This window comes from Equus quagga, chromosome 14 (genome assembly GCF_021613505.1).
Source record: "Equus quagga isolate Etosha38 chromosome 14, UCLA_HA_Equagga_1.0, whole genome shotgun sequence".
In the NCBI taxonomy this organism is placed as follows: domain Eukaryota; kingdom Metazoa; phylum Chordata; class Mammalia; order Perissodactyla; family Equidae; genus Equus; species Equus quagga.
In genome coordinates, this window is record NC_060280.1 from 23,975,397 (window position 1) to 24,036,344 (window position 60,948).

At 38.2% G+C, this 60,948-nt stretch overlaps 1 protein-coding gene across 1 annotated transcript; it reads right to left on the reverse strand.

Annotated features, from left to right (window-relative positions):
• Positions 1-10,501: 10,501 nt before the first annotated feature.
• On the reverse strand, positions 10,502-60,703 carry LOC124252278 (E3 ubiquitin-protein ligase TRIM22-like). Its single transcript, XM_046685556.1, has 16 exons — positions 58,808-60,703; positions 51,644-51,741; positions 47,476-47,958; positions 46,788-46,883; positions 45,906-46,136; positions 41,983-42,005; positions 40,669-40,769; positions 40,346-40,376; positions 37,051-37,073; positions 21,937-22,409; positions 21,274-21,369; positions 20,419-20,649; positions 13,683-13,705; positions 12,359-12,459; positions 12,029-12,055; positions 10,502-11,778 (listed from the first exon to the last, which is right to left on the reverse strand). Exons 3-16 carry the CDS (start codon positions 47,896-47,898, stop codon positions 11,183-11,185), a joined length of 2,475 nt encoding a protein of 824 aa, XP_046541512.1. The 5' UTR covers positions 47,899-47,958; positions 51,644-51,741; positions 58,808-60,703; the 3' UTR covers positions 10,502-11,182.
• Positions 60,704-60,948: the final 245 nt, after the last annotated feature.

The following is a 60,948-nucleotide window of genomic DNA, read 5'->3' on the forward strand; positions in this document are numbered from 1 at the left end:
TAGCTAGTAAACCTGAGGTTCCCTTTCCACTAATGGAGGTATTCATTCTAAAAAGATAGCACCCTTAACTTGTAGATCAGAATTACAAACCTGGGAAAAATGTGGGGAAAAAAAAAGGAAACTAAACATGAAGTCACTAGAGAGTGACAAAAGCAGTTAAAGTCTACAGTGTAGTATATAGTTGGAAGAAAGGGACAGTATTGGGGGAGTTTTCTGTTTTTTTGACTTTTGATTTGAAGGCAGACCTCTATTGGTAGTGGGTGAAACAGTTAAAACTCAGTTAGCAACATACAGACTTATTGGTTTGAAAAAAGAATGATTTGTGGCTACCACAGCAGCTGGAAAGTGGTCGAGCAGATCTGTAAAAGAGAGATCCAGAGGAAGAGATCCCAAATTGGACATATGAACTCTTACCAAATCTCTAACTACACGTGTGTGAGAGAGATGCCAAGCAGCCGAAGTAGGGATAATGGAACTCAGCAGAGATTTCAGTTGCTGTAATATTCAGGGAAGATTAAGAATTTGAATTCAACCAACTTAACTGCTTAAAAACATAATAATAGTATTCTTCAGAGAAGTAAATAGAATCCACAGTCTCTACATCTCATTCACAATTCCATTGGGCAAATTTTAGATACAATCTAAAATCATTCAACACACAACAAAACTAGAAAACATGGCTCATACTCAAGAGAAAAGGCAATCAATGGAGACAAACTCCAACATAATCCAGATGCAAGGACTTCTCAGCAGCTATTATACCTAGAGTTAAGAATGCAAAAGAAAATATGCTTACAATAATGAGTAAATAAGAAATATCAAAAGACAGAAATAGTTTTTTTAAAAAATTATTTTAGTCTTATTGTTTTATGACATTGTGTAAATTTTAGATGTACATTATTATATTTCAGTTTCTGAATAGACTGACTCATGTTCACCACCAATAGTCTAGTTTTCATCTATCGTCATACATAAGTGCCCCTTTTGCTCTCCCCCCACCCACTTTCCCTCTGGTAACCACCAATATATTCTCCTTATCCATGTGTTTGTTTATCTTCCACATATGAGTGAAACCACACAGTATTTGTCTTTCTCTGTCTGACTTATTTCACTTAGCATAATGCCCTTAAGGTCCATCCAGGTTGTCGAAAATGGCACATTTTTTCTTTCTTTATGGCTGAGTAGTATTACATATATCACATTTTTTTATCCATTCATCCATTGATAGGCATTTGGGTTGCTTCCAGATCTTGGCTATTGTGAATAATGCTTCAATGAAAATAAGGGTGCAGATATCTTTTGGAATTATTGATTTCATGTTCTTTGGTTAAATACCCAGTAGAGGAATAGCTGGATCATATGGTATGTCTATTTTTAGTTTTTCAAGAAGTCTCCATACCATTTTCCATAGCGGCTGCAACAGTCTGCACTCCCACCAGCAGTGTATGAGTGTTCTCTTTTTTATACATCCTCTGTGATACTTGTCATCTTTTGTGTTGTTCATTACAGTCATTCTCAAGAGAGTGAGGCGATATCCCATTGTAGTTTCAATTTGCATTTCCCTAATAATTAGTAATGCTGAACATCTTTTCGTGTGTCTGTTGGCCATCCGTATATCTTATTTGGAAAAATGTTCATATCCTCTGCCCATTTTTTGATTGGATTGTTTGTTTTTTTATTTGTTGAGTTCTATGAGTTCTTTATATACTTTGGAGATTAATTCCAGTCAGACATATGATTTGCAAATATTTTATCCCCTTTGATGAATTGTCTTTTATTTTTGCCAATGGTTTCTTTTGCTACACAGAAGCTTTTTAATCTGATGTAGTCTCATTTGTTTATTTCTTCTTTTGTTTCCCTTGCCTGAGGGGACATGGTATTTGAAAAGACACTGCTAAAACTGATGTCAGAGAGCATACTGTCTATATTTTCTTCTAGTAATTTTATGGATTCGGGCCTTATATTCAAGTCTTTAATCCATTTTGAGTTAATTTTTGTGTATGGTGTAAGATAATGCTTTACTTTCATTCTTTTGTATGTGGCTGTCCAGTTCTCCCAACACCATTATTGAAGAGACTTTCTTTCTCCATTGCATGTTCTTGGTTCCTTTGTGGAAGATTAACTGACCACAGATGTTTAGTTTTATTTCTGGGCTCTCAATTCTGTCCCATTGATCTGTCTGTTTTTCTGCCAGTTCCTGCTATTTTGATAACTATAGCTTTGTAGTATATTATGAAATCAGGGAGTGTGATACCTCCAACTTTGTTCTATTTCTGTGAAAAATATCTTTGGGCTACTGATTGGGATTGCATTGAATCTGTAGATTGCTTTAGGTTATATGGACATTTTAACTATGTTTATTCTTCCAATATATGAGCATGGAATGTCTTTCCATTTCTTTGTGTCTTCTTCAATTTCTTTCAATACCGTCTTATAGTTTTCAGTGTATAGATCTTTCACCTGCTTGGTTAAATTTATTCCTAGATATTTTATTCTTTTTGTTGTAATTGTAAATGGGATTGTATTTTTTTTTTTTAAAGATTGGCACCTGGGCTAACAACTGTTACCAATCTTTTTTTTTTCTTTCTTTCTTTCTGCTTTAGCTCCCTGAACGCCCCTGTGCACAGTTGTATATCTTAGTTGCATGTCCTTCTAGTTGTGGGATGTGGGATGCCACCTCAACGTGGCCTGACGAGCGGTGCCATGTCCGCACCCAGGATCCGAACCCTGGGCAGCCGCAGAGGAGCGTGCAAACTTAAGCACTCGGCCACAGAGCCAGCCCCAGGGATTGTATTCTTGATTTCTCTTTTTTCTAGTTTGTTATCAGTGCATAGAAATGAAACTTCTTTTTGTATGTTGAATTTGTCTCTGCAACTTTACTGTATTTGTTTATTATTTATTATACAATTTTGGTGGATTCTTTAGGGTTTTCCCCATGTAGAATAAAATCCTCTGCAAATAGGGACACTTTTACTTCTTCCTTTGCAATTTGGATAGCTTTTCTTTCTTTTTTTTTTTTTTTTGCCTGACTGCTCTGGCGAAACCTTCCAGTATCTTGTTGAATAAGAGTTGCAAGAGTGGACATCCTTGTCTTGATCCTTTCTCAGAGGAATAGCTTTCAGCTTTTTGGTATTGAGTCTGATGTTGGCTATTAGTTTGTCATATATGGCCTTTATTATGTTGAGGTATTATCCTTGTATACCCATTTTCTTCAGAGGTTTTTATCAAAAAGGGATGTTGGATCTTATTTATCGATTGAGATGATCATGCAATTTTTATTACTCATTTCGTTAATGTGATATATCGCATATATTGATTGCAAATGTTCAACCATACCTGCCTACCTGGAATAAATCTCACTTGATAGTGGTATATGACCATTTTAATGTATTGTTGTATTTGTTATGCTAATATTTTGTTGGTGATTTTTGGGTCTATGTTCATCAGCGATGTTGGCCTGTAATTTTCCTTTTTTCTGTTGTCCTTGTTGGGTTTTGTTATTGGGTGTAATGTTGGCCTTATAAAATGAGCTAAGAAGCATCTCTTCTTCAGGTGTTTGGAATAGTTTGAGAGGATAGGTATTAAATCTTCTTTGAATAGGTATTAAATCTTTGTGATAGATTTCTGCAGGGAAGCCATCTGGTCCTGAATTTTTGTTTTTTGGTAGGTTTTGGATTGCTTTTTCAATCTCTTTACTTCTAATTGGTCTATTCAGATTTTCTATTTCTTCTTGATTTAGTGTTTGGATGTTGTATGATTGTAAAAATTCATCCATTTCTTCTAGATTATCCAATTTGTTGATGTATAGCTTTTCATATTATTCTCTTATAATCCTTTGTATTTCTGTAGTGTTCGTTGTAATTTCTCCTCTTTCATTTCGGATGTGTTTGAGTCTTCTCTTTTTTTTCTTATTGATTCTGGTTAAAGTTTTGTCAATTTTGTTTATCTTCTCGAAGAATCAGCCCTTAGCTTCATTGATCCTTTCTGTTGTTTCTTTAGTCTCTATTTCATTTATTTCTGCTCTGATTTTTCTTATTTCCTTCCTTCTGACTTTGGCTTTATTTGTTTTTATTTTTTTCTAGTTCTTTTAGATATAGCATTACATTGTTTACTTGGGACTTTTCTTGTTGCTTAAGGTAAGCTTGTATTGATATAAACTTCTGAGTACTGCTCTTGCTGCATCCCATAAGTTTTGGTAAGTTCTATTTTCATTTGCATTTGCATCACCAGATATTTTTTTATTTCTCCTTTGATTTCTTCATTGATGCAATAGTTGTTTGGTAGTATGTTGTTTAGTCTCCACATATTTGTGACTTTCCCGGGCTTTTTCTTGTAGTTGATTTCTAGTTTCATAGCATTATATTCAGAAAAGATGCTTGATATGATTTCAATCTTCTTAAATTTATTAAGGCTTACTTTGTTTCTCAACGTACAGCCTAACTTTGAGAATGTTCCAGAAAATATTCCTCCACTTGAAAACAATGTGTATTCTACCACTTTTGGATGAAATGTTCTGTGTATATCCATTAAGCCTATCTGGTCTAGTGTTTCATTTATGATCACTATTTCCTTGTTGGCTTTCTGCCTGGATGATCTATCCATTGACGTAAATGTAGGGTAAAGTCCTCTCATTGCTGTGTTGCTGTCAATTTCTCTCTTTAGGTCTATTAATAGTTATTTTGTATACATTGATGCTCCTGTGTTAGGTGCATATATATTAATGATTGTTATGTCTTCTTGGTGGAATGTCCCTTTTATCATTATATAATGCTCAAATTTATCTCTCACTATCTTTTTTTGTCTTGAAGTCTGCTTTCTCTGAATAAGTATGTCTCCACTAGATTTCTTTTGCTTCCCATTTGATTGGAATGTCATCTTTGATCCCTTCACTCTAAGCCTTTATTTGGTTTTAGAGCTAAGATGCATTTCTTGGATGTGCATCATGTGTTTAGGTCTTGTATTTTAATCTGTCCAGCGGCTCTGTGTCTTTTGATTGGTGAATTCAAATTCATTTGCATTTAGAGTGATTATTGATATATGAGAGCTTAATATTGTCATTTTATCTTTTATTTTATGCTTGTTCTATATTTCCATTTTCTCTTTTTCCTTGTAATTCTGTCTGTCATTTTAGTATATTGATTTTCTGTGATGTTTTTTCTCAGTTTCCTCTTCATTTATTATTTATGACTCTACTCTGATTTTTTGTTTTATAGTTACCATGAAGTTAGTATAAAAGATCTCATAGAAGAGATAGTCCTTTTTCTGAGAGCCTCTAATTTCCAATAGCCTATTCAAGTTGCATCCCTTCCCTCTTCCCCTTCTCTGTTTTTGTTGTCACAAATTATTATTTTTTGTGTTGTGAGTTTGTGACCAAATTGAAGTCATTATACTTATTTTTGATATTTTCTCTCCCTTTATGCTTTATGTTACAATTAGGTGTTTACTAATCTATTCTGATAAAGAGCTGCAATTTTCTGTCTTTTTGTCTTCTTGCTCAAAGTTTTGTAAACCTTTGCCTTTTTCTTTCAGGTAGGAGAGCTCCGTTAAACATTTCTTGTAGGCAGTTCTAGTGGTGATGATCTCCCTCAGTTTTTGTTTTTCTGGGAAACATTGATTCTCCATCATATCTGAGGGATAATTTCACAGGATAGAGTATATTTGCTGACAGGTTTTGTCTTTCAAGATTTTGAATATAACATTCTACTCTCTCCTAGCCTGTAAATTTTCTGCTGAGTAGTCTGCTGAAAGCCTGATTGAAGTGCCTTTTTACTTTATACTCTTCTCTCTTGCTGCCCTTAATATGTTTTTCCTTGTCATTGACTTTTGACAGTCTTCACATTACATGCCTTGGAGAAGGTCTTTCTGCATTGAGGTAAGTAGGAGTTCTATTAGCTTCATGTAATTGCACGTCCAGTTCTTTCTCCAGGTTTGGGAAGTTCTCAGCTATTATTTCTTTGAACAAGCTCTCTGCTCCTTTCTCCCTCTCCTCTCCTTCTGGGATACCTGTAATCCTGATGTTACTTTTCCTAATTGAGTTGGATATTTCTTAGAAGATTTCATTTGTTTTTTAATCTTAGTTCTCTCTCCTCTGCCTGAATTATTTCTAGATTTCTGTCTTCCAGCTTACTAATTCTCTCTTCCATATATTCTGTTTTATTTTTAATGCTTTCTTTCTTATTTTTCATCTCATTGAGTTCTTCATCTCCTAATTTCTATTTGTTTTGCTTTTTTGTTACAGTTTCAATTGCTTTGGTGAAGTACTCCCTCTGTTCATTAATTTTATTCCTGAGCTTATTGAACTCTCTGAGTTTTCTTGTAACAGACTGAGTTTCTCTATGACATCTATTTTGAATTCTCTGTCAGTTGGATTGTAGACCTCTGTGACTTCAAGTTTGATTTTTGGAAAATTGTCATTCTCTTTCTGTTTTTCTATATTACAGTAGGGCTTCATGGTATTTGATGAATTGATTCTCTGCTGGTGTGTTTCTGGTAGTAATCACCTTTCTTATTTGGGTACAGCTTTGGTTACTTTGATTCTGAGCTTATTCTGCTCACATTTGAAAGCTTGCACTTTACACCCTCCACTGCCTGTGCTAGAGGTGTCATGGGTGTGCTTTCTGTGCCACTTATGCCTCTGAGGTTACTGATGCCTTACTGCTAATAATGTTGCTGATGTCTCAGGTGTCACCACTGGGGTCTGAAAGCATTTATGCTGCTTCATGGGTAAAGTGTGTTTCATGGTACTCCACTGGCTGTGTGTGGGCTCTCCATGAGCTCAGATGCTGCTGTGCCATGCACCATCCATGCTGCTGCTCCTGGGTTTTCTGGAGGTGCTTGTTGTACCACTGCCAGGGGTGCTGGATTCATGGGTGTGGCTGTCACAGTTGGGGCATGGGGACCTTGTGGCTTCTATGCAGCCTCCACTGCTACTGAGCTATTGGTATCTGGGTGACCAGTTCTTCTACAGTTCCTGAAGCCTCTGGTCACAGGTTCCACCTGCCACTGCTTTGTAGGAGCAGTATTTATGCAGGGAGAGGTTGTTGTTGCTGGTTTTTGTGTAACCTCTGGTCTTTGGTGCTAGCAAGTGTATTTTAAAAACTCAGGTCAGGGCCCCCCATCCCAGCCAGGCATATCTGAGTTTTATATATTATCACAGCTATTGGAAAGATATGGCCCCTTCCAGGGGTGAAGGAGAGGCAGTGTGTGCTGGATCCACTGGGATATGGGCAGGGAGCAAGACACATGCATTTTTTCTCCTGCTCCTGTTGCAGTTGCTCATATTTGTGCAAGCCACAGTGCCTGTTGTTTCCACTCCACTCACAGTCACATGGGCCACTGTAATTTCAACTCCTGCAATGACTGTTTACAGGCAATCATATATCATCGAGTGCAGATCATGTGTCTCTATTCCAATAAGGATCAGGTCCCCAGGGTTTAGAAACTTCTGATCACCAACCAGTTATGGCTATAGATACTACTGCCTGCTCATTGTCCATGGATGAACCTGCAGGGTGAAACCTACTTATTCCCTGAGATTCTCCTGAACTCCCACAAAATTCTCATTGTGGACACCCATCTCCAAAATTCATGGCCCAACACAATCCTAAGGTCCCAGAAATACAAGATGAAGTAATTTCCATTCAGAGAAATTGTTCATGAGAGAACCCATATTTGATGCCCAATGAACTTTTTGAATCCAGAATTCCTTCTCAGGACATTTTGTGAGAAGAAACTACTTATAGGCTTCATACTCTTATGAGGAAAGGTCTTCATTTGGGGGCAGGAGATGCTGTTAAATAAAGGATGTTTCTAATTTTTCTGCTGTGTTTGCTAACTCAACTGCTTTTCTCTTTAACTTGTTTCACAACTTGAATTTGTTTCCTTAATGGGTTATAGCTTCAGTCATTGTAGCAATAAAGTTACAGGAAAGTAGAGGTCAAAGGGAATATGGATAAGAATCAATCTCCCCCTGTGCCTATGGATGAGAGTTTGAGGGTCTGTGTATGTGTGTGTGTGTGTAAACAGACTGGATGCATCTAACCTGGAATGGAGAATTGAAGAATTTCTTGTGTAACAGGGATCAGAGAAGACACTATTTAGCCAAGTATCCCATTGTTTCTATTTCTCTCAGCTCATAGGTAGGTTAGGAAAGAGCTGGAAATGAAAATACCAAAACACACAGGGACACCATCATGTGCTGCATGAAAATGCACTGCAGCAACATTTGCCCTGCTGTCTCACTGAAGAAGAACAGGCTTTACTTCATTCCTGAGAACTATTGTAGGCTTTCAGCTAGCTGCAAAAGGTGAGGCTGACCAGGAAAGTAAACACCAACCTACACCATTGCTGAGGGAGCCCATGACCAAACGCCTGACCCCTCCTCTATCACTGTAAGTTGTGATGGGAACCAGCAACCTGAAGAATGGAGATTGATCTGGGAAAACCAAGAAAAGGTTTACAATTGAGAGAGAATTACCATGGAAATAGAAAAGAATGTAAAATCAACTTAGTACATTCATTTAGATTAAAGAGGCTGTTCCAGAAATTAAAATAAAAAACAGACTAAAAAGCCTTGAAGAAGATAAAACTTCCTTCTATTATGTGCACTTACAGTATTCTTAAGTATAGTCAGTGCCACATAATGACATTTCAGTCAACAATGAACCTCACAAATGATGCTGGTCCCAGGAGATTAGTACCTTATAGACTAGGTGTGTTGTAGGCTATGACATTTGCATAGATGGTATTTTCTATATGTTCAGAAAGATGGAATCACCTAATGATGCATTCAGAAAGTATCCCTGTCATTAATTGATGCATTACTCTATAGAGAAAATGTTTACAGTAGATCTCTAGAACTTATTTATCTTACCTAACTGAAATTTTGTATCTGTTTAACAGAAACTCTTCAAAAATTTCTTAAGGCATTAGATCTCATGTTAAATGTCCTTACTACAATTTTTAAAAGATTGTTTAATTGATAGCAGACTATTAAATAGCAAAGTCAAAAAGAATGTTTATGGCAAAAAATAGAATTTTGTACTCAGATAACTATCTGTAAGTTGAAATAAACACATATGACGATATAAGAAAATACAAATTTCTTATTTAAATGATGAAATTAAGAAATGAGATCTGTGATTATTTTATCAAGTTATTCTATTTCAAAGCAAAGCAAAGATGCTAATATTCAAAGTAGATTAATATACATTCTGAACACTACTTCAAATCACAGAAAAAAATTGATCAACACCAATCTGGATCAGTGCTCATATGCTAGGAAATGAGAAATTTATTACAAATATTTCATTATTAATTCTCATAATATCCCTATCAAGTAAGTCTTACTATAGTTATTTCTGATGATAAACTGAATCCAATTAAATTTAACTTAATAAGGGCCAGTAATTAGAAACATCACTAGATAACAAAGTTCTATCTGACTTCAAAGTCCAGGCTATTAAGTATCCACAGTGTTCACCCTCTATATCATGTCAACTGCAAGAGAACCCTGGTCATGGAGTAATTCATCTTGGTTTTAGTGATTACCATGACTTGTTCCTGCTTCATTAAAGGCTATATAGATTGAGCATATCAACCTCTATTTCACAGCACCCAAGATTTTCCCATGATGCTCTCAGCTGCTTCTGCAGATCAGCATTTCTTGGGTTCTTACTCTTACCCCACATCCTAGAGAATCTGGCTCCTACTTAGGGATGTACTGCAGAGAGGGCACCCCTGCTGGAGAAACACAGAACTAATTCTAATCCAGCCTTCTCCACTTATTAGCCTTGGACACTCAGGAATATCTCATAACTTATATATTCTTTTAACCACCTGATAGGATTTCCTCCTTCTTATGACATTTTTGAAGATTAACTGGGATAAAAATCCCCTATTTATATACATTTATACACATAATTATATATGTGTGTGGTGGCGTGAGTGTAAGTATGCATGTGTATGTATATAGCATTCCCTGGCCAGGTACTTTCTATTGTCACCTCCCTATATCTTTATGAATGCTCTCTGCATCAGGCTGCCCTAGTTTATAATACATACTTCTCTAGGAAAATTTGTGCCTTTGCTATCCTGGGTAAGTCTATCCCTCATCCTGAATTTGAAACCGGTTAAAAAAGGAAAGAAAAGTACATAATATTACATGTATGGTATATACTCAACTGTTTTACCAGAAGGAAAAGGCCTGAACACCAGAAGCCTGCCCCTTATAGGAGTAGCTGTTCCTAGAAATGGCTCCCTCTGCTGAACATATTTTGGAAACATACTTTTGCAGTATTCTAACTGATTAATAATAAAGGGGGTTAAAAACAATCCCAGCCTTAGCATAAAAAGTTCTATGGAAGAATACCGGAACTGGAGTAGTCTTGACAGTGGAGTCTGGGAAGTTAGGAAATGAGACTTCAGTAGAATCCATTATTCTTCCTCTAAAGGGCACAAACATGTTGCACAGGACATTAACAAAGCTTGCATTTTTCAGTAATTATGAGAGAAAATATTTATTATAATGTACAGGACACTTAGCTGCTTTACATTGAGTGACACTTAGTTTTTCACAAGGATTTAAGAGTTAAGTATAGTTTTAAATCTGAAATTGTATTTTAGGAAAAGGGAACCAGAATTTATTCATCATTACACATCTTTAAAAGAAGAGATAGGATAGGAACTCAAACACTCTGTACACAAAATCTTCACTTTCGGTACATATATGGCTTATGTTTTCCTTTATTTGACTTTCTGATGAACCTAGTATATCCTAGGCAACAAATAAACATGCACCCAAAGACTCCTTAGTTGTTTTTGGTATGTGGAGGGTGATTACGGACTGTCCTAGGTAATGTGCATGGTGGCAGACAGGCTTTGCAATGTCTCTTCAGATCAATGATAAAGGAAAATATGAAGAAATGGGATGGCAAATGTTATATCAATACTGCTCTGCCTTTAGGAGGAATTATATGCCTTTCTTTGAGAACACAAACAATGGTAAATGAGCATCTCTCATAATGTGAACCAGATACACTGTACTGCCCAAGGATGTGTAAAAGTTTTAAAGCAAAGAAGGGATACGTCAGGAAGAGATGGTGTGAATGGTGCAGATGAGCTCACATATAGAGATGAAACCCAGGACAACGGACACAAGAAATGGGTGAGGGAAGAAGGCGGCTCAGGAGCTTGGTGGACACAGTGTCATGGGAGCTGGACAGTTCCAAGGATTGAAATATGGATAAGAAGGATCAGAAAAGCGACACTTAGAGAACTTGTAGATGAGTGACCCATGGTTTGTGACATTGAAAAATGAGACAGTGCCTCCTTCACAGTCTAGGAAAACCCCAACACGATGGGGAGGAACAGCCATGGAAATAGTCAAGACCTTTGGATCAGAGGTGGAAGAGTCCTCAAAGGCATTGTACTCTGATTCATTCTGTAACCCTACAACCCAGTAGCCATGTTGAGGTGTGTATCTGGAATAAACATTTGGATGATTTAGATTTGATTCAAAAGCAAACTCAGAACTCTTTTGTCTATTGAATTTCCGTTTGTTACTGCATACCCCCAGGATCCAAGCAGTCTTCCCAGACACATCTACTTCCCAATAATATTTCCCTGAAGAGAAACTTTGACAGCCCAAGATATCAAAAGCAGACAAATCACATGGAAATATATTCCCAAACATAAAAGGGTGCACAACTCTCACTTGTCTCTGATCCGCAGATACAATGATACTTGAAATAGCGTTGACTGGATTCAGCATCACATCAACTGTAGGAAAAATCACAGGGTCGTTAGGAATGTAGAGTACTTGTGTCTTGTGACATTGTGAGGAGGAATATTGGGAACTGACTGGCAAGAACTTGTGTTGATGAGTCAGAGATGAGTAGGACACTTTAGAACCGTTCTATTACGTATGTTTGGAGAAGAACATGAAGCTAAGGTCATGGGGCCCAATAGTTACTACATCTTCTGAAAAGGGATCAGAACATGGAGAATTGAAGACCCTGGAACTTCTTACCCCAGTAGCATTGGATCTCTGTCAGATCTGAAATGACAAAAGTTGCAATGATGTTGTTAGAAGCAAAGGAGTAAACACTGACACCTGTCTTCTCTCTAGAGTGGGGTCAGGGGAGGGGAGCCCTATAAGGCTATGGACTGGTGAATGAGAGGATAAAGCAGACACCTGGCCACTCCTCCTTAGATCTGATCATCTTCAGACAGGATCTCTCTCTCCTTGCCGGGCCTACCTCTTCCCTTTTACCCTAATCTAGAAATAGCATCCACTCTCCCATTTTGCCCTGATAGTACAAGAACCCCACACTCACACACTTCTCCTGGCTCTCCTCACCTTTAAACACTTTCAGCATACCACTTAGATCTGGAACTCTGAATGCACGCCTCAGTTTCTTGGAAACCATTTTTGGCTTTTTCAAGGTCCAGGTCTCACTCCTAGAGAAGACAACAATTGATCGTCATACACTTCTGACCTTATGCTTCTCCAAGACCACCTCACCTATCACTCCATTGATGCACTTAAATTCTCTTCACTGAGGAGCTTGAAGAGAGGGGAGAGGAGAGCCCTGACACTTCAACCAGAAGAAATATGCTCATGTCTACCTTTCTATTTACTCTCGGTGTGATCTTAGGAAGGTCTTCCCCTCAAAGAAACTCCATATTCTTCCTTCTAAAATGGAAAAGTTAACCCCATCCTTTCTACCTGTTAAAAATAATATAAAACTAGATGAAATAATGGTGCCTTTAAAAGGTATTTGATGTTTCTAAAAGAAGTATTTGATACAAAAATAAGTCACTGCCATCTCAGTGGTTCTACCAGGGGAAGGCCAGAGATGTGAGGTCCTAGGCAGATGGTCAGTAGAGAGTCTCCAGAACCTGGCTACCAAGGGGTTTAGGTTATCAAGTGTGGCTCTCCTGTGTTAAAAGTTTGAAGAGTCTCAAAAGCCTGTTATCCCAGTACAGATGCCCAGAGATTAACATTTGAGGGGACATTCTCTTGGGAAATATTAGAAACATTTGGAAAAGAAGAAGTTATGATGACCAAATTATTGGTGGCCTGAATTTTATGTGTTTTGGAAGACCTTGGTAATGCCAGGTATGTAGTCAGCTTTAGACACAGGAAAACCATTTTTGCCATGAGATGCTAAAGTGTTCAAGAAGGGATTAATTATTGGTACCAGGACCAAACCCACTATTCCCCAAGACTTGTCTATTTTCTGGAAATATGAAGAAAACCACCCTCAAATATCTTGTTTTTTCCATTCTCAAGAAGAAAAGTAAATTCCCTTCTGGCATATTTGGGGACCTGGTAGATAAAGTGGACAAATTCCTTCTCGTGATAAGATACACACCTAAGAAATATAGAAACAAGAGCTGAGGCAGAGACAGATTGACTAAAATGAGTGAAGTCATAGAGTTCTGATATAGCAACACCTCATTTCTAATGCTTCTATTTGCCCTAATTCTGTGACCACCCACCACCCAAATTTCCTACCATTAACAACTGTGATCTGTGATCAGCAGTTTGAAACAATATCATACCCAAATTTCCCAGCTCTGTGATTTCTTTTTGAATTGTGATTAATCTCATGATAAAACTCATGACTACAGTTCTGCCTTCACACAAAAATGGACCATACCTGGTCTTACATACATACCTTCTTATGAGGTTGTTCACATCCTGGGGAGAAGAGAGACAACATGAGCTAAGCACAGAATTGTTAGATTTACAAAATAAAAATGGCTACTTAAATTTTAATTTTGGAAAAATAACAATATGCTTTAGTATAAGCATGACCTCTGCAAAATATGATATCCTTTTACTAAGAGATGATGTGTCATTTATCTGAAATTCAAATTTAACTATACATTCCATATTTTTCCTGGCAACCTTGAAGGATGTGAAGCCCTCCTACCTTACAAAGTTTTACCCAACTTTCTCCTCACATCCCTAGCACTCTTTGATTTGTTGAATAAATTGATGGTCAGAATATGGGGGATGAAATGTAGAGATGAGACCCAGACCAACCATCCTTGAGGAGTCATGTGAGGATGTTAGAAAGATGCTTGAAGTATGTGAAGATGGGATATATTTAATAGGAAGAGGTCTATTATTGTTTTAACTACATTTATGAGTAGACTTTATTAATTCATTATGCTTTTATTTATTCTAGAGACAAATAAGGTGAAATATACTATTTGCCAGACATCATTCCAGGCTCTGGGGAATCAAAGATGAATAATTCATAATAGTCCTCAAGAAGTATATATTGTGTTGCTGCAGGTACAAAAAATAAGCACTTTGAGTAAATGTTTCTCTGGCTGCCCTCTACTTACTGTATACTCCTCCTACATACTGCCTATAGGTGATCTCATCAGATATTAAGTATGAAATAAGCCACAGGAACCAGCACCTAAAAAAGTTTAAAATGTAACCTATTATTTGCGAACTATTTACATGCCATTGTCTAGAATGTTACTAATTTCCCTTTGATCACTGTCTTAGTAACTACAGTATCTTACCCTAAATTCCAAATTGTACAATCCATATCCTCAACTTCTTTTAGCCATCTTCTTTTCCCTATCATAACCATTACATACTTTATTTTTTTGAACAGAAATGTGCCAATATATTTGGTATTCTCTTCTCCACCCTCATTCCTTGTACACCACAGACTTGACTACTAGTTGACTCTACATCCTCAGGAAAAGTTTTATTTTCTGTAGTAGGCTTTTTAAAGTATTATTATTATTATTGTATATGACAAAAATCCAACTAAAACTGACTTAAATTTAAAAGAAAGAAGAAGAAATTGAGGGGGCAAGTAGAACTTCAGTCATAGCTACATATTTAAGTGAAAATGTTGTCATCAGAATCTGTTCTTTTTTCTCAAAATTTTATTTTCTATCTGCTACATTGACTTTCTTTTCAGATTTTATATGGCATCAACTTGAATGTCTTGGTTTAAATGGTAAACTCTGGTATTTTACCCCACAGAAAAAAGAATTTCTCTTTCTAGTCATGACAGTAAAATTCTAAGACATACAAATCATTGACCTGAATTGGGTCAATGATTAAATGATAAAAATAATTACTGCATCAGTGGTAAACAAATGGGAATCATATATGCCAATTTACCTAGAGTTGAGAAACATACACTCTCCTGATGCTACTGATTTTATCAACCATAATCAACTACATGGACTGAGTGTTGAGATAATTCCACAAAGGATAATTCAAGAGGTTGTTACAAAAAACATAAAAAGATATTTGAATTGAGATTGGACAGACAAACAGAAGTCCCATGCAGTCCACCCTTTACCTGACTGCCACCTCCTCACTCTATTTACCAAATTATATTTTTTAATGGCTAAATATATTACAATGGTTATAATAAAATTAAAAATGGATGACTTACATCATATATAATTTATAACAAAATCAATTAAAGATTTAAAACTATAAAATTGTTGGAAGGAAACATAGAGTAAACTCTTCATGATATTGGATTTGTTAATAACTTCTGAGATACAACACAAAAAACAAAGGCAATAAAAGAAAAATAGATAAATTGGATCTCACAAAAGTAAAAAGTTTTGTGCATCAAAGGACATTCTGAAGAGAGTGAGAGACAATGCACTGAAAGGGAGAAAATATTTGCAAATCATATATCTGATAAGGTATTAATATACAGAATATACAAAGAACTCCTACAACTCAACAACAGTCAAAAAACAAACAGCCCAATTCAAAGAATGGGGAAAGGATTTGAATAGATATTTCTCCAAAAAGATATACAAATGTCCAATAAACATATGAAAAGATGGTCAGCATTATTGGTCATCAGGGAAATGTAAATTAAAACCACAATGAGATACCACTTCGTACTCTGTAGGATGGCAAAAAACTCATAAAAAGTAATAAGCGTTTCTGAGGATATGTAGAAATTGGAACCCTGGTCCATTCATTGCAGCTATGAATGTAAAATGATGTGGCCACTATGGAAAACAGTTTAATGGTTCCTCAAAAAGCTAAACAATTACTTTTACGATCTATCAATTCCACTCCAAGGTTCATATGCAAAGGAATTGAAAGCAGGGACTCAGATACTTTTATGCCAATGTTCATTGCAGCATTATTCCCAATAGCCAAAAGGTGGAAACAACCCATGTCCATCAACAGATGAATAAATAAACAAAAGGCCCCATATACACACAATGGGAAACTATGCAGCCATAATAAGGAATGAAGTTCGGAAACATGCTACAGTAAAGATGAAGCTTGAAAATATTATGCTAAATGAAATAGGCCAGAGAAAAATGGACCAGTATTGTGTGATTCCATTTACAGAAGTACCTAGAATAGGCAAATTCATATAGGCAGAAAGTAGATTAGCAGTTATTAGGAACTGGAGTCAGGGGGAATGGGGAGTGGGGAATTATTACTTAATTTCTACAGCAATTATCAATTCAATTGATGAAAAAAATTTAGGAGTCAGTAGTGGCAATTTTTGCACAACACTGTAAGTGTAATTAATGTACTTTAAAATGGTCAAAATGACAAATTTTATGTTATATGTTTTACCACAATTGTTCTAAAAATTTAATAATGTAATATACCAAACACTATTGAATTTTGCACTTTAAATGAATGACTTGTATGATATGTGAATTATATCTCAATAAAGTTACTAAAATAAATGGATATGAGCCCTTTTCTAGGGTAAAAGATCTAAACTGTCATCTATTCCTGAACTCTACTTTTAAGCCCAGCATTTCTGTCATTTTCATCCGTATCAGTCTAAACCCAGCTCCTCATGGTCCAGCAAGCAATGTATATATGATAAAATGATTCATTCCAAACATTGCCAAAAAATAGTCCAGATTACAGAGAAACTGTCATCTGAACTCCTGGTTGGCAAAACTGGGGAGTAAAGACCACTAGCCTGTTACACGTTATAACAATTTGAAGAATTGCCAAAACTGAAAAAGTTTCTTGATTGGCCCACATGTCTGCCTCAGCTCTACTCCTGTCAGTAGTGGTGCATGGCCCTACCCAAGAGGAAAGTTGTAGAGAATTTCCAATATGTGACCATAGCTTTCCAACAAGTACAGTTTGGCAGGTTGCATATTAAAGTCTGTATATTGCCTCAAGAATGGAACAATTACAGGCATCATTTCCCACAATTGTGATTCAACTTTCCCAACTAAAAATATTGTGTGATTTAACTTTTTGTATGGCCAATTATATGAGCTATAACAAAAACTAGAAATCTCTTCCAGTAGACAGATTTGTATCCAAGAGTTTAACTTATTTGTTAGCATGTGGACATTATCCTAGAGTTCATTTAAAACAGGTTATCAGCCCCTTTCCCTAATCTGCATTCCAATGAATAGGCATTAATAGTGTATTCTTGTGCCCCTATCTCAGGTAGGAAGTTGACCATTTGACCTTTGTATGACCGCTTTGTCAGTCTCTGGCTCTTCATTAGTCCCAGTCATAACTCATGCTGTGCTTTCATCCTCTCTGACTTTGCTGGCACTAATTTTAGCTTGGAATTGAAAAGCTGGGCTATGCTGTGAAAAGAACCAGCCTCTATTAGCAACTTCAACTGGAATTTCTCAGTCCTATGGGTCATTACTAAAGGCTAAACAAAATAGCCACACATCAAGTCAACAGTCCCACTGTACAATAAGTGATTGTGTAAGAGCTGCCTCGCTTTCATCTTCCATTTGTAGCCCAATAAATACAGGGAATCATTTACAAATTACTCAGCATTGTGTTTATTTCAAATGACCAAATACAAAATCAAACAGGCTTGATCAGAGAGAAATGGAAGTAGATTGTGCTAAAACAAATAAATGAAATATCCAGTAATCTATCTGACTCCAGGAATAGCAGATCTGATGAATTCAAATGATCACAGTGGTGTGCTATTTATGAGCTTATGCATTTCTGTGTTAGTGTCACTCTGAGGTTTCATGTGGTCATCCCTAGACAACTGAATATTACTTTTGAATAATTTTAATGGGAAAATGTCACATTCATAAATGTGAAATAGAGAAAGAAGAAAAGCATAAAATAAGAATTTATTAGATCAGATAAGAAGAAACTGAAAAAGGAAAGAAAAAATAAGGGAAATAAAAGAAACAATATCAGAAAATAAGTAAAACTGGATTTATTTATAGATGACATGATCCGGTATGTAGAAAATCTCAAGGAACATGCTGATGGGATTCAGGGCAGGCCCCAAGATGCTCCCCTGTGGTATGTGGATTATTTTGAGCTGAAAACAATAAAGGCTCAGACTCAGGAAGAACATTAAACCTTTCCCCGCTAACCACTTAAAAGAAATTTAAAATAAAGGGCTAGGCCCAGGACAGTCCATCACCATAGATAATTCTGGGTTTTGGTGTCCTGGGAGTCTCCTTGCTAAGCCCACTCTTATCAAAGTTCTATTTACCAAACATCTGCTTTTCCATTTCCGTGTGAGTTGCCTTCCTCCCCTTTGAAGTCCCAAATCACTACCCCAAATGTCCTCCTTGTCTGTTGCTGAAGATACTTAAACAGGCAGCCTCGGCCAGTTGGCTGAGTTACTCAGTTTCTCCTGAGTTCCTCCCATGTATACATGTTATTAAACTTTGTTTGATTTTCTCCTGCTAATCTGCCTTTTTAATCATTTGACCAGCCATGAGAACCTTAAGGAAAATGAGAGGAGGATTCTCCCACCTCCCAGACAACACACATACACACTAATAAAACTAGCAAAATAGCTTAGGAATATTGTGCAATACAAGATCAATATAAAAATCTATTGTATTTTTTATTACTAGCAGTGAAAAATACAATAAGAAATTAAAATATTTATTTATAGTAGTTTCAAAAATAATCAACTCAAAAATTGAAGATAATAAGTAAGAGACTTTTGTGCTGGAAATTACAAAATATTGCTGATAGAGTTTAAAGAAAACCTAAATAAATGGAGAGATTTTATTAGGATGACAACACTCCTCGAATTGTTCTTTAAATTCCATACAATGCCTATGAAAATCCCAGCAGGCTTTTTAACAAAAATGAACAAGACATCTCAAAATTTTCATGGACAATTCAAAGCACCCAGGGCAGAGTTTCTCAACTTTGGCACTACTGGCGTTCTGACCAAGATGATTCTTCATCATGGAGTCTGCCCTGTGCATTGGAGAATTAGCAGCATCTCTGTCCTCTACCCACTAGATGGCAGTAGCATTCTCCAAATGTTCCCTGATGCCAGGGTGGTTAAATTGTTCCCACAGAGAGCAATAGACTTAAATAAAAAATATTTCAAAATAGAATTGAATAAAATTGTTTCAAACTTTTTTCAAACAATTTTGGAAAAGAAGAACAAAGTTGGAAGACTTACCCTAACAATTTCAAAGTTTTGTAGGAAGCCACAGTAATCAAAAGCTCAAAAAATTATTGCCAGAAAAGACATATAGATCCATGCAGAAGATTGATAATCCAGAAACAAATCCTTACATTTACAGCAAACTGATTTTTAACAATGGTGCCAAAATCAATCAGTGGAGGATAGGAAAGTTTTTTCAACAAATTTTGAACTGAATTGTTCATGGTTTAACAATCATGAACAAAAATTCTTGGATTTTATAATGTGTAAGTAATACAGCAAGAAATCTTGCTTTTTTGTAAGGCAGAGGTAAAGATCCAGCAAACGAAAATTGATTACCCCAGTATTGGAACAAAAGTTAAGTAAAGAAACTCTTGTTCAGCTAACAAAGGAGAACGGCAAGAAATAAAGCAGAGAAAATTTGAAATTTCCTGAATTTCGCAACATACTTCACACCTTAAGATCACAGGTACACTGCTATTGCCATAGAAAAAAGTTTAACATTCATGCTAGGCACACCTCATCCATCAAGTCTCTACAGGTTTGCCCCCCATCCCTCTCCAGCCAACACAAACACACAGAAGAACACATGCACATTCATACATGCACATCTCTCACTCAGGTATCACATAGTCTAGCCTCACATTTTTCACTCCTCAACAATAAAAAAATCAGACATAAACAAAGATTCATGTTGTTTGCTTGTAACTAAGTTTAGTGAAGAGAGGCCTTATAAATACTAGCTAATGAGAGCCTATAAAAATCTTCTCTCCTAATTTTTGCACTCTCTTTTATAAATTAACAACCATGGGAATTTCCCTTCCCATTTGCACATTGAATTATTCCTATGAGCCTTGAAATGAATGACAGAGAAGAGGCACTGAAGGGCCAAAGGAACCTTTTAACATCATCAGGAGGAAGAAAGTGCATGGACCCAGAAGGGAAGAAACGTTAAGTCTCTGTGTTTTCCCCCAAATCTTCTATGTAGGAGCTCAATCCCAAGGCTTACCTGCAGTGTGTCTATTGATGATACACACGTCTGACGCTCCAGCTCTGCGATGAGCTCTTTAATGTACTGACTCTGTTGGACCAGCTGGTCTTTAGCTGCTACCAAGTTCTCCAGCACAGTCACCTCATCTTCCTCCAGCTTTCGCAGCTCCTTCTGCTCCAAACTGTCCAGGATGCCTCTCATTTCATTAAACCCTTTCAGAATCCTCTGTCTCTCAGTCTGCATATGATTCTTTGGGAATGAAAAGAGAAAGAAACCGTCAGTTGTGTGGGCCTGGGAGCCAAGGTAAGAACCCTTTTCCTCAGGGAGTTCCAGTAATAGGAGGTGAAATCAATGAGCAATTCCTGGGAAAGCCATTTTTCCTGCTGTTTTCCCCTGAGCTCCTCCCAAACCAATATATTCTCACCTGCTCTATCAAGGTGCATTCTGAGACACAAAGTGACACCCGAAGGAGGCCTGGGTTATAGACACATGTCCTGGATGATCATGCTGCACTGTGTATTAAACCCCTCCACCCATACCTCCTGAGTAAGGAACCCTGGGCCTTTCTCAACGTGTGTTCTGGGAGCGCCAGAGCCTCAAAGTTGATGATGGAAAAGGGACATGGGATTCATGAGTCCTTTTTATATTGCTTCCTTCTATGCTTTTGCCACCAAATACATGGATTCACTTGTGATATGTCTAGTCTCCAGCCCTGAACATCCAACAAAGAAGGAATGAAATGAAGACTAATCAGATGTCTTCCACACACATTCATTCTGAGGTAATAAAGAGAAAGGAGCCTCTGTGTGATTGGACCAAAGTGCTGCCCAGCTTCCTGTCTCAGAACTCCCTCAGGAAAAAATCTCTTCCTGCCTTCCAGGTAGCTCTCTCTTCTCTGACATCAGCTTCCAACTCCTCAGCTTCCTGCTGTTCCTTCTTCAGCTTCTTTAGTGCTCCCTGGAGCTTGTCCTGTGAGAAAGGAATCATCAGAGTCAAGCTATGAGATTTCTCAGCACCTGGAGAAAGGGGGAAGAAATCAGGCTCATCTCAGAGGAGAATTAAGTTTACAGAAACAAAACTAAAATTTAGAATCTAGGATGTAGACAAAAATCTTAGGAGGTGAATATACTCTTTAACCCTGGGAGATACAAGTTCATCAAGAATAGTCTCTCTTTCCCTACAATAACTGATCCTGCAGCAAGGAACGTCTTTTCCACTCATTGATACTTTTCTCATGTCCAACCAACCATGTTTCCAAAAAAACCCTTCTGCTGCGAGGGAAAGTCGGAACTTATCTTGGGACACAATTCTCCACTCATCTGACTTTTCTTTGCTGAGAGTTTGTAGTCTAGGCTTATTCTTGAAAGAAATGAATGCAAGCACAGAAATGTCCTTCAAGCCTCAGAGCTGAGCAAAGGGTATGGAAAGGTTGCAGGACTCAGTTCTATGACAACAAGGATAATAAAGTAGGATAGAAAAGTGATGGTTTCAATTTAGATAACATTCTGCCATAACTTCCTCCACCCTGGGGCCTACCTGGATTTCCATGACCGCTTTCTCCATGAAGAATATTTGGTGACCCTGGTGCTCCAGAGACGGCACACAAAGCCTGCAAATGGCCTTCGCATCATTCTTACAGAACAAATGGAGCTTTTCTCCATGATGCTCACAGAGATCTCTCTTCTGCCACTTGTGTGGGCTCGTGTTGACCCCCCTGACTCTCTCCACTATGGTGGCCAGGTGCGGATTAGGCCGGAGGTTCCCAGGCTGGTATCTTCTCTGGCACACAGGACAGCTGCACTCTCCCCCTAGGTGGATCACTGACTCCTTGATCTTTGCAGTGATGCAGGCTTGGCAGAAGCTGTGGCCACAATCCAGGCTCAGGGGTTCTGTCAGGAGCTCCAGGCACATTGGGCAGGTCACCTCCTTCTGAAGATTTACCTGTGCTGAAAAATCCATTGCAATTCTCCCCTTGCTTCCTCTGGTCCTGACTCCTGGGGCTCTTCTTGCTCACAGTCTCCTGCAGGGCTGGGAATGTTGAAGGGGGCAGGATAAGAAAGGATGAATAGAAAGGATATTGATTGTGCAGAGATTTACAAGAAGACAAAATGTTAATATTCAACAAATAAATGAAAAGAAAGAAGAGGAGCAGATTAGTGACAGAATGAAAAGAGCTCTGTGTCATAATTTCAAACACTTTACTCTTAGTTTATGTTGCATGACAAATTTCACCCCATCAGGGCAATGATTCTTAGTTTCTCTTCTCTGACTGGAGAAAAGGACAAATCTAGGCCCTTGCTACCAAGAACCTTATACAACACATCATTTGTCTGCCTTTTCTTTCCCACCTCAAAATACACGCTCCATGTAGATATGCTAACCCCACAGTTGCCCCTGGGCCTTTGCACATGCTCTTCTCTCTGCACAGAATGATTTTCCTCTGATATTTGCACGATTCCTTTTTAAAAACAGTTTTATTGAGTTATATTTACATCAAATGCATTTGTTTCAAGAGTACAATGAAATAATTTCTAGTCAATTTATGGAACTGTATAATTATTATCACAATCCAATTTTAGAACAATTCTATCACTTGAAAACAAAGCTAATGCCATGAGCAGTTACTCCCATTCTGAAAGTGAGACTCAGGCAACCACTAATCTCCTTTGTGTTTATATAGATTGGCATTTTCACATCAATTCACGAAAAGGAATCATGATACATGGTCTTTTGAGTCTAAATTCTTCCACTTGGCATACTGCTATTGAGATGTATCTATCCTGCCTCTCTTTCCCTATGGCAAAAACGCATCCTCAGTGTTAAAGGCACAAAGTGCACTGCTGCCTCAGAGAGTTTGCACTTGCTTTTTTCACAGCATGGACTGATTCTCACCTGATGTCAGCATGATTCACTCACACATTTCATTCAGTCTCTTGTACATGTCCTCTTATCAGAAGGACCTGCTCTAACTCACCTACAGAATAACTGCCAATACTATCACTTGCTGTACATTTGCCATATGTCTCTTATTTTTATTACAAATTATATAACATCTTTCTTTAAACGTCTACATCTTCCTCCTAAAAAGTAATCCATTCACAAATCAGGCATGGTTTTGTTCACTATGTATCCTTAGTACCTGGAACAGTGCATCACACATGGGAACACAATGTTTGTTGAATATGTAAAATTAGAACTTTCTCATCTCTCCATTGATGATTAGACCTTTCTTATCAGCTTCTCATTTTTTCTTTTCATCAATTAGCAGTTCTCCAATAGCTGAGAAGTGTTTACCTCCACACACTTGTCCCAGACAGAGCCTTCTCCACCCTCAAACTCATTCCCCAAAGGCACCTACAGAAACTGCAAGAACCACAATAGGGAGGTAATTCTCTCATTAACAATTTTATAACAGTTACAACTTACAAATTACTTTGACCTATTTATTCCTTATATAAAAATCCTTGACAAATAAGAGTACTCCCTTTCTTCAGACGTATAAATAGAGTCAAGTGACTTACAGATCATTCTATTTATGGAGATCATTCTATTATAATAGGTAGGGTTGGGGTGAACATACCATCCTCGGGATCCTCCTTCAGAGTTCTCTCCACTACTGCACAGATTTTAGCAAAGACAGAGGTAAAGATTGCAAGTACTAAAATTATACCCAATGCTATGGGCATGTAGAAATGCAGAGATCAACACCAACTGGGTGGTTCTGGGGAGTCTTGCATTTGTAGATGTTGGGATTTTACCTTGACGTGGACATAAGGCAGGGATGTTGATAACTGCTAAAGGTGTATGTTTTTAGAGGGAAAAGAAGGTTCATATACTCATAGGATCACACACATGACAGAGATCTGAAGAACATAAATTCCAATGAGGCATCCGCGGGTCACGGGAGAGAAGTCTCAATAAATAAGGGAGATCATAGAGTGGAAAGATAATGTCTATCCTGTTTCAAACATGCTAAGTGCTATTACAGGTTGACTTGTGTTCCCCAAAAAGATATTGATGTCCTAACCCCAAGTAGGTGTGAATGTAAGTTTATTTGGAGATCATGGCTTTGCAGATGATCAAGTTAAAATGAAATCATTAGGGCGGGCCTAAATTCAACACAACAATATCTTTATAAAGAGGGGAAATTTGGACACAGACAGACATGCACATGTGGAGAATCCATATGAGACAAAGGCAGAAGGCAGAGTGATACATCTACAAATCAAGGGGCACCAAAAATTTCCAGCAAAATACCATAAGCTAGCAGAGAGACATGGAACAGATCCTTCCCATACAACCCTCAGAAGGAACCAACCCTACCTACACCTTTCATCTTGTATTTCTAGCCTGAAGAATTATGAGAAAATAAATTTTATTTAAGTTACCCATTTGTGGTGCCTTTTTATGGCAGCCCTAGAAAATAATATTAATGCTTATTTTTCCTTCATTCATTCTTTATTCTATTATTGAAGAAGCAATATACCATTGAAATTCTCCCCACCTAAGATAGAAAGACAGATACAGAAACAAAATATATGCTCCCCTTTGGAGATGGGACAATGTAGAAGTTTTTACAGTAAGGTATGGACCAACTAGGTCCTGAATTTCCATCTCACTGCTTCCCAATGGTCTGCACAGAGGCTTTCTGTATATGTACAGTTTAGACAAGAAAAATGAATGTTTCTCCCCATTGAGGACATTGAGGACAACGTGGAGAAAAAGCTCTCTGAGGGCTTGAGCCAACATCCTTGAAACTTCTCCTGTTCCCTGAGATAGGAACTGCCAATGGGATGGTGGACCTGTTCTCGGCATCCATAGACCTGAGGAAACTCAGAAACATTGCAGCTCCTCCACATTCCTCTATACTCAGAGCTCTCTCTTCCACCACCCTTTAGATTCCAGGGTTTAATCTCCCTCACATTAATGACCCTGTCCCCAGGCACTCTAGCTCCCAGGTCAATTAGTTTCAAAGAAGTCATTTGGTAGCAGAAATCATCTTGAGAAAGCTACCCCTAGTCTTATCTCTTCTCTCACAGTCAGTTCACAGACAATAGTATAGCTCTCACTTCAAATTACAGAATCTTTCACAAAAATTCCAGGAATAGCTTCCCCACTTGTCTCCCCACAACTGTCATTGGTCTCACATAGTCTGCTCTCATCACTGTTCATACCAACAATTAGAATGATTTTTAAAATATACATCAATTTTGTCACTCCTCTGCTCCAATGAATGTCATTCAGCATGAATTCATCTTTATCATAGTCTACTTAGGTGCATATTACACATCTTTTGCTATGGCCTCATCTCTCTCAGCCCACCTCCTATTCCTCCCCAACCCACACTGGTTGCCTTTATGTTCCTTAATCACTCTGGAGAAAAATCCATGTTAAATTCATCATCTCCTTGAAGACTCTGCTCAGAATAACATTCCCACACTGAGACTTAACTTCCAATCTGTTAAAAATTGTGAAGCCCTTTCCCAGGGCTCATAGATCCTTTGCCCCATTACAGCCCTTTCAGTGTATTATTGTTGTTTCTTTGTTGTACTTTTGTACCATAGTGAGTTTCATCTTTTTGCGCACTACATTACTCTTTTATGTTTGTTTACTTTTTCTCTCTTGACCCAGAATATAATCTTTTGTAAGCATTTAACTTTTATTGTGTGTTCAATACATATGAATACAATTTTTTCACCATAGCTGTATGCTTTTGTTCTTGTGAATTTAATCAGAAATACCAAAAATTTTTAGAAATTAATTTCCTCCTATTTATTGAGCCCTGTACTAGAACTGAGTGGATAATATATACCATCTGTGAACCTTGTCCAGGTGTAAGGCACAGACTCATGACCACTGAAAAATGAGAGGAAAAGATGGTACACATCAAAACATATGTAACATAGAAATCAAGGAACAAAATGTTCAGAGGTGAGTTTAAGAGGAGGTTCTTGTTGAGAAATGACAAATTCCTTGTCTTAGCTCTGTGCGAAGAAAAATTGAGTAAGGAGTTGAAGTAATAAGCAAGGGAAAGGTGTTCACCTTCACAGGGTAGATAGTCAACACTACAGAAAATGAAAATAGTGAGGATAACAGCCTGGAGAAATAATGGTCCCTCCAAGAAACAAACATGGATCTTTGTCTTTTTAACCCTCCTCTCTTTAAAGGTCACTCCTTTCCCAGACTCAATGCTCTCCTCCTCTGCCACTTCAGCAGAAACCCTACAAGCTGGCTCTCTTTGTTAATTCAGAGTAGCTTCAGAACCACAAAGTAAACTCACCCAAACACACTCATTCTGTCCCTCCCAAAGACTGCTGCCCTTTGCCCTCACAAACTACCCTACACACCTTTAGGCGAAGTGGAGTAGTCTTGACTTGATGGAGATCAGGTGCAGGATTCACTCTCTAAGACAGAAGCCTCTTCTTGAAGAGAAATTTCCCCACAGGGTTTGGGTGAGAAAGGACAGTTAAATTAGTAGAAGTGAAAATGAAACACAAGAAGTAGAACAGAAACTTAAAAACAAGAAACGAAACCACAGAAGCAGAAAAGAAACTTAAAAGCAATAACAATGGGAGGCTCCGGGTAGGACACCAGCAGAAGGTAATGCTTCAGTATGTTCTAGAGTCTGTACCAGAAAGGCACCCAATCACTGCTTTCTTATGCGTCTCCCAGTTTAGTCCAGCAAAACATTTGAATAGGAAGAATGTGAATTACAATGATACATTATACAGCTTGCCTGAATACTCAGAATTTCAATGCAATCCTATAATTATTAGTTAAGCTTATCCTATATTCAGATCCTAAGCAAGTCATTAGGGATAAAATAATGATCCAGAAAAACTTGGCAGCACCTGACCTCTTGTAATGCAGAGTGTGATGGAAAAAATAATCAGTTATAAAGCCCTGTAAATTAGAGCTGGCACAGTGAGTATTAGTGGCTGTCACTGTGAATGGTAAAAATAAAACTAAAAAAAGTTTCTTCAGTATGAGCCTATTGAGAAAATATTTTCACAACATTATTGAATCTTAGAAGTCCATCAGTTAATTATCTGTTTCTGCTCCTTATTCAGGCAGGCCAGAAGAGGAAGGCTTCCAGAGACTAATTGTGGTAAAACTGTGTCAGTGTCATGTTACCCAGCAACCAGGGGGCAGGTGAGAACATGGAGGTTAATAGATGGTGCTGTTCCAGTATAATCTTTCACTGAGCAGCACTCACACCTCCAAAAGTTGTCCACTTTTCCCTGCTTCCTTTGGGAAACATTTGGTCCTTTCTACACCATCAATCAAAAACAGAACTGAAACATTTTATATTTCCTATACGTACTCTCCTGCTCTATTATCTGTTGTGTGCTTGTTCTAACTACATGTTCCAGATGTTACAGTTACAAGATTGTGGAAGCTCCATGACATGGGTCCCTGACAGACAGAAGGGCAGAGCTCACTAATCTTCACACGTTAGCTAATGTGAAACATGTAGGGCACTGAGAAGTGGATGTTTTTCCAGTTAAAACACAGATATCTTGGTACTGTTTGTAACCCTCAGAAGAGTAAGCTAACCTTTGCTCATACACTCTTCTTGATTCACTTATAAATATGAAGTAGGAACTGAAAATTATGTAGACATAGTTTCTGAGCCATATTGACAGTTGCAGTTTCTTGGGTAGGAACAAAATTTGTTCTAACAATAAATCAACTCATGGTGCTTTTCAAATGAAATGATAATCTTCCACATTTTATATAAATTGCATATTTTTCTTTATCATCTTTGTTATTACATAATACTGTCAATGAGTATCTCTCGTCATCCAGCCATGTGCCGAACAACAGTAAGTTATCTGAAGGCAGAAAGGGACCTTTGCTATGTTGTTCCATTTTGTCTCAGCTCTATTACAAAAGGTTCTACGTAGGGAGTGATATCTAAATAGAAAGGCATGCAGGTCTATAACTGTAGATATCATTTTAATTACATTGAACACACTGATGATAATCATGGTTATATTCTATTCTTCTCCTTATAATCATCATAATTGCTATGCTACATAATGAAATTCTGCAATTAGTACTACCATTTATATTTACATGTGAACTCCCTTGACAAATTTTAACTAATAATTTCTCATATCTTCTCTGCCTTGTTCCTAAGATTGACTCAGATACCTATGCAATACCCGTTGTTTCATCTATCTACATCACCACACTCTAATCACATTACTTCCTGTGCCCTGTGGTTTTTTCAGACTGTAAACAGTAAAAAAATTGTGGCCTAACATGGGAGATCTTGCATAACTCCTCTACAATAGGATATATAGAGACTTAAGGGAAACACAGAGCCCTAAGGAGGATTTATTATTCCCTGGGCCCTTGGAACGCAATAAGCTAGAACTTAGACCTTGGTAATGTGGTTAGCTCAGGGATAGACTTTGGGTGGGGGGAGAAGGAGCATGCTTCCTTCAGGTTTCCTTTTGGCCCACATTTTCTTGTGTCCTGGCAAGCTTGATTTCCTCACTGGCTTCGCTCCATCTTAAATCTAATGTCTCAGAGGAGGTTCCCAGGACATCAGTGGAACTCTCCCTGCCCTCCCATCCTCTTTTAGGCCTATGATTCCCTCCTACATTTTCCAGATGAATATTTTATAATAGCTTCTCAGACAAGCTCAAAAACATCACGTTTTCTACATACCTGCAATTTTTAAATTATAAGTTGACCCAAGGCTTAACGGCACAAAACTGCCATATCTCAACTTATTGAAAAATAGGTACCGAGTACTGGGTCTTGAGTTTTGGAAGAAAGAGTTCTTGGAGGCTAAGGAGAAGGGATCCAGAACAGCCAGCTTGTATACCACTACTGCCAAACAGATCTCTCTGTTCACATTCCAGAAGAACTTGTACCTCATACAAGCATCTCACAGAGAACCCATTAGTTATCTGGGTCCCAGGACATGAGGTCAGATGAGAGATTCAAAGGGAAAAACGACTATAGGCGTGCCTTGCTTTATTTTGCTTCACAGATATTGTGTTATTTTACAAATTTAAGGTTAGTGACAACCCTGTATTAAGCAAGTTCCTTGATCCCACTTTTCCAACAGCATTGTCTTGCTTTGTGTCTCTGTGTCACATTTTGGTAATTCTCACAATATTTCAAACTTTTTCATCATTATTGTATTTGTTATGGTGATCTGTGATCAGAGATCTTTGATGTTACTATTTTCATTGGTTGAGGCGCCATGAACTGAGCCCATATAAATCAGTGAGATTAATTGATAAATGTTGTGTGTGTTCTGACTGCTCCACCAATCAGCCATTCCTCCAACTTTCTCACTCTCCTCAAGCCTTCCTATTCCCTGATACACGACAATATTGAAGTTTAGCCTGTTAAGATCCCTAAAATGACCTCTAAGTTTCAAGTGAAAAGAAGAGAGACACATGTCTCACTTTAAATCAAAGGCTACAAATTATTAAGCTTAGTGAGGAAGACATGTCGAAAGCTGAGACAGGTTGAAAGCTAGGCCTATTGTACCAAACAATTAGCCAGGTTGTGAATGTAAAGAAAAAGTGTTTGAAGGAAATTAAAAGTGCTACTCTGTGAACACATGAATCATAAGAAAGTGAAACAGACATTGCTGATATGGAGAAAGTTTTCATGGTCTGGATAGAAGGTCAAACCAGCCACATTTCCTTAAGCCAAAGCCTAATCCAGAGCAACATCTTAACTCTCTTCAATTCTACAAAGTCTGAGAGAGGTGAGGAAGCTGCAGAAGAAAAGTTTGAAGCTAGCAGATGTTGATTCCTGAGGTTTAAGGAAAGAAGACCTCTCTATAACAAAACAACCTTATATTGGAAGAAGATGCCATCTAGACTTTCATAACTAAAGAAGAGAATTCAATGCCTTGCTTCAAAGCTTTAAAGGACAGTTTGACACTCTTGTTAGGAGCTAACGCAGATAGAAATTTTAAGTTGAACCAATGCTGATTTACCATTCTGAAAATCCTAGGTCCCTTAATAATTATGCTAAATCTACTCTGCCTGTGCTCTATAAATGGAACAACAAAGCCTGGATGACAGCACGTCTGTTTACAACATAGTTTCTTGAGTATATTAAGCCCATATATATGAGACCTACTAATCAGAAAAAAAGATTCCTTTCAAATTACTGCTTATTGACAATGCATCTGGTTACCCAAGAACGATAAGAGATGCACAAGATTACTGTTTTCATGCCTGCTAACACAACATCCATTCTACAGCCCATGGATCAAGAAGTAATTTCAATGTTCAAGCCTCGTTATTTAAGAAATATATTTTGTAAGGCTTTGGCTGCCATAGATAAGATTACTCTGATGGATCTTTGCAAAGCATATTGATGTGACAGAATTGCTGCAATCTCCTCATAAAACTTTAATGGATGAGCAGCTGATTCCTATGGATGAGCAAAGAAAGTGGTCTCTTGAGATGGAGTACATTCCAGGTGTAGATGCTGTGAAGATTGTTGAAATGACAACAAAGTGTTTAAAATATTACATAAACTGGGCTGGTAAAAGGGAAACACAGTTTGAAAGGATTACACCAATTTTGAAAGAAGTTCTGTTGGTGGGTAAAGTCTATCAAACAGCATCACATGCTACCGAGAAGTCATTCGTGAAAGGGAGAGTCAATCGAGGTGGCAGATTTCATTGTTGTCTCATTTTAAGAAATTGCCACAGACACATTGACATTCAGCAACCACTGCCATACTTAGTCAGCAGCTACCAACATCAAGAAAAGACCCTCCACAAGGAAAAAGATTAGGACTTGCTGAAGGCTCAGATGATGGGTAGCATTTTTCAGCAATAAGGGATGTACATTGGTTTTTTTTAGACATAGTGCTATTACACACTTATAAGACTACAGTCTAGTGTGAACAGAACTTTTATATGCACTGGGAAAACAAAAAATTTATGTGACTTGCTTTATTGTAATATTTTCTTTATTGTGGTGGTCTGGGACCAAACCTACAAAATCTACGAGGTATGCCTATAAAAGGACAGTTATGGGATTTATGGGAGGCATGAGAAGAAGTATTAGAGAGAAGAGAGGCTCTTGGACAAGGGAGCTCATCTCCTTTGGTCCTCAAAATCAATTCCCCTACCCTGCTCCTGTGCACGCCACATAAACACATTCACACACACTGAGCCCTCCACTCCCCTCCAGTTGTCAATAAGACTTACAGATCAAAAGTAGACTATACCAAATGTCACGTCTACTGTATATCTCTGCATTAAATGCCTTACTCCATAATATCCTCTTCTCCTTTATGAACTGTGAGAATGAAAAATGGGACAACCACTTTGAAAGAAACCTGGCAATTTGCTATGACATAAAATACACACTAACCTTAAAAACCAATGAATCACCTTATAGTCCTTACTCATGAGGAATGACCTGTTTGTATTTCTAGAAGGCCGGATATAGGATCCCACCAAGCCCTTCAAGAAAAAACACTGTAGAAACAATTCTTCTCCCTTCTCACTGGGGAAGGAAAAAGGGCTTTTCTTCATTCCTAAGGACTGCCATAGTCTGTCAGCTCACTGGAAAGACTGAGGCTGACCAAGAGAAACAAAAGTTTGGCCTATACTATTGTTGAGAAATCTCACAAAGTACTCTTGACTCTTCCTATATTGTCATAAATAATAATTTTTTGAAGCTAGGCAAACAGAGAAAAGGATTTCCAATGAAACAGAATTACTTCAAAAATAGAGGAGAATATTAAATTAACTTTTAATTAGCATATTCAGTGAAATAGGCTATTATAATTATAAAATGAAACAAGGCAGCTATGGAGATGATAAGAAAAAATGTTTTACAATGCTAAAATATTTATTGTACAATTAGGTAAAATTCTTTAAAATATCTTTAATTATTTAAACAAGGTATTTTATTACTTAAAACAAAGCAAAGGTAATAATATTGAAACTAAACTAATATGCATTTTTAAATGATTTATTTCAAGTCACAGGTAAAGGGATAAAAAAATAATAGACTCCATTCTGGATCACTGCTTATGTGTTAGGAAACAGCAGCAGTAATTAAAAATATTCTACTGTTTAATTTTCACAATAGCTCATCAAGTAATTTTCATTACGTTTTTCGCAAATGAGGATGTGTATCTCATAGATTTTAGTTTACTTGATAAGGGCCAGTGTGTGGCAACACTGGAATTGCAATAAAAGTTTCCCTGTGATACAGAAAGAGAAATACTGCATGATCTCACTTATATGTAGAATCTAAAATAGTCAAACTCATGGAAGTAGAGAGTAGGATGGTGTTTGTCAGGGGCTGAGGGGAGGAGGAAATGAAGAGATGTTGGTGAAAAGGTACAAAATTTCAGTTATGCAAGATGAATAATTTCTGGAGGTCTAATGTACAGCATACAGCTAAGGTCTGAATGTTTGTGTCCCACCCCCTCCAAATTTGCATGTTGAAATATGAATGCCTAATGTTCTGGTATTAGAAGGTGGGGGCTCTGGGAGGTGGTTAACTCATGAAGGCAGAGAAGTGCCTCATGTGTCATGAATTGGATTAGTGTCTTGATAAAAGAGATTCCACAGAGATGCCTAGCTCCTTTGAATGTGTGAGGATTTTCATCATTCCTGAAGACTGCCATAGTCTACATGGTCACTGGAAGGAGTGAGGCTAAGTAGGAGAAACAAAAGTTTGGTCAGCAACATTGTTGAGCAATCCCACAAAGTACTGTTGACTCTTCCTGTATTGTCATGAATAATAATTTTTTGAAGCTAGGCAAACAGAGAAAAGGATTTCCAATGAAACAGAAATACTTGCAAAGAAAGAAAAGAATATTGTCACCTTTTAATTAGTGTATTCAGTGAAATAAACTATTATAAGATGAGGCAGCTAAGAAGATGATAAAAGTTTTAAAATGCTAAAATATTTCTCTTACAGTTAGACAAAATTTTCTAAAATGTCTTTGACTACTTAAGCAAGTTATTCTATTACATAAAACAAAGCAAAGGTATTAATTTTGAAAGTAAACTAATATGTATTTTTTAAATAATTTATTTCAAGTCATAGGTAAAGGGAATCAGAAAAAAATTAATGGACACCATTCTGGATCACTGCTTGTGTGTTAGGAGACAACAGCAGGTAATTTTCACTATGTGTTTTTTGCAAATGAGGAAGTGTATCTCTTAGAATTTAGCTTACTTGATAAGGGCCAGTATATGGCAAGACTGGAATTATAATAAAAGTCTACCTGTGATACAGAAAGAGAAATACTGCATGATCTCACTTATATGTAGAATCAAAAACAGTCAAACTCATGGAAGTAGAGAGTAGGACGGTGGTTGCCAGGAGATTGGAGGAGGAGATGAAGAGATGTTGGTGAAAGGGTACACAATTTCAAATTCATATATTGAAATCCTAATGACCAATGTGATGATTTTAGGAGGTGGGGCCTTTGGGAGGTGATTAAGTCATGAAGGCAAGGATGTACCTCATGTGTCATGAATAGGATTAGTTCCTTAATAAAAGAGATGTCAGAGATCCCTGGCTTCTTCCACCATATAAGGAGACAAGAAGTTGGGAGTCTACAACACGGTAGATGGCCTTCACCAGACTGGCACCCTGATCCTGAACTTCCCAGCATCCAGAATTGTGAGAAATAAATTTCTGTTGTTTATAAGGCACTCATTCTGTGGTAGTATAATGTTACAGCAGTTAACATAAGGTAGTATGTTACAGTAGTGCAAACAGATAAAAACATATGGTGACCAGTTATCAATACTGTTTGTATATCTAAAATTTGCTAAGAGAATATATATCTTAAATCAAATCTTACTATACACAAACACACACATGTGCACAGGCATACACATACTCACAAAATGGTAACTCTGTAGAGGTGATGGATTTCTTAATTAGCTTGATTGTGGTGATCATTTTACAATGTATACATATATTTAAACATCAAACTTTACACTATAAATATTTACAATTTGTATATGTCCATGTTATCTCAAAGCTGTTAAAAAAACTAAACACAAAACTATGGCTGTGAGATGAACATTTTGTGTGTGTATATCAAAAGCAGAACTGGAGTAATTTTGACAGAGGTATCAAGGACCTGGGAGAAATCATACAAGGTTTATCTTTGTATTATATCTTACATCTGTATGTGAATCCACAGTTATCTCGTTTTTTTTTAAATATTGCCAATTTTAGAAAGACTTCCCTAGGCTACAAATGTTCCTTTGATTTTAAATTCTTCATTGAGCTTTTCTTGTAGGTGGCAGACATAGCCCAGGAGGAGCATGACTGAGTTTGGTGTATTCAGCAATCTGTTGGTATTTCTGGAGGACCGGGCATGGGCCTCAAGGGAGATGAGTGCACAGAGGAGAGACTGCAGAACTGGGCAGCAGTCATATCATCAAGACTCCTTTATATAGGCAAGAGGGTACTAGAAATTTCCCCAGAGTATAAAAATACTACTACATATTTACACATACAAGAAGCAAATGTAGCAGCTTCCCCAGATGCCTCTGGCTTTAAGGTCCTCAAGTATCCTCATTTCCTTCTCTCTCCTGAAGGAGGGCAGGCAGTGATGCCCTCTGTTGTTGCTGATTACAGATGTGACCCAGAGGCTGGGCTGTCAAAAGGAGCATTGAAGACTTATAATTTCCCAATGTTGAACATCCTCTTATTATTTTGGTCCTATGATGTTGTATGCTTCTCCTTAGAGTAAGTCATTTTTATATTACTCAAATTAATCATTTAACAGAGATTCTAAACATCATTAGCTAGAATTGTATAACAATTTTTAAATTGTTTACTTAGTAATAGACCGCTTTTCATTCACAATTTCATTAGCTGGTATAGATATCTTTTGCCTTTTTTGTGTGTAAAATGATCACATTCTCCTTCTACTGTCATTTTGTTTTTAGTATTTTTATTTGCTTTTCACTTATTTCAAAGAGTAAGTCTCCCCTGTATGAAAGGAGACAGCTGTTTAGAGGCAGGAAGAAGCTGGGATAGCTCCCCAAAGGTGAAATCCTTGCCCACCTTTACGGAAGACCACATACTGCTGCAGTTGCCTTCACCTGTGACACCAGCTAGTGGTAGTTGAGAGTTAATGACTCAGAAGGCAAGGAGCAGGCTCAGGGCAGGGAGGAAGCTGCAAATACCCACCACTGCAACTGCAACAAACACAACACAGCCTTGACATTTTCAGATTTCAAGCCCCATAGCTACAGCACCGCTCCCTCAGTCAGTGAAGAAGATTAAGATATTTTTGTTCTTGTTGGGGCAAAGTGACATGATTTGCTTAACAAACAGGAAGGCCTGTGACATTTGAAACACCTGTGAAGACATGGATGCCACTTTTAACACATCCGTTTACTTTAACTTTCCTACAATATATTAAACATCAAAAATGAACTCATGACACACATTAAACAGATATAGCATAAAATTTATGATTTTATTTAAGAGCACCACTTGGCATACAGTATGTTTAGGAGCAATATATGTACCATTTATTTATCTACTGTGAGGAAGTTTTTACCCTATAACATGAAAATAATAAGAGCTATGTTATTAAGTCTCCAAAATCCTCAGTACTAACTGAAAACACTCAGTGTCTGTGAAGATAAATTTATGTGTCAAGTTGGCTAGGCCTCAGTACCTAGTTTTGGCCAAACACTAGTCTAAATGTTGCTGTAAGGTTATTTTCTTGATGCTATTAATATTTAAACCAGTAGACAGAATAAAGCAGATTGCCCACCATAATGCAGGTGGACCTCATCTAATCAAATGAAAGGCTTAAAAGAAAAAAGACACAAAACTCCCCACCCCCCAAAACAGTAATTCTGCTCCAGACAGACTTCAAACTTGGGCTGCAACATCAACTCTTCCCTGGTTCACCAGCCTGCCAAACTGCCCTGCATATTTTGGATTGTCATCCTCTACAACTGCATAAGTCAATTCCTTAAGATCTATCTACTGATCTATTTACATGTACATCCTATTGGTTTTGTTTCTCTGGAGAACCCTGATTATTAGAGGGTCTAGGAATGTTCCTGTACAGTGTAGTGGCAAAGTGACACTGAGGAGAAAAACAATTGCCACACCTCGCACCTCAGGGAAACAAATGATAGGTACTTGAGCTGGGAAGGTACATGGCACAGCAGAGCAGAGTACACGCTGTACGTGCTGAGATTAAGAACAGACCCAGATTTGGACATCATGGAGAGATTACCACAGGATGAAGAGATTGTACAGCATCATCACAGAGCAAAATGGAATGTCACTGGAATCCCATATTAATGAGTGCAGGATACATGTTTATTTCAATTAAGATCTCAGGTCCCCAAATAGAGAAACTACTGATCACCATCTGGTGATGGCTCTTGATACTGCTGCCTGCATATTGTCTGTTGAAGATTCCACAGGTTGAAGATTTCTTATTCCCTGAGATTCTCCTAAGCCCACTAACACTTTTCACTTTGGATGCGCATCTGCCTCATTAGTGACTCAGTACAGTCCTGAAGCCCCAGAAATAGCAGATGGAGTTATTGCTACTCAGTGGTTTAGAGCTGATGGAGAGGGAAAAGCCCTAGACCTTATTTGCAGAAAGCAAATCAACACTTGGTACCCACCAGACTTCTTGAGTCCAGGTTACCTTCTCTGGTTGTTTACTGGGAAGAGAGAGTGCAACTGGAAGCAACTTAAAAATTCTATACTGTCTTCAGTAAACGGCTTCATTTTGAGACCACAAGGCTTTGTTAAAAAGTAGATTCACAGGGCCAGCCTGGTGGCATAGTGGTTAAGTTGGCATGCTCCACTTCAGTGGCCCAGGGTTCGTGGGTTTGGATCCCAGGCACAGACCTAGCAAGGTTCATCAAGCCATGCTGTGGTGGCATGCTACATAAAATAGAGGAAAATTGGCATAGGTGTTAGCTCAGGGCCAATCTTCCTCACCAAAATAAATAAATTAATTAATTAATTAAATTAAATAAAGAAACTAGAGTCACTCAGTGTGCAGATCTTTTCAGCTGTATATAAAAATTCAGGTTTTTATTTCCTCATAACTAGGCACTTCATCCTGACCTGGAGGACCAGGCATCCCAGTAAGTGAAATGACATGAACCTCCCTGTACTGTCATTTGTCAGTAATACAAGAGTACAGATTTTAGCAAATGAGTGAGAGCCTCAGTCATTGTAACAATGGGGTGACAGGATTGCAGAGGTCAAAGGAAAAATTCAGACCAATTTCCTGAAGATTCCACTGATGAACATGAAGATATGCATGTGTACATACAGACACATACACACAAGCACACATATACTGGAAATATCCACTTTGGAATCTTTAGTCTCAAAAAGTCATCCAAAGATGAGGAAGTTGGGAATTCCTGGGGAGCAGCAGGGATGAGAGCAGATACCACTTGACCAATGAGTGCACTTCTTGTTTTTTTTTAACTCTGAACTTGGGTGAGGGAAGTGTTTTGAATAAAAATACCCAATACATGGAGAATCCCACCACATCCTGAATGAACCACCATTGAAAAACAATTCCCCTCCTATCTCACTGAAGGTGGAGAACAGTCTTTCCTCTTCGTCCCTGAGAACTTTCACTTCACTGCAAAAGTAAGGCTGACCAGGGCACCCAAAACACCTACACCATCATTCGAAGTTCAGCAATTCTACTTCTGACTCTTATTGTATCACTGCAAAGAATAACTTTGTAATAGTGGGTAAAGAGAGCACAAATTAAAATTCAACTTCATGACAGAGAATTATAGCAGAAAATGAAAAAATAATAAGACGGGCTGGCTAAACAGACTCACTTATTTACAATAAACTATAATTTAAAAAATTGTAATCCTTTAAGTTATTGTTTATTTAAAAAAGCAATAGTGCTAATGTTGAAAATAAACTAATATGTATTTTTAACATCATTTATTTCAGTCACAGTGAGGAGGAGACAAAAAATGATACACACCATGTTGGATTACTGCTTAATGCTAGAAATGACGGAAGTTATTGAAAAAATTCTGTTTTTTAAATTTCACAGTACTACATTCAATAAATTCCATATTTTTTTTTTACAAATAAGAAACTGAACCTGATAGACTTTAGTTTACTTGATAATGGCCAGTGTGTATCAACATCAGAACTATAATAAAATTCTAACTGTGATAGGCACGCACACACACCCCCCTCCATGTATCACAAGCAGAGCTGGAGTAGTCTTGACAACAGAGCAGTGTATCTTGGATCTGGAAAATGAAACTTCAGTAAAAAGAACCCTAGAACCCCTGAAGAAATGAAACTATTTCATGAGACACTGAAACAGCGTATATTTTTCAGTAATTAGTAGAGCAAATATTTATTACTTAATGACATTTGTCTTCACACAGTGATCCTAAGTATGAAGCAGTTCCTATCCTAAGATTATTCTAAGAAAATAAACACAGCATTTAAGTACGTCATTCAGGGTTACACTGCTAGTATGTGGAGAGACAGGATTTGAACTCAGACACTCTGGATACAAACATCCACTCTTAGTGCATAGTATTTATATTTTCTCCTTTACTCCTTGATGAATAAGAGGCACCATGGGTAAATTGACACACCAAAAGGACTCATTATTTCATGGATAACTCCTATACAAGGTCTTCGATAACGTACAAAAATTATTGGAAAGCTTTCCTTCATCTTCACAGTCAGTGGTAGAGGAAATGAGGCCGTAAAAATTTGGCAGAGGTGTTACCTCAATACTGATCTTTCCTTATGAGGCATTAGTGATTTTTCCTTGGGAGGAAGGAAAATGATGAATTAAGATTCTCTCCTAATGCAAACATGATTTTGGGAAAAATATGACACAAGAAAAACTGTACATCCTATTGGTGAATGAGGGATGTTCAAGTGGAAAAAGAGGGAGGCAGCAAGGAAAAGATGGTGAGAATGTCGCAAATGACCTGAGTGTGTTAAATACACCCAAGGCAAGAGGCACTACAAAGTGAGTGAGGGTACAAGAAGGCTCAAGAGGTGGGCGAGCACAGAGTCATCGGGACAGGACAAGTCATAGGATTGAAATATGGAAAAGTTTCTTGAGAAAAGTAACATGAAGAGAATTTATAGAGGAGAAATCCATGGTTTGTGACATTGAAAAATGAGACAGTGCCAGCCTCATAGTCTAGGAAAACACCAACACGAAAGGGAGGAACAGTTAAGGAGAGGGTTAAGAACGAAGGACGTGAGGGGGAAAAGTTCTCAAAAGCATTATATTTAGAGCAATTTAGTAACCCTATAACCCAGTAGCCATTTTTAGGTTGATATCTACAGTACCTATCTTGATAATTTTCACTTTCTTGAAATAAAATCTTCATATTGATTTCAGGGCTTCTTCTACTATATACCCCAAGAATCCAGGCACTTTTCTCTGACACATCTACCTCCCAGTAATGTTTCCCTGATCTGATAACTTGGGAGCCCAGAACATCATAATCATCATAATCCCAATATGCATTTCTCCGTGGTCTCACTGGTGAGTCCAGAATATCACAATCATCAAAATCGTAATTTTGATATGCATCTGTCTTTGGTCTCACTTGTCTCCGATCCGCAGAAAAGGAAACATTTGATTTAGAGTTGACAGGATCCAGTGTCATGTGAACTGTAGAAAAATTACAGGGTTGGGTGAGAGATATGATGTAGCTTTATTATACATCATAAACGTATGCTATTGTGAGAGAGATCTTGAGAATAACTTGAGTGGGAATTAGGAAGAACTCTGTTCTGTTCTTGGGGGAGATATATAACACTGCAGAAACATAATATGGATGTGTGTTTTAGAAGGGAAACATGGGTCTTAAACATGCGATCCACTAGAAAATGCACAATTCTGAAAGATGATGATAACAGGGTAGGCATGATGATACTGTGAATTCTACTTACTCCAGTAGCGTCGCATGTCTGTGAGCTCTGAAATGACAAAATCCATAACATTAAATATAAGGAAAGGAGTCAGTGCTGAAAGCTATTTCCTGTGCGGATTAGGGGAAGGATTGGGGACTATGGTGAGATAGTCAACTGGTAAATGAGAGGATAAATCAGACACATGGCCACTCCTCATTAAATATGATCATATAATCAGCACATGATATTCATCCTTTTTATCTCTTCTATCCAGACTTAGAAAGTGTACCCTCTTCCCCATTTAGCCTCTGCTATCACAAGATTCCCACAGCCACCCACTTGCTCTAACATTCCTCACCATTAAATGCTTGCAGTATCCCTCTCAGGTCAGGAACTCGGCACACTCTCTTTTGTTCCACGGAAAGAGTTTTTGGCTTCCTCACAGTCAAGGTCTTACTCCTAGGGAAGATAAAAATTGATCCATACAACTCTTTTTGTCCCTCCAAAACTACTGACTTCCTATCTTTTCACTGAATGATTCACTTGAACCCTCTTACCTGGAGGCTCTGAGAAAAGAGATAGTAAACTGCTGACCTGGGAGCCAGAAGACCTGTGCTCATGTCCACCTTCTCATTTACCCTCTGTGTGACCTTGGGAAGATCTTGACCTCTTAGGTACAGATTCTTCCTTTCAAATAATATCATTAACCTCTCCCACTCTACCTCCTAGAAAGCATATGAAATTATATGAAATAAAAGATTTAACAGACAAAACAAGATACTGCTACTTAAAAAAGATTAATGTGTAGAAAAGCAACTGCATGGATGTGGGTTCCCAATGAGATGACCAGAAAATGAGGTTGCAGAACTTAGTTGCTGGGTGTTTGAGACATATTAATTGTGGGAATACTGTCTAGAGACCAAGATCTTCAGAGTCTGCTCCGCAGTAGGGAGGCCCTCAAAATAACATCTGAGATTTCAGATTCTCAGGGAACAATTATAAACAATTGGAAACCAAACATTATGAAGACCAAACTAATAGTGGTCTGAATTTCAAGTGTTTGGAAAGAGCTAGATGCTGCCATGTAGGTGTGCAAATATGGACAGAAGGATGTCACCTTTCCATCCTGGCTTCTGAAGTATATGACCAAGTTGGATCAATTGTTTGCCCCAGGCCAAAATATTCTGTGAGATTCAAGTCTGTTTTTGGAAATCTAAACAGAATCATACTGAAACACCTGGTCTCTTCAATTCCCAGGGCAGAAAGTTAAATATAAAAGAGATGTCTTGGAAGATAAAGAAGACAGGACCTTCTCAGGAAAGGTCAAGCACCTAAGAAATATGGGAACCTGAATCAGACACAGGCATGCAGGGTGAATAAATTTTAGGAAGTCACAAGGTTCTGATACTGCAATGCCTTGTCCTTAATACTGCTACTCACCCAAACTCTGCGACTTCCCAAGAGCTAAATTCCCTACCACAGAATCTGGTCCATTCTCAATAGTTAGAGAACACTTAAGCCATGATGTGTGAACAGAAATTTAAGATAAAACTCCACCCAAACTTTTACCGCCCTGAGCAATATTTTGTCCTAACTGACCATCAGAGAATTCTAATGACTTTAAACCTTACTTCACAGCAGGAAAGGACCATCTCTGGTCGCCCTTACATACCTTTTCATGATGTCATTCACATTCTAGGGAGAAAAGAGGAAACATGAGTTAAGAAACGATATGCTCTCTCCACTAACAAAGTTTTATCACATCCTCACCAACCCCTGGAGTGGTGGGTATAGAGATGGTCCCAATGTGAGAGCCAAAAATAAAGACCCAGAGCAATCATTCCTGAAGGCTCTTGAGAAGTTGTCACATTTCCTAAAAGATAGAAACAGCTTTACCCTGGTGGAAGCACAGCATGAGATTCCCCGTATCTGCAGATGAGACTGATTTTTAGGGAAAAAAAGAGGCCCCCATAACTTTTTCTCAAAAGGCATAAGGCTCCTCATAAGACAATTTGAATAATTCATAGTCTTTTCCTTTATTTAGTGGAAAAGTAAAGTGACATACTATTATTTCTCAAGTATTATGCAGGGCTTTAGAGAATAAAAAATGGGCAAATAGTAATAATATTCCTCAAGAAGTTTGCACAGTTTTTCCTGAGGGTACAAGTAAACAAATATATTAATCTAGGCATTTCTCAAGTCTTTCTCTTCTCATTTTATATACTATCTAAAGATGACCTCATCTATTCCCTTTAATTAAACACACACATATGTGTAATTGATTCCCAACTCTTCATTTTTACCTGTTTGCTTCTTAAATACAGATTAATATATTCAATAGTAAAAAAGCCACAGAAACCAGTAACTTAGAATTTCTAATAGGTAACTTTCTATTCACCAGCCAAATTGTCTCCTCTCTTATACCCCATTGTCCATAATGTTACCAATATCCACTTGGCCACTGTCCTGAAAACTATAACATTTACCCTGCACATCAGTCTCTGATAAGTCGCTTTAGTCCACATCTTTAGCAGTTTTAGCCATCTGATCTTCTTCATCACCACAGATATGGTTTTTTTGTGTGTTTTGTTTTTTTGCTGAGGAATATTAGCCTTGAGCTAACATCTGTGCCAATCTTCCTCTATTTTGTATGCAGGTCACCACCACAGCATGGCTGACAAGTGATGTAGGTCCACTCCTGGGATCTGAACCCATGGAACCAGGCCACCAAAGCAGAAGGCACTTGACTTAACCACTAGGCAAGAGGGCCAGCCACACAGATATTGTTTTATATTTTTTTTGAACAGATATGTACCAATGTATTTGGTCTTTTTTACCTCAGGTGTACTTCCTTCATGTCACAAAAAACTAGGCCAACAGCTGGGTCTACAAATACCATAAAAATGGTTTTGTTCTCTGTGTTCGAACTTTTTTGTTATAATATGACAACAACCAAATAAAATTAGATTAAGTAGAAAAAAGGATTTATGGGCAGTTATAGCTTTAGTCAAAGCTTAATTCTGAAGCTCAAAACTTGTCATTAGGATCTGTGTCTTTCTCCACATTCTATTTATTCTCTCTATACTGACTTTATTTTCACTTCATAAAGGAAACATGAATCTCTGATATAAACTCCAGAAGAAAAGAGAACGTCTCTTTTCTATTATTACAGAAATTCTGAGATCTGCATGGCATTTTCTACATTGGATCAGGTGCCCATATTAAAAGAATTACTGTGTTGATGCTGGAAGGAAATGTAGCAATGTTGATGGCAAATTTCTGTATTTTACTGTAACTAAGTTCATGTTAATCTCATGTAGACTGTGATAGGATAGGATGCATATTCCAAGCACTAGAGCAAACACTAGGAAAAAACTAAAAAAAGTACATTTAGAAAAGGAGTAGCAAAATTTTGTACTAAAAACATTTGTTTACCACAAAAGAAGCTAGTTAAGAGAAAGAGAAGGATAAAATCTACAGGAGATATATAGAAAGCAAATAGCAAACTGGATAATTTAAACACAAAAATATCAACGATTGCATTAAATAATATTGTCTGAATACTTCAATTAAAAGGTAAAGATTTCGGGAATGGATAAAAAGCAAGATTTAATTACTCTTATTTGCATGAGACATATTTTGGATTCAAAGACAGAAATAAGGATAAAGGTAAAAATATAGCAAAATATCTACCATACAAGTAGTAATCATAAAATTGCTCAAGTCTATATTAATATTAGACAAAATAGACTTTAAGAAAATAAATATTTTGAGAGAATGAAAGTACAGTTTCACAGTGATAAAATGTTCAGTATGTAAAGATATAACAAATATAAATGTGCATACACCTAACAACAGAGCTTCAAAATACACAAAATGAGACTGAAAAGAAAAAGAGACAATTCAATAATAATATTTGGATAACTGAATACCTCTCCCTGTCAATAATTGAGAGAATTGCTTACATGAAAATGATCAAGGATTAGAAGACATGGAGTATACTACTGACCAATTTACCCTAACTGACATCTTTAGACCATTTTACCAAATGAATGCAGAATATACATTCTCTCAAATTCACATAGAAAAAATTCTACATACAATGGTTTAGGTCATAAAAAAGTGTCAATACAGGGGCCGGGCTGGTGATGTAGTGGTTAAGTTTGCCTGCTCCACTTCAGGAGCCTGGGATTCACAGGTTCAGAGCCCAGGCACGCACCTAGCACTGCTCATCAAGCCATGCTGTGGCAGCACTCCACATAAAATAAAGGAAGACCGGCACAGATGTTAGCTCAGTAACAATCTTCCTCACACAAAAATAAAGGGTCAATACATTTAAAAGACTGAAATAATTAAATATATGTTCTTTGATTACAGAGGAATAAAAGTGGAAACCAATAGCAGAAGAAAAATTAAGAAATCACTAAATATTTTTTTAACTAAACAACACAATTTCAAGTATCGCAAGGGTTAACAAGAGAGTCACAAAGGAAATCTGAAAATAAGCTGAACTAAGTGAAAGCAAAAACTAAATAATCAAAATGTATAGAATACAGCTAAAGCAATGCATTTATCATTACAGACTATATCAGAAAAGATAGTCTCAAATCAGTGATCTAAGTTTCCACTTTAAAAAATACTAGAGAAGAAACAGCCAACTAAACCTAACACACACATACACACACCTGCATGTACACACATACACACACAATGAAAACATTAAAGGTGAGAGCAGAAATGAACGATATAGAAAGGTAAAAAATAAAGTTCAATGAAATAATAAAGCTTGTTCTTGAAAAAATCAACAAAATTGACCAAACATTACTAAACTGACCACAAAAAAAAGTGAAAAAGCAAATCACCAAAATCAGGAATAAAAGGGGGAACATTACTCTGAGCGCTGTTGAAATCAAAAGGTTTATAAAGTATTATTACGATTAACTTTATGAATACAAACCAGACAACTTAGACAGAATGGACCAATTCTTACAAAGACAAACTTTTCCATAAACTGACTCAAGTACTATAAACAATCAAAATAAACCTAATATAAGGAAAAACAGTATTTTAAAGCTTCCCAAAAAGAAAATCTCAGAGGGAGATAACTTCCCTGGTGAATTCTAATGAATATTTAAAGATGAACAAGATCAGTTCTTCAGAAATTTTTTTTCAAAAAATAAAGTAAAATCTCAACTCATGTTACCAGGGGAAAAAAACAGCAACAAAAACTCTTGGAATCTGAAGTGCCTTTATTTGCCTGTGACTAAGCTAGATCACAAAGAGGTACCTGATAAATGCTTAACATAGACCTCAGATAACAAGGGCCTATAGAGTATCACTGGAAAAAAAAAAGAATTTTCTCTCAAAGGTCAAATTTTTGCACTGCACTTGATAAGTTAATAAAAATTGAGATTTTCCCTTGTTACTTATCCATTCAATTATTCCTATAACTTCTGAAATAGTTTCAGGGAAGGTACTGCAGGACCAAAGAAATCTTAGTGTCACCGTCAGGAAGAACACAGCAATCCAGAGGAGGAGGAAACTAGTCTTCATTTTCTCATATCTCAGGTGATGGGATTTCTTCCCAAGTCTTACCTGCAGCATCTCCATTGTTGACCCCTGCAACCGATGCTCCAGATCTGAGATGAGAGCGCTCACCAATTGCTTCTGCTGGACCAGCTCATTCTCAGCCTCAGCGAGGTGATGTAGAATATCTGCCTCCTCTTTACTTAACTTCAGCAGCTCCTTCTGCTCCTCAGAGTCCAGGAAAACTCTCACTTGATTAAACTCTGCCTGGACACTTTTTTTCTCATTTTGCATTTTATTCTTCAGGAATGAAAAAGAGAGAGAGGTACTGAGGCTCTCAGGCAAAGACTGGGAGATAGAAAAAGAACTATCTTCTTTGGGAAGTTCTCACAGGGAAGTGACTTAGAAGCAGGGGAGCAATTCTTGGGGAAGCTGACTTTTCTTGTTATTTTCTCTTCACCATATTCGAAAATAATGCCCACAAATCTGTATTATTGAGACAAACCCTAAGCCAACGTGGATACTTGGGTATGGGTCAGCTTTCACACAGCTGTTCAGGATTAACAAAACTTTATGCATTACTCCTGACCCCTAATCCAACCCTCTGCTAAAAGTTGAACACTGCAATAGAACCACGAACCATTGCCAAATGTCTTCCCTGAGGAGAGTAAAAGGCTCAAAAATATGACAGCAAAGGAACACAGAATTCACTAGCCATGCTCACTAGAGAGTCCATCTATGTGAACACCTCCCTCCAAATGTTTGTGTTCATTTGGACAAGTTCACTTTTCAATCCCCACCCCTATCAGGGAAAGGGTAAGGAAGAGGACTATCAAATGATCTTGGACATATCAGTTGTCAGGGAACAAAGAGGAAGTGAGCTTCTTGTGACTAATAGCCAAGGTCTTGCCCAGATTTCACGTAATTCCCTCAGTAAGTGTCTCCTCCTACCTTCCATGAAGTTCTTTCTTCTCTGACATCAGCTTCCAAGCTCTCAGCTCTCTGCTGCTCTTTCCTCAGCCTCTCCAGAGCTGTCTGGAGCTTCTTCTGTGAGAAGGAAATCAAACCAGAGTCAAGCACTGGGCTTTCTCAGCATAAAAATATAGGATAAATGGGGAAGAAATCAGGCTATTCTCCAGAGAGATTAGAGTTTAAAGAGACTGTGAGAACAATAATTAGAATCTATGACTTGGAAGAAAACCTGAGATGGTGAATGTGTTAAGACTTAGGTGTTAGAAATCAGCATCCTCTCACCAAGAGAAGACTGATTCTCTTTGTTCTAGAGAAAACCTGATCCTGAGGGAAGGAAAGAACTTATCTTTCAATCCACCAAGCTGCCCAGTTATCCCCCCTGTTCAAAGGGTGATTAGAGCTTTTCTTGGGTACCAAATCTCCACCTACTAGCAAAAGGTACAAAAGTGTCTATTTCTGGCTAAGAGTCTTTATCGTAGGCTTATCCTTTTATAATTGGATGGAATGCACAGAAATGTCTTTCAGGCCTCAGGAGGTGAAGATAGGAATAAAAGAGATCACAGGCTCCAGGGCTATGGTGACAAGGTAATTAAAGTCCAAAGCAAAGTGGAGATTTTTCATGAAGTATCATTTTCTGCTCTATCTTGTCTCCATCCTGGTCTCTTACCTGATATTCCTGGGCAACCTCCTCCATGAGGAATGTGTGGTGACCACGGTGCTCCTGTGACCGCTCACAAAGCCAGCAAATGATCTTCCCATCCTCCTTACAGAAAAGCAGGAGTTTCTCTTCATGACGCACACAGAGATCTCTCTTCTGTTTCTCCTCTGGGTTCAACTTGACCTCCCTGAGCCTCTCCACTATGTTGGCCATGGGCCAATTAGGCCTCAGGTTCCCAAGCTGGTAGCTGATTCGGCACACAGGGCAACTGCTCTCTCCTTCTTGGCCAATCTTGGAGTCCCTGTTGTTTGCAGTGATGCAGGCTTTGCAGAAGCTGTGGCCACAGTCTAGGCTCAGGGGTTCTGTCAGGAGCTCCAGACAGATGGGGCAGGTCACCTCCTCCTTTATGTTCATCAGGATTTCTGAAGCCATTGCAGCTGCTCACCTGTCCTACTTGTCTTGACTTCTGAGGCTCCTCTAGCTCACAGATCCCTGCATGATTGGGAAGGTAAAAGGGGACAGAATAAGAAAGGTAGGAACAAAAGGAAACTAATTGTGCAGACATCAAGGATGAGACAAGACCAAAATATCACAGCACAAGAAAGAAATGGGAGAGAAACAAGGAAAGGAGCTTGGTGACCTTGTAGAAAGGACTTTCATAATAATTTCATGGACTTACCCCCAGTTCACATCACATGACAAATCCCATCCATACTTGTGCAACGATTGATATTTTTCTTTACTTTCACTGAATGAAAGATGACCTGAGTCCATTTCTACCAGGATCCTCATGTGACCCACCATCTATTGCTTGTTCTTTACTATGTTAAAAACACATCCTCAGTGTTAAAAGCATCAAACCACTTATGCCTCTGCGCTATTATACCTGTTCTTCTCTCAGCATAGAATACTGCTCCTTATATCAGCTTGACACACTCTTATACTTAAGTGAACTCTCTCTAGATGTGTTCTCATAGAAAAACCTGCTCTAACTTATTTATAATGCAACCATTACCATCACTTACTATACATTTGTGATGATTTCTCTTATTATCATGACATAATATATGACAGTGTATGTGTGTATGTGAGAAAAGTAAATCCTTTATCAGATGTGTAAAGAGAGATAATAAGTGACTTACAAAGATTATATTGGTTGGATCCAGAGTGGCATTGGGAAGATCAATTAGGAGGAATGCACAGTTGCTCAGAGGAGAGATGATGATATCTGGAGAGATAAGGTGATGAGGGAAATGGAGAGCAGCAGATGAAAATGAGAGTCAAGATGAGGTAGAAGGATAGGAATGAGACTTAGATTGGATATGTGGGAACAAAAGGTTACCAGAAGGCCTGAGCTCTTTCTTCCTGTAAAGATGATATTAGATTACTCTTCTTCTGGTAAGTACTTTTTTTTCTTTCTGGGAAATCTACTGGGTTACGATAAAGTGGACATTCAGCTGCCTCAATAATAAAAATGGCCTAGTGTAAAGTGCATTTGAACTGGGAAGACTATGTATAGATGTTAAATGCCAGTTGGTAAGATCAGACCTCAATTTTCACAAGAGGAATTGTTATTCTTATTAACAAATGTGTCTAATTTAGGCCACTGGAAGCAGTGCTCATGGATTTTCATAAGGTAATCAGTTTTTACAGCAATAGGCTTATCTAACATATGATAGTTTTACATGCATCCACCTAGTTCGGCTTCTTATAAAGCTGAGATGACAGGGATAAAGTATTACCTATACCATGTAGATCCATCACTGAGAACTCACCTGAGGCAGCTATGCTGGCATGCTATGACTCCTGTCCAGTATCCCCCAGCTAAGCTACATGAACCTGGCAGCTGATGTCTTAATAGCTCACATAGATGGAAATGACCCTCCAGACTGCAAACTGCTGCTGGTGGTCAGCCAGAGGAGGGGAATCACAGAATGGTAGCATTGTGATGCTTATTCTCTGCCCTGGACTCAATATGGCCCTGTGCTCACAATCTAATATAAAGAGTTCTTTCTGGACCTTGAGGCAATAAATAACAAAAGGGAAGATTTCAGTAGATGTTAATGTCTTGATATTTTCCAAAGTTTGAGGGTAAAAGAAAGATCTCCAGCTTGAGATAACAAATAAATTTTACCTTTGACCTGCACAGGGAGGGAAAAGCTATAAAGGCTGCATAGAGATAAATTTAGACCGTCTAAAGATGTCAACTTGTGCCACATACATCATACATGAAGGGAACCTGATAAAGAATGAAGCTTAAGGTGAACTAGAAGTGTAATACAGCTAATAGTACAGATATCGAAAATAGTCCAAAAGTCATATGCAGTTAGCCCCTAGCTGCAGAGACTATGGCCCAGAACAGGATCTGATGACTAGAAAGATCAGACATAGATTTTATACCAGAGGTAGGTATTACATGATAATGCCTACCTCTGTTTATGACTCAAGCTGTGATGCAAACCTGGGGTTGGGGCTTGAAATTATTTCTCATCCCATTCAAGATATAATCAATGCATCAAGAGCCTACAGTCCAGGTAGGATTAGAAAATTATTTTGATAGTGGGGGTCTAAGGAGCTTATGTCAACACAGCTGCTGCCAGAATGGGCAAAGAAGGGCAGGGGCAGAGGAGCTAGAATCCTCTCACAGGGAGAATGACCCACCTCTACCTAAGCAGTGTCCCAAGGGCTCCACAGCAATCAGGGAGATAGATATGGGAACATGAGTGGTGTCTGCCTCATAGAACTCCCAGGTCGGTTAGCTGACATAGTTGTTAGGTGATTGTACATTACACATTGGTCTTCTGACATATGAGCTCAAAATGTTCCACAGATCCTAGCTAAGAACAAGCAAAAAAAGACATTAAAGACATTAACTATGTAAAAGTCTAAACAATAAGGATATGGACAGAACTTTCTTAGTTTGTCACTGAAAAGAAAAATGGTTCCTTTAAGCATGATGAATCCACAAATTACTGATGTTAAATGGAAAGAGGCACTTTTCTTAAATAAAGTAGAAAACAAAATTATGCTATGTTTTATTTGCCAGGTAGTCATCTAATATAATTTATTATAAACTCCTTATAATCTTAGCAAAGTAAACATTGAAGCAGAAAAGTAAAAACTTAATTCTAAATCCCTGTGATAACTGGCATGACAGAGGCGTACTGTATGAGCTCAGAAGACAGGTGCCCGACACTAACTTATGGCTGAGCGGAGGGCAAGAATATGTAGCAGAGTAGATAATCTCCAAAGTCAACTTTGATAACGTAAGATTGGGTCACATGAAAGGAAGTCAGAGTGAGAAAAGAGATTTGACTGGTGTCCTGCATATGCCTGAGTAAGGTGGGTACAGCTGTACACTCTATAGCAAGGGAGAGTAAATACAGAGGATGCCCTACTCTAACTTCCTTCCCTCATGGGTCTCAAGATCTTGTTAGCGTACTTCTTATTCTGAACCCTGTTTATATCAGTGACATCAATCAAGTAACTCATTTTGTTTATTAAAGTTAGAAAAGTTACCACTTCCATACATGCTTCCTACATGCTCCTCTTGCTCCTGATCTCTCATCTGAATTTGGTCTCCTTCTGGCACGTATGGCCGATGGAGAAGGATGAGCAAGGTTAGTGATTTTTTAAGGAATTGTGCAAATTTCCTTTGTCTGGTCAAGTGAATAAGTGCCAGGTGTCACTCCGTCATGGTTCCTAAGCACAGAGAAGCCCCGGTGATGAGAATTTATCTACAGAGTCATGCAGAAATACTAGATTGTTCCACTGATAGGCATTAAACCACTAGTATGCAAAGATCCCTTTGCCTGTGCTCCTGTTGTTGGGGGAAGGGACTTTCTACCTCTGGTAAAGCCAGGAGTCTGGCTGTGCTTAGCAAGGGACACTTCCAAAGTCTAGAACGAGGAGGAGACAGAGATAAACTGAGCTTGGAGAAATAACAGTCTCTCCATGAAAGAAACAAAGAATTTCTCTTCTCCAAACCTCCCTTCTTTTAAGAATACCCCTCCCCCAGATTGCACTTCAGTCAGCACTCTCAGCAGGAAACCTGTGAGCTGGGCCTTTTTCCGCCTTCACAACAGCTTCCTGAACACAAGTTAAACTCACTCAAGCAAATTCAGTTCTTTCCTCTGAAGTCTCACAATCTCCATCCTCTACAAACTAGTCAACTCACCTTCATACACCAACGGAGCAGCCCTGTCTCCTTGGAGATTTGAAGGCAGGCCGGTAGCAGATGTGGTCAGGATTCACCCAAAAAACCAAGGGCCTGATCTTCACAAAGTGATCCAGGGGAGGGAAGTGAAAATGAAAGTTAAATTCTTGAAGGAGGGCAGAAAAGGACAATAGAAACTATGGAACAATTAGAGGCCTCCATATGAAGCCCCTGGGCAGTGACAAGGTTTGCACCTGGGCCAAATGGGTGAGTGGCTATATTCTTATTCCTGTCTCAGTTCTAGTCCTGGAAGCTCTTTCTGGCTCTTCAAGATAATTCGTCCTTTGGAGCACTAGGCTTCCCTAGGCAATGGAATTTCACAAAACCACCTTGTCTTGTTTCTTTACAAGTGAGCTGTCATGAGGTGGGAATGAAGAACCTCCTTTACCATGGTGAGTACCAAAATGAAAGCTCACCTGAGGGAGCCATATAGACATGCTCTCTACCTGTCCTGCATCCAGTAGCTAAGCTAAGTGAATCTGGCCAGTTTATATCCCATGAGGTCATGTGAGAGGGAATGGCTATCCAAATCTGAAATTGCCTCAGGTGGTAACTGAGAGGGCTTATCACAGTCAAAGCACAGTGATGCTGACTTTCAGAATGTGGATTCAAAATGGCTGGAATGACACTTTTCCTAGACTGGGAAGATGAAACGCTATGAAGTGTCATTTTTTGGCATTGGTATCCAATACTATTTAACATATAACCTCTTTATTATAGCATATGAAAAATAAAGGCAGAGCATAATCGTGATGGCTAATTTTCCAAGTCAAATGGACTAGCCATGAGGTCCCCAGATTAAACATTATTTCTGGGTGTGTCCATTCGGATATTTCCAGAGGAGATAGACATTCAAACCTGTTGACTCAGTAAACTACATTTTCCTCCACATTTTGCGTGGGCATCATCAAATTTGTTGCAGGCCAGAATAGAAAAAAATGGCGGAGCAAAAAAGAATCTGCCCCTTTTCCTTTTCTGCCTGCCTGTCTGAGCTGGGGCTTAGGTCCTCCTCTCCCTTGGATTAGGACTTGCACAACTGGTTGCTCTGCTTATCAAGCCTTCAAAGAGAAACTGATTATACCACCAGTTTTCCTGGTTCTCCAGCTTGATGACAGCAGATTCAGGAAGTTCTCAGCCTCCATAATAATGTGAGCCAATATATACATATATATGTATATATATATATATAATATTGGTTCTGTTTCTCTGGAAAACCCAGACTATGTATTACTGTATTTAGTAGTGTAAAATTCTAAAACTCTGTCTTAAGTGGCACAGGTGAACTGTGATAATGATAATGATACTGACACAGATGAACTGTGCTATTTCCAAAGCTCTGTGCCTAAAAATGCCTTGGAATTTTGAAGTGTACTAGGAGGATGTTGTAGAGATTAGAATACCCAAAGTCAACCTTAATCCAGTAAGATGTAGTCAGATAAGGGGAAGTCAGGATAAAAATGAGAGAGCTTTGGCAGGGATCCATCATCTGAGTGAGTCAGTCTGGAGTGAACTGTGCTTTTCAGAGGAAGAGAGAGGGTCAAATCAAGAGACACTCTTACTTTAACCTTTTCTCATTGGTCTCAGGATCTTGTTATCATGTCACTTCTTCTGATGTCTTTTCATATTATTAACACCAAAGAAGCATCTCATTTTATTAAACGTTGTAAAGATACTCCTTATGGAAATTCTTCCTATATGTTCTTATCACCCCTGATCTCTCAGGGGAGCTCTGTTCCTTGGCGGCAGATATGGCCCAAGGAGGAGGAGAGGCAAGGTTAAACATTCAACACTCATCATTCATGTTCATTGTTCAACTTTATGTCCTAGCCCAAAAATTTAGGCAAGAAAAACAAATAAAGGTATAAATAGCAGAAAAGAAGAAATAAAACAGTTTCTATTTGCAGATGACATAACAGTTTATATAGACTATCAAGATAAATTTAGAGGAACCTATTAGAATTAGTAATTTAAGCAGGGTCATAGGACACAAGGAGAAAATTGAAAATCAATTACAGTCTGTAATCTGGCAGTGAATAATTGGACAATTAAATTTAATACGCCTCTTCAACAATGTCCCCAAATAAACTACCCTGAGGAGATAAAGAATGCTTCACTTTCTACCTCTGGGTCATGAGATAAGTCACCTGGTCTGGCAAGGTTCCTGGCACTGGGAGACACAGGGGATTAGCTAAAGGTTTGAAATCAAAAACAGACCTAAGAAGGAACAATATAGAGAGATTACGAATCAGAATCCATAGATCCTCCATCATCATCCTTGAGCAAATCAGATGATCTTTGGAACCTCCTATCATTGAGTACAAATCATGTTCTCTACTCCAAAAAGGATCTCAGGTCCTCAGGGTTTAGGAATGTCTGGTTACCAACCAGTGACGGTTGTAGATACCATTGCCTGCTCATTGTCCACTGATGAACATGCAGGATGAAGCCTGCTTATCCCCTGAGATTCCCATGAACTTCCCCCAAACTCTCATTTTAGACACGCATCTCACAAATTCATGGTGTAACACAATGCTATGGTCACAGGAATACAAGATAGAGTAATTGCCACTTAGAGGACTTGTTCATGACAGAATCCACAATTGATTCCCTATAAACTTTTTATTTTCAGTCCAGAATACTTTCTCAGGACAGTTGCTGAGAAGAAGCTACTTGTAGGCTTCATACTTTTGTGAGGAAAAGGCTTCATTTAGGGGCCAGAGATGCTGTTATAAAAAGGGTGTCTTGAACTTGCCCTTTGTGCTTGCTAACGCAGGTACTTTTCTCCTTAAGTTGTTTCACAATTTGAACTGGTTTCCTCAATGAGTTACGTCCTCAGTCATTGTAGCAACAGGATGACAGGAAAGCAGAAATGAAAGGGATTATGGATAAGAATCAATTTTCTCTAGTGCCCATGGATGAGATTTTGAAGACTGTGTGTATGTGTATTTGTGTGTGTTTGTGTATGTGTGTGTCTTTGCATATATCTAACCTGGAATGCATGACTGAAGAATTTCCTGTGAAACAGGGACCAGAGCAGACACTGTTTGGCCAAGGAGTGCATTATTTTTATTTCTCTCAGCTCTTAAATTAGTTGATAAAGAGTTTTAAACAAAAATGCTAAAAGACACGAGGACACCACCATGTGCTGCAGGAACACTCAGTGCTGCAGCGTTTGCCTGACTTTCTCACTGCAGGAGGAGAACGGGCTCTACTTCATTCCTGAGGACTGCTGGAGCCTTTCAGTTCACTGGAAAGAGTGAGGCTGGTAAGGGAAAACAAACCTTGACCCACAGCATTGCTGAGGGAGCCCATGACCAAACTCTTAACCCTTCTTCTATCACCGCAGTCGTAATGGGAACAAGCAACCTGAAGAATGGGCAAGCAGAAAAGTTTTTGTTGAGAGGGAATTACTGTGGAAATAGAAAAGAATGTCAAATCAACTTATGCCTAGTGTATTCATTGGGATTTAAGAAGTGGCCCCGGTCATTAAAATGAAAAGCAGTCGAAGTACCTTTGAAGATAAAAGTTTCTTTTCTAATGAAGAAATATTTATTATGTGCACAACACAGTTTGTTAACTACAGTCCTGTGCTGAATAACATCGTTTCAGTCAACGAAGAACCAAATACATGATGGTGGTCCCATAAGATTAGTTCCATAAAGTCTTAGGTGTGTAGCAGGCTACCATCTAGGTTTGTATAAGTACACTGTATGATGTTCACAAAATGATGAAATCACCTGATGCATTTCTAGAACCTATCCCTGTGCCTAAGTGATGGATGACTATATACGCAGAATGTTGTACAGTAGATCTCTAGAACTTTTTATCTCCCATAACTGAAACTTTATATCTTTTGAAGAGCAACTCCTTAAACATTTCTTAAAAGGCTAGATTTCACGTTAAGTGTTCTTACCACATTTAAAAAAAAAAACAGTTTGACTGATATCTGACTATTAAAAAGCAAAATAAAAAAGACTGTTTAGAGAAAAAATAGAATCACTGTGTACTCATGTAACTATCTGTAAGCTGAAATAGAAATATGTGAAGATTTTAAAAAAGGAAATATTTAGTACGCAAAAATATGAAATTAAGGGGGCTGGCCCCATGGCCAAGTGGTTAAGTTCATGCACTCTACTGCAGGCGGCTCAGTGTTTCGTTGGTTCGAATACTGGGGGTGGACATGGCACTGCTCATCAAACCACACTGAGGCAGCATCCCACACGCCACAACTAGAAGGACCCACAACGAAGAATATACACCTAGGTACTGGGGGGCTTTGGGGAGAAAAGGAAAAAAAAAATGAAATTAAGAAATGATCTGTGATTCTTTAATTAACTTAGTGTGTTTCAAAGCTAAGCAAGAGTACTAATATTTAAGGCAGATTAAGATTCATTCTTAAAATTAATTATTTCAAATAACAGAGAATTAATCAACACTAATCTTAATACGTGCTTATGTGCTAGGAAATGAGGAAGCTATTACAAACATTCTAATATTTAATTCCCATAGTATCCCCATCAAATAAGTCTTTGTATATTTACTTCTGATGATGAGCTGAATCCTGTAAAGTTTATGTAATAAGAGCCATTGAATAGCAACATCACTAGAGAATGAACTTCAAAGTTCAGATTATTAACTATTATCATCAGATAAATGATCTCAATTCCAGGCTATTAATTGTCCGGTGTTCACCCTCTACATCATGTCAGCTGCAAGAGTGCCCTGGTCAGTAAGTAGCCAACTTGCTTTTAGCCATTACCATGACCTGATCTTCCTTCATTAATGGCTACATGGATTGAGCATATCAACTTCTATTTCCTGGCACCCAAGATTTTCCCATGATGCTCCCAGAGCCGTCTGCAGATCAGCATCCCATGGGTTCTCCCTCCTACCTCACATCCTAGGGGATCTGGCTCCTACTTTTCTTTGTGGGGTATACTGCAGAGAGGGCACCTGAGCTGGAGAAACTCAGATCTAGTTCTAATCCTGCCTCCTCTACTCTTTAGCTATGGGACCCTGGGGAATATCTCATAAGTTTTTAAATTCTTTCAGCTTCCTCATAGGAATTCCTTCTTCATATGACATTGTTAAAGATTAACTGTGATAATGATATCCTATGTCTATATATATATATTTTTTTTTTTTTTTAAGATTTTATTTTTTCCCTTTTTCTCCCCAAAGCCCCCCGGTACATAGTTGTATATTCTTCGTTGTGGGTCCTTCTAGTTGTGGCATGTGGGACGCTGCCTCAGCGTGGTCTGATGAGCAGTGTCATGTCTGCGCCCAGTATTCGAACCAACGAAACACTGGGCCACCTGCAGCGGAGCGCGCGAACTTAACTGCTCGGCCACGGGGCCAGCCCCTATGTCTATATATTTTTTATGCATAGTGATATATGTACCTGAGAGTGTGTGTGTGCGTGTGTGTGTGAGTATGAGTGTGTGCGCATACACCATTCCCAGACCAAGTGCTTTCTTTTTCATTCCACTCGGACAAGTTATTACCCTTCTATATGCTGATGTGGGCGCTGTGTGGCAGGCTGCCCAAGTTTATAATGCATATCCTCTAAGAAAATGTGGACCTTTGGGGCTGGCCCCGTGGCGCAGCTATTAAGTTTGCACATTCTGCTTCTCGGTGACCCGGGGTTTGACAGTTCAGACCCCAGGTGCGGACATGGCACTGCTTGGCAAGCCATGCTGCGGTAGGCGTCCCACATATAAAGTAGAGGAAGATGGGCACGGATGTTAGCTCAGGGCCAGGCTTCCTCAGGAAAAAAGAGGAGGATTGGCAGTAGTTAGCTCAGGGATAATCTTCATCAAACACTTGAGTATACCCCATATATATATGGAAGGAAAAGCCCTGAACAGCAAAAACCTGTCCCTTTTAAAGGTAGCTGTCCTTACATATGGCTCCCTCTGGTGAGTAGATTTTTGGAAACCCCTACTTTAGCAGCCTTCAGAACCATTTCTAATAAAGGCCTTAATAACAGTCCCAACCTCAGTATAAAATGTTCTATAGAACAAGACTGGAACTGGAGCGGTCTTGACAGCGGAGTCTGAGAAATGAGACCTTAGTGGTATCAATTACTGTTCCTCTGAGGGACACATATCAGTTGCCAAGGCCATTGACATACTTGTACTCTTCAGTAGTCATGAGAAAAAAATATTTATTATATTGTGCAAGACACTTAAATAGCTGCTTTTCATTGACACTTAGTTTTACACATGGATCTGAGTTAGGCATAGTTTTAAATCCCAATTTGATTTTATGAAAAAGAAACCCTGAAATTGTTCATCATTACACATCTTGTAAAAGAAGAAACAGGGTTTGAACTCAAACATTCTGTACATAAAATCTTCACTCTGGGTACATATATTGCTTATGTTTTCCTTTCTTTGACTCCCTGGTGAACTCAGTATATCCTGTGCAACAAATGGACAAAGACTCCTTGGTTGCTGTTGGTGGGGGGAGGTTGATTATGGCCTCTTCTAGATAAAGTGCATGGTGGCAGACAGGTTTTTCCATGTCTTTTCAGATCAGGGATAAACGGAAATATTGAGAAATGGGAGGGAAAACATGTTATATCAATACTATTCCACCGTTAGCAGGAATTAGACATCTTTCTTGACAATACAAAAAGGGTAAATGGCAAATAAGCATCTCTCCTAACTCCAACCAGATACATTGTCTATCCCAAGGATGAGTAAATGTACTAAAGGAAAGAAGTGAGACAACAAGGAACAGATGGTATACCTGCTGCAGGTGAGCACAGGTATACAGATGAAAGCCAGAACAAGGAGTACTACAAGAAGTGGAGGAGGGAAACAGAAGGTTCAGGAACTCAGTGGCCACAGAGTCACAGGAGCTGCCCAGTTCCAAAGATTGAAATACGGATAAGCAGTCTGAGAAAAGTGACATTTAGAGATCTTGTAAACGAATGACTCATGGTTTGTGACGTTGAAAAACGAGACAGTGCCTGTTTCATAGTCTAGCAAAACCTCAACATGATGGGGAGGAACAGCCAACAGAGAACACCTGAAGCTAAAATCACGGGACCTATTAATAACGACAAATTCTGAAAAGGGATCAGAACATGGAAATGTGAAGACTCTAATTTCTTCTTACCGTAGTAGCACTGGACTTCTCTCAGCTCTGAAATGACAAAAGTTGCAATGATGTTGTTAGAAGCAAAGGAGTAAACCCTGATACCAATCCTCTCTCTAGAGTGGGAACAGGGGAGGGCTATGAACTGGTGAATGAGAGCACAAAGCAAAAACCTGGCCATTCCCCCTTATATCTGATCACATCTGTAGCACAGGATCTCTCCCTTCTTGTCAGGCCTACCTCCTCTCTTTTACCCCCATGGTATTTCACACCTCTGAAAAAACTATTTGCTGCATGGAGAAGTCACTGCCATCTCAGTGGTTCCACCAGGTCCCAGGCAGATGATAGTAGAGAGGCTCCAGAACCTGGTTCCTGAGGAGTTTAGGTTGTCATGTGTGGGGTTCCTGTGCTCAAAGTCTGAAGGGTCTCCAAAGCCTGTTATCCCAGTCCAGATGCCCAGAGATTAGCATTTCAGGTCACATTCTCTGGAGTAATGTTACACATACTTGGAAAAGAAGAAGATATGATGACTAAATTAATAGTAGTCTGAATTTCATGAGTTTGGGAAGATCTTGATACTACCAGGTGAGTAGTCAACTGTTGCCATAAGAAAACATTTTTCCTACAAGATGATAAAGTGTGTAAGCATGAAGAGATTAATTATTGGCACCAGGAACAAAGCCACTATTACTAGAAACTTGAGTCTAATTTTAGAAATCCAAAGAAAGCCACCTCCAAAGACCTTAGTTTTTCTATTTTCAGGAAGAGAACTAAGTATAAAGGAGCTGTTTTTGTGAAAAATTTGGGGGCCTGGAATATAAAAGGAAAGGATCTTCCCTGTTATAATACAAGTACCTAACAAATAGGAAACAAGAGGTGAGGCAGAGACTGAGGTTTGGCTAAAATGACTAAAGTCATGGGGTTCTGATAGAGTAACCCCTCCTTTCTAATACCTTTGTTGGCTCTAATTCTGTGACCTCCTACCAGCCACATTTCCTACCATTGACAACTTTCATCTGTGATCAGCAATTTGAAACAATGTAATACTCAAATTCCCCAGCCCTGTGGTTTGTTTGAAAAAATTCTGCTTGATCCCCTAACACTCATGGCTACAATTCTGTCTTCACACAAAAATGGACCATACCTGGTCAGAATATGGGATACAAAATGTAGAGATAAGATTCAGACCAACCATCCTTGGGGACTCATGTGAGGATGTTGGAAAGATGTTTCAAGTATCTGGAGATGGGATACGTTCAAAAGGAAGAGAAGAGGCCTACTAATGTGTTAAATACATCTATGAGAAGACCTCATTAACTTATTAAGTATTTATTTATTCTAGAGACAAATACAGGTGAAATCTACTATTTGCCAGACATCATTCCAGGTCAAAGGGAATGAAAGATGAATAATTCATAATAGTCTTCAAGAAGTATACATTGTTATGCTGCAGATACAAGGAAACATGCACTTCCAATCAACGCTTCCTTTGCCTGCCTCTCCTAACTCTATACATCTCCTACATACTACCTATAGGTGATCTCATCAATTTTTAAGTATAAAATAAGCCACAGGGACCAGCACCTAAGAAAATCTAAAACCTAAAATACTATTTCCAAGCTATTCACATGCAATTGTCCGGAATGTTACTATTATCCCCTCAGTCACTGTCTTAGAAATTATAGTATCTTATCCTAATTCCCATATTGTAGTAAGCAGTCTACTCTATATCCACAACTTATTTTAGTCATCTTCTTTTCCCCATCATAGCCATTATTTGATTAATATTTTTTAACAGAAATGTGCCAATATAGTTTCCCCTCTCCAAACTAACCCTTTTGTACCAAAGAGTTGGCCACCAGTTGGCTTTATATCTGCAGAAAAAGTTCCACTTTCTGTACTAGGCTTTTTTGGGGTTATATATGACAAAAACCAAACCAAAAATGACTTAAAAGAAAGAAGAAGAAATCCAGGGGGCAGGAAGAACTTTAGTCATAGCCATGTGTTTAAGCAAAAATCTTGTCATCAGAATCTACTCTTCCTTTTGAAAATTTTATTTTCTACCTGCTCTGTTGTCTTTTTTTGCAGACTCTATATAGCATCAACTGGAACGTCTTAGTTTCAATGATGATCTCTAATATACTACCTCATAGAAAAGAGAA

What these genes read in the sequence shown, in the direction of transcription:
- LOC124252278 (XM_046685556.1), bottom strand. Translation starts at nt 47,898, where the DNA reads ATGGCTTCAGAAATCCTGATGAACATAAAGGAGGAGGTGACCTGCCCC. An exon ending in GATACTGCAAGCATTTAATG is followed by an intron (nt 40,377 to 40,668) that starts GTGAGGAATGTT and finishes TTGTCATTTCAG; the next exon opens with AGCTCACAGACATGCGACGC. An exon ending in AGAGATCCAATGCTACTGGG is followed by an intron (nt 11,779 to 12,028) that starts GTAAGAAGTTCC and finishes TTTTTCCTACAG; the next exon opens with TTGATGTGATGCTGAATCCA.